At 31.1% G+C, this 72,089-nt stretch overlaps 3 protein-coding genes across 3 annotated transcripts in view; 1 reads left to right on the top strand and 2 right to left on the bottom strand.

The window, feature by feature from the left end:
* Positions 1–12,391, bottom strand: part of LOC129235149 (nucleoporin SEH1-like) — a 25,533-nt gene extending 13,142 nt beyond the window's left edge. The window contains exons 1-5 of the mRNA XM_054868839.1: positions 12,189–12,391; positions 7,603–7,653; positions 7,403–7,508; positions 4,141–4,393; positions 29–262 (exon numbers count right to left, since the gene is read on the bottom strand). Of these exons, the coding sequence (XP_054724814.1) occupies positions 29–262; positions 4,141–4,393; positions 7,403–7,508; positions 7,603–7,653; positions 12,189–12,299 (755 nt within the window). The 5' untranslated portion in view covers positions 12,300–12,391. The remainder of the gene's footprint in view (positions 1–28; positions 263–4,140; positions 4,394–7,402; positions 7,509–7,602; positions 7,654–12,188) is intronic.
* Positions 12,392–13,234: 843 nt separating this feature from the next.
* On the top strand, positions 13,235–13,844 carry LOC129235148 (NADH dehydrogenase [ubiquinone] 1 subunit C2-like). Its single transcript, XM_054868838.1, has one exon. The coding sequence runs from the start codon at positions 13,344–13,346 to the stop codon at positions 13,656–13,658; it is 315 nt and encodes a 104-aa protein (XP_054724813.1). The 5' UTR covers positions 13,235–13,343; the 3' UTR covers positions 13,659–13,844.
* Positions 13,845–23,532: 9,688 nt separating this feature from the next.
* On the bottom strand, positions 23,533–61,427 carry LOC129216320 (golgin subfamily B member 1-like). Its single transcript, XM_054850530.1, has 14 exons — positions 61,293–61,427; positions 59,102–59,353; positions 55,104–55,169; positions 52,039–52,140; positions 49,668–49,807; positions 47,816–48,088; positions 42,736–42,940; positions 41,026–41,235; positions 32,831–33,534; positions 31,693–32,162; positions 28,386–28,461; positions 25,153–25,267; positions 24,015–24,108; positions 23,533–23,875 (listed from the first exon to the last, which is right to left on the bottom strand). The coding sequence occupies exons 1-14, from the start codon at positions 61,425–61,427 to the stop codon at positions 23,790–23,792; spliced, it is 2,928 nt and encodes a 975-aa protein (XP_054706505.1). The 3' UTR covers positions 23,533–23,789.
* Positions 61,428–72,089: the final 10,662 nt, after the last annotated feature.

The raw sequence follows: 72,089 nt of genomic DNA, 5'->3' as shown, positions 1-72,089 counted from the left end.
TTACAAAGAAATGAAATTTGTCACTTACTTCGTAGGACGCAATATGAATATTTGCAAATTTTTTGTAGCAACACCAAGTAAATTATAAGACCTCCCTAAATTTGGTGCAAAAGCAATGTCATAAACTGGATCAGTGACTGGCAGAGTTTCAACTCGAGCCCATCGTCTATTGTTCTCATTATATTCACAAATCACAACTTTTCCACTTGTAGTTGCCTGAGTTGATTCATCGCTTCCAACAGCAATCATAGGTGGATTTAACCTATTTCAGTAGATATATTTTCAAAATTAAGTTCAAATAAATATAAATAATTTGTTTCTTTCCATTAGAAATTTATTAAAGATTCATTACAAAATTGCAAACAAATCATTTTACAGAAAATTTCAAAATTTTGATTTAAAGTCTTAGTTACATGTTTTACAATCCATCAGTACATTTTTATTGCACTGAATTGCTATCAAAGACATTAAGAGGTTATGTGTTATTGAATTCTTTTCAATTATTGTGCATTCCTGTCTGTTTTTTGTATGAGTACTTACGATTTTTATCATTTTAACTAAACTAAAAATGAATCTATATATTAAGTAAAAGTACATATGGTATAGCTTTTTACAAGGTAGATAAAAAATTAAAAGTCAGCTCTCCTTTGACTTCATGCATCGAGTAGTTATATGTATTTTCAGAATGACTGTCTCCGTACATTTTTTGAAAAACTAGATTTTGTCAGGATTTTAAATTTTTATACTATGCTAGCTTTAATGTTCAGCTATATTCAGTAATTCCAAGGACTTTTTCAAAAAAAAAAAAAAAAAAGAGTTTGATAGAAGCGAGAACATTTTTATAATAATAATTATTATGTAGTGTGTCAGTTGCACAACTGAATGATACACTTCAGATATTTCCAGAGACATCAACCGAGACAAAAAAATATATAAAAATACAAGTGTTTATTCTGTACTAGTTATCAAAAGTATTTTCACAAGCTTTTTGATTGGTTTCATAAGTAGAAAGAAAGTAGCATTTCCAGGAGTAGAAAACAAAACGCTCCCTTGTGGTGATCCGCAAAGAAATTTTTGGTAGCAAATTGAGAAGTGGCGACCACCAGTCTGCACCATTAGTAAAAGATAATCTTTTCCCAGGTCTGTTTTCACAATTCTCCAGGTTTCTAACAAAATCAATGATACCCTCCTATTAAAGCTCAAAACTCGCGGTCGCCAGTCGCCAAATGCGACCAATTTTCAAATTTTGCCGACCATTATTTTCACTTCAGTCGCCAATGTGGCTACCATTCGCCAATGCAACCTTCCCTGACCTATAGTTTTGATATATGACCTTTACCCAAATTCTTTTGTCCACTAAAAGCTTGTCTATCGGATATCCAGGGATGAAGGAGGGAAGGGGGGAGTATTGTCCAATTGTGGCTAATTGTGCTATGTGTTCTTGTTCTGAATAGAAAACAAAAATCGCAATCACGATGGCAAATTCGTTACAAAACTTGCTATTTCGAAAACTCGGCTTTCTTTACACGCGATCGTAAAAATAGACAAATTTCATACACCAATTTAGTAAATTACGCTTTTTTGATCTTAAATTCATTTTTCAACTTTATTTCTCCTTAACAAATGGCTATTTCTTCGTTTTGCGGTATTTTTAAACTACGCGTTTTCAAAATGGCGTCACTTTGTTATTGTTTATTTTACCAGTTAAGACGAAAATGTCCTTTCCAAAATAAAAAGAATTAATCTTGTACACTTGGTTTACATATGAATGAACAAAAATGGCGCCTTTGAGTCAAAATGCACCGAGACAAGGTAAAAACTACATATCGCTGAAAAAAAAAGCTTTTTTGCAAGATTTTTGATTTTTTGTTTTAATCATATTGTTAGTTTTTCCTTTTTTTTTCTTTTTAAAATAAAAAACATACTGGAGGAGAGGACATATCCGTTTATTTACTTTATTTCTCCTTAAAAAAGTTGTTATTTTTAAGTTTCGCGGTAAATTTTCAAAATGGCGTCCCGCGTTTTCAAAATGGCGCCACGTTGTAGATTGTCCATTTTCACCATTTAGAAGAGGAAAATGTGTGTTCCAAAATAAATAAAGAGAAGTACAATCGTAGTTATAAAACACATAAATAATAAAAAAAAATGGCATTCCTGCATCTAGAGAAGGTGGAAAGAATACGGCTGAAACCCTTTTTTTCTTCTACTGGATCTTTTATTTCACTTTTTATTTTTTTTTTTGTTTTGTTTTATATTGTTTACCTTTCTTTTATTTATTCATTTTTTGACACTCTGGCTTCGATTTTTATAAAATTCTGCATGCATTTGTAAAAACAAAAAAATATTTTTGTAGAATCGCAAATGGTTTAGGTTTTACATTCTGTTCAAGTTTTTGGTATTTTGTTGTTTTCTTTATCAAGGAACTAACTCGTGTTTTGGTTGAAAGCTGTGATGTTTCTAGAAGTTTTGAAAGCTGAAAAAAAAAAAAAAATAATAATAATAATAATCTTATTTATTTATTTTTTTATCCTGATGTGTTTCGCTTAAAGATAAATTAATGCAGATTATAGTTTGCAAAAGATGTGTTAAATAATATCTGGGCAGGGGTGCCCGTTCCCCCCAAGTTCAATTCCCCCCCCCCCTCCAAAATTTTTCCTCAACCCTCTTTTCCTTTTTATTTTTAGCTCGTTTTTATTTTATTTTATTTTATTTTTAATATTTTTTATTTACTTATTTATTTTTAATTATTATTTTATAAGAAACGTTCTTTGCTACGCCAATGACATATGCACAAATACTAAATAAATAAACGGATTAAAACAAATTAAATAATTTAAATTAAAATAAAGTTTGGCTATCATTTTTTGAGATTTGGCTACCATTTTGTGAGGATCTGGTAGCCATTGGCTACCAATTCAAAATTTGAGTTTTGAGGTATACCTCCTATCCCCCAACTTCTTTAATCAAATTAAAATTCCCTGACAATTCCAGGTTCTCCCTGACCCATAGGAACTCTGCTATAAGTGAGCTTGCAACAGTAAAATATAACTACAAGCACTTTAAATACAAAGATATGTTTGAATACCTATGCGAAAAGAAATATCTTTTAAGAAAATTGAGCCTATTGCATAGGCTGTAGCAAACTAAAAATTTACACTTGTATCTTGAATTTTTTAGAAAATCAAATGTCTGAGTAAATTTTAAAATTCTATTTTTGTAGCTTCAGATTACAATAACTTTGCAATTATAAATATAAAACAATATAAAACTCAAATTCCGAATTTGCGCTTGATTTATTTCACAAGCCTCAAGAACATGTTTTAATGAAATGAAAGAAAAGAGAGCTCAGCTGAACCACTGTGACCAGAGGTCTATTGTGCTAGCCCTAAACAGATAACATAAAACAGATCAGTAGCTGAAGCAAAATTCAGCAAACATCTAATGAGAATGTCGTGAATCTCTCAAGGTTTGAGCAAATGACATCAAAAGTGTTAAAACCAATAGGCAGAAAACACTATGCAGTACTTTTTGCAAATTAACTGAATAAAAATTAGAGTTTTTCTGTAACATGTTTAATATTCATGCTTTGAATGAAGTGATTGAGTTCAGTAAAACCCCTCCTAACAGACACTCCTCAAATGCAGACACCCCTTTTATGCAGACAATTTTTAAATCAATTCCAAGAAAAATAACATTATTAAACCACTGTCCTGGGGGCACTTTTCTATTGCGAACGAAAAAATTTGTCCTGTTAGTGTCCGCATTAGAGAGTTTTTACTGTATATAGTTTGCTAAGACAGTCCTTAAGACTTTAAAAATAATGTTATTATCTCCTTGACTTTTTGTTCCTAGAAGATTTTAATATTATAGTTTGAATTTTTGAGATTGATAATGCACATAAATACAATTCTGAACAAAGTCCTCCCCTCTTCCCCTAGTTGCATTTGCATAAAGATTTAAAATAATCGAAAATTGGTTGATGAGATGCCCAAAAGCATACATAGGTAATACCTTGAACATGACAAAATACATGCACACGTATCACAAAATGAAAGAAAAAAAACATTCAGAAAGTAATAAGAGAAATTATTAAATAACAAATTTCACTGAATAAATTTATAAGAAAATTAATTTGGTAACCTGCTTAAATTCCAAGACAAGCAACTGCTAGGGTGTTTACACGGAACTTCATGATTTAAAATCCACTGGGACAAATTCATAAAATCTGGAGCTTCATATATTCGTAACACACCATCAGCAGAACATGTTGCAAGTTGCAAACCAAGATGTTTCGGAGCAAATTTAACATCAGTAACAGGTGCTCGACTATCAACAAGGCTGATTTTTTTCACCCATTGTGATTGAGATTTTTCACCAATAGATCCTTCAGGACCTAAAAAGAAATTATTAAATTACATTTAACAAAAATGTTCTATTTCACATTAAATTTCAACAAGTAATGTGGGCATACAGACATCAATTCAGACTCTTATCTGATATTCAAAAAATAAAATAAACTAATAACCTGAAAATTGCACATTTTGAAACTTAATTACCTGAGAAGAATACTACAAGCTGGTTTTGATTTTTTTAATAAATAAAATTAAAAATAAATTGTGAATTCTGATGATATCTGCTAGCGTTTCTTTCCTCTTAACATTTTAAGTTTTTTTTTTTTTTTTTTTTTTTGGGGGGGGGGGCATTTTGAGACAAAATTTTGAATCTTTACTAAAACTATTTCCCTTCATATTGCAGTTATCTATATATATATTTAAAAAAACTCACAAAATCTAACACAGCATAATCATAAAGAAAGGCAAGATTTTGGAGAAGAATTATGATTCCCAAACACTAAGAAATACATGTCTCATCTTAACAAGACAAGCTATAAGTTTTGAAATTGAAAAATTGCTATTAAGGGAGTCGGTTTGTTTCACATATACACCAATCACATTGCTAGACGTTGGAAAAAACTTCTTCAGACACGAAAATTTTCTTTCAGACAAAAGATGCTATTCTATGAGTGAAAATATTAAAAAGTATTCAATACTCCAATTACAACTTGTAATCCGATTTCATGTAATTTTCTTGCTAGAGATTTTGAAGCATATTGGAACTTATGAAAAAGAAAAAGCTTAGGTTTTTGTCAAGTCTCAATATATTTTCTTTTTTCCTTCAGTTTTTATCATCATTTTCTTATATTTTATTTTATTTCAGCATCAAACATTTGAAAATTAACTGAAAATGTATTGTATCAATTTCTCATGGAGCTGTTTCTCTAGACAATGCTCAGTATGGTCTGTTGTGTTCTTCAAGAAAACATCATTTTCCTACTTTTTTAAATAAAAGATTTTTAGAGACAAAATTCAAAGAATCTTAAGCATTTTGTTGGAAGAGTTGAAAAATATGACAGTTATTTTTTTTCACTTTAGTGCAATTAATCTTTTTGATGATTTTCAATTTATAATTTTGAAATAAAAACTACTTTTGGAATCATATTTTGCTCACACAAATAAACTGTTGAGGGAAAAAGTTCATTTACAATGCATTTGTTTAAATATTTACAGTGTAATTTTTGTTCTTTGGAAATGTCACTAATAAGAGATATATGTAGTGCTTCCCCCAGGCTTTTTTAGCAGGGTACTCACAGCACCTTGCTCTTTTAGATGTTAACATTAGATGGGTGTTGCCCCTCATTTTTCCATTTCTCTATGTGTCCCTGCTAATTGGAAGTTTTGTCAAAACAAAATCAGAAAAACAAACTCTTTTATGTTTTTGTCACGCAAGCCTGGATTTGTAATGTAAACTACCTTGCCTTCTTATCCACAAAAATTTGATTTGAATATAAATCTAAATTTTTCTTAGCTTTAAACATGATTTTTCATTCTAAACTTCATTAAAAAGCTTTTGCTTATTTAAAAAACAATTACTACTGATAAAATACTTGGGTTTGAATGCATATACTATACAAAAAAGTTTTTAAACAATCTTTTTTTAAAGCAAAATTTTTACAATAAAGTACCCTTTTATATGGCAGTATGCTGCCTTGTTTTTGGTCTGGGGTGAATTTTGATAGTGTTACCACTATAATGTCAATGTCATAGTGGCATTGTTTATCTCTCTCTATCCTACTATTTAAACTTTCTAATCATGTTTTGCTTGTCTCTTTTAGATTTCCTTACTCTCAGGATATCAACTGAGTTATTAATAGACAGCTACAATTATAAGAGATGCATAAAAAAGAACTAGGTGCAGTTTAGAGTTAAATTATGGCATGGATAACTAAGCGGGAAGGTATTTTTGAAGTATCATCAAAAATGTCTTAGGGTTTGCTAGCTTTGACCATTGTACCTTTCAACCTAGTGCTAATTGCACCACTTTGATACTAATAACACTAATACAATTGGCTCTATATTTAACGACGCTCTATTTAAAGACTTTCTCTATTTAAAGACGGCTTTTCATGGTCCCGAATGCTCCACTGTAGTTTTAGAAGCATTCTATTTAAGGATGCATTCTACTTTAAGACGATTTTTGTGGACCCTTGAAAATTGTTCAACAGAAAGTCAATGTATTATTTAAATTCCAAAAATGGAATGATGCTGGCCAACAGGGCTAGAAAAATCTCAAAAATTGTACATGCTCTGCAGGGCATGTTTGTTTAAAAATTACATGCCCGATTAAAATTTTTACATGCCCTGTTTTTTGTACTCAACTTAAAGAAGATCACTTACTGACTTTGCCGACAATTCCTAATGAGTTTATGTTTGTCCAAATATGATTTTAGCGGTACTGCTTGAAACAAATTTTGAGAGGGTGGGATGTGGTAATTTTTTAATAAAATACGAAATAATTAAGCAATATTTCCTTAAAGAATGACATGCCCAGAGGGCAGGGCCGGATTTAAGGGAAGGGCAGGCAGGGCTACTGCCCCGGGGCCTCCACAACAAAGGGGTCCCCACAATAAAAGTTTTACAAAATATCCTAACTTTCACAGGTCAGCAAATTTTACATTTTTTCTCCCCTATAAATAATAATAATGATAATATAAAAAAATAAATAGCAGTAACTTCAGCATGTATTTACTATTAAAGTGCTGATAGAAAATATCGGATATTTACATATATATCAAAATATTCGGATATATATCAAAGTATCGGATATTTTCGAAAATATTATGATCTTTTCGAATCCTAATTAGGGGCCTCCGCTCCTTCGTTGCCCCGGGGCCTCCACACTTCCAAATCCGGCCCTGCCAGACGGGAAAGTAAGGGTAAAAGATTCATGCCCTATCAGAATTTTTACATGTCCCAGGCATGTCAGGGAAATATAATTTTTGAGCCCTGCTAGACACGTCCAACATTAGCAAAATGTTAATATGTAGTAAATATTATTTTTTTACCTAACTCTTCCCACACAGCAACAGTTCTATCAAAAGAACACGTTGCAATAACTTGTCCAAATTCTGGATGAGACCAGGTTACTTTCCATACAGATCCACTGTGAGTCTAAAAAAAAATTAAATTACAATATTTGGAACAGTGAATGAAAAAAAAAATGAAAAAATAAATTATTGTTGCATTACATATAAGTATTACTTACTTTCCATGAAGCTGTACACTTCCATTGCTTATCTTCTCCCAAGTCCCATATCTATAACAAGATTTTAAAAGTTGTTAATGAAATTCACTAATAATTTTCAGGGAAAAATAGTAATTTTTAATAATCATAATAATAGCATTAATGAGAAAATGTCATAGTGCAAAAAAAATTTTTTAATAACAAATCCAAAATATTGGATATCATGACAATTTGAAAATAAATATCGGATATGTCATTGTACCTGCAAATTCTGGTTTCATTTTTAACAATACTTATTTTTTTTTTTTTTTTAATGATGACATAATAGTATGTAAAAATTAATTTTAATCTTGAAAGCTACAATATAATGTAAGTTATTAAAACATAAATATAACTGCATTGCAAATAATTTGGGAAAAAAGATAATTTTAAACAGTTTCAATTGCAAAATAGTAGTGGAAGGGAAATGTTTAAGGAAAGGTCTAATTAAAAATTGGGAAACAGTTAAATAACATTTTTTTTGAACATAGGCAGCTTGTACAAGGGGGCAAATGTCCCTTCACTTTCAAAACTATGGGGCTTCGTCCCTCTACTGTTCTGAGCAGGGGTGGCAAATAGGGGGGTCAAGAGGGGACGCTTCCCCCCCCCCCAATTTTTTTGTGCAGAATGATAGAAGATGGGTGAATTTAATTTATGTAAGTCGGAAATCAATGTTTATTAAAAAGAAATCTCGCTGGTTCTCAGTAACTATTTGATGAAACTCGACACATTCCCAAAGTATAAAAAGTGTTTTTCGTTATTTGGATAATGACTTAGGAATTCATGAAGTATTTCCCGGCCTTTTCAAAACATAGAAAACTGGTAGAGAACCATGTTTGAATTTAACTAAAGAAGACATTTTCTCATATAGGCTAAATATTTCATACTTGTGTGCCCAGTGTAACGATGGTATGCCCAATATGAGAGGCTCGTGCAAAGTGGTGGGGCTGCATGATTTTCACAAGAAAATTCCTTGATATTTTACATTCACTTTACGCTCATTTTTTAGATGTATATTTATTTAATGAGTGTTCACCACTTTCTTCTGCTAGAAAAACGTTTCAGCTGCTCAATGCATCATATGCTTTCAAAGAAGCTTCTTAAAAATACATGTGATTATTGAATTTAAAAAAACATTTACCTAGAACTTTAAAGCAGTGATTTAACGACTGGAAGAATTATTACAAAACGATTCTTTCAATGGTGAAAAAGCTCATGCCTTTTAGCATGTTCGACTTCGTTTGAATTTTTATTCGATTTGTTTGGACTGAGGAATGTCCTTGAAAAATAAATCCGCTACCCTTAATTTTTGGACTATTTAAACCACAATTCAATCTACAACTGATCTGTGCACCATACTACTATAGTTCAATCTACAATTGAAACTGCAAATAGATTTTACATAGATGTATGTTTCAATCAAGCATGAAACTTTTCAAAAAAAAGACAAAAATCCAAATGATGATGTGAAGTTAAACATTGATTTTTTAAATTTTGTATGAAGTAATAGATTCAGTTTCGAATGAAATTAACACAAGATTTTATGATAATTATTTTTCTGTATGGTTGGCTCTATATTATCTAGATTGCATTTTTGAAACAAAAAATAAAATGTTTCATTATTAGTAAAATTTTTAGCACGAGACAAGAAAAATTACAAGCAATATACCGACAGACCGGTTATCACATCCAGCGACTGCAGTTTCGTCCCTGTTATGAACTCATCAGTCTGGAATAGTGAATAACAGAGCTGGAGGCAGATGACATCCCATTGAAGCTGAGAGCGCTCACGAGACTAGATTATTCAGTGATGAAAAATTAAGCCCCTCACAATTTTTGAAGTTGCCTGGGTGATTTTTAAGAGCAAGATATAAAAAAAGTGTTTTCATACATCACTTTGTTATCAATTATCTCAGCTAGTAGAGAAAGATTTTTTTATGTCTCAGGAGGTTAGAGAATGATTTTCGAAGCACAATGGACAAAATATTCAAACAAAGTCATATATGCTAAAGGGCATGAGCTTTTCCACCATCTTTTATATTTAGCTGTACTGGCAAAACAGCACGACACTGGGGACTGATGGATTAGTAACACGATTCCCTGCTCTTCCGAATTCCAAAAATCACGCATTAAAACTTTTCCAAAAGGTATTTAAAAACTTTAATATTGAGATGTTTTGTATAACTTATTAGAAAGTGAATCAAAATTTTAATTATTTCTAAACACTAATTTTTATTCATATTAAACCGATTTTATGACCACTTCCTGTTAGCTAAGGTGTGCTTGGTACCGTACTGTGGTAGTACATATTTAAAAAACTTGACCCCCCAAATGAAATGCTGAAATGCCACCCCTGGTTCTGAGGTATATTTACAAATACATTTTTTTCTTATTCTGCATGTTATTCTGAACATTCTAGTGAAAAAAATGTTAGTAATACAGTTGGACCCTGGTTTAAGGAACCTCTGTTTAACAAATTTTGTAATTTAGCGAATTTTCTTTTCTCCCAACTAAAATGAAGGCAAAACCCCGATTTACCTTTTTACAAACCCAGAATTAGCAAATTATTTTAACAGCCAGATTTTTTTTTTTTTTTTTAAATTTGAGTCATGAAATATTGGATTGTTATCCAAATGATTCTTTTATCATGTTCCAAGCAGAAAAAGACTTTTCTTTGAATCAGCAATTTTTGACGAGCGAGGAGGCAACCAATTAATAGCAATTCTGATGCAGAAAACGATAATGAAACTCTCATTAAAAACTTACTTTTACGAATGCTTTAGATCGGAATTCGGGAAACTGCATTTAAACATATCTCATACAGCGGGATGTAAATGACACAGTATTTTCTTCTCTCCATAAAGTTAATTGCTTGATCAGTTTTTTCATTTGAATTATTTTAAATTAATTTTTAAAAAACAGTTAGCAATGAGACATTTTCTCGCTGCTGAACATACTTTACATTCAAAGATTATTTGTTACTTATTTATATTCATTTTGCTACAAGAGTGTGTTTATGTAGTTTTTCAAGCTATAATATTATTCCTTCCTTTCTCATCGGTCATTTTCGTTTGAACTTGTAAAGTCAAAATAGATTTATCTGTCGTACAATTTGGACCCCCTTCTTTTTTTTCAATGGCACGAAGTTGAAAAGAAATATTTTTGAAAGAATGAAAGCAAAGTGCAATAAATACATTCAAAAACAAGTACTCCTGTGTAAAAATGGTATATTTTTGCCAATACAATACATTCAAATGAGTTGAAATTTTCAAAACCTCACCTTTTCAAATTCAGACTTTTCTGGCGTTTTTCACATAATTTAGCTTTATTGTACGAATTAATTGCGTTGGGCGATTCTTAATAGATTGAAGATCGCAACTGAAGGATAAAATCAGAGTGTGGAAAAAATGAGTGGGGGGAAAATACAGTAGAAAAGAAAAGGTTTCATTGTGGGGGGTTCAGTGTTGTTATGGATTTGTTTAACTTTCTTTCTTTTTATCACTTTTACTTACCATTGGTGATTCAATTTAATAGGCATAACAATATTGCAAGAAAATTCTATTGTTTTCTTATTTTTTGCCTGAGATCTCTTTTAAAAGTGAGTGATTCTTGTGGTCCCACTCTATCGGTAATCCTGTGATGCACTATGGGCATGGGAAATTGATAGGTTCTACGATGATTCATAATGAGCCAGTGATTGTAGGCACACAGGAACATCACAGCAGCAATCATCAAGATTTTTCAATTTCGATCATCAAGATTTTTCAATTTCGATGAGGCATGACACCTCAAAGTGATCAGCACTAATGAAGAGGTACAGAAGACCAGCGATGATAAAAACATGCAATGCCACAAGCCATGACTAATATTTAAGCATGCACATTTGAAGGGATTAAGAGTAAGATTATGGTTAATAAAAAAAATGAGAAAATTAAATGGAAAAGGTAAGTTTTTTGAAAAAAAAAAAAAAAGTCCACTTCTTGAGTTAAAGTGAATACGCTAAAGCTATCCGTTTCTAATATTTCAACATTTTTAAACTTTAGGATACATGTCCATTGTTTTTTATCAATTTTTTCAAATGTGTCACCAGGGCTAGATATATCTAATACTTCGGGATTACTCATATTGCTAAAATAAAATGATTATATTGCACAAAATTCGAGGAACCACAATAATTTCAACTTTCAAAATATCTCCTGAAATATACACACATTAAATAACAGAAGGGGGGCGGAATAAAAGTTCGCCTATTATCATAATTCGAATTATCATAACTTGCAACAAGTCGAATTGGCAGCAAAATTTCTCATGCCTGAAATTAGCTATCATTTTTGTTCCTCATGAACTACAATTCAGTGGAACGTTTAACATTTATATTGATGAATATTTTACATTTTAATGGTCAGTCTTGTTTTGTGGAACTTATTTGATAAGCAAAAAAAGTGTTTTGTTTTGACAAGTTAAGCGAAACCCTTTGAAATGCGTTTTGTAAATACCACCCAGTTCACTCACAATTTAAATTAGACAAAATAATCAACAGTATTTTTTGCTTTATCCTATTTTCTTACCTTTACTGTCTGATCACTAGAGCAGGTAGCAAGCCTTTTACCGTAAAAGTCATAAGCAACATCATGGATAAGGTCCTTATGATCTGCTTGTATGCTACGCGATGCAAACATTACCAAATGACAGGCAAGTGACAGTCAAAAAAAGAAATATTTAGAATCAAGAAAATTTATTTTCGTTCATTTCATAACAAAAACACCGCTGGAAACTAATTGTTGCCAGTAACATTTTAATAAGTATGCAATTGTAAACACGATTGCGCTCGACGAACCTCACCGGTCTACCGGTGAATAACCGGTATTAACGTCTGCTTTGCGTTCGACAAACCTCACCGGTCGACACCGGAATCAACAGCTTAAAATAGTAGCCGCTGCGGTAACCGGTTGATGATGGAACGCTGCGGTTAGTAACTGGTTACTCACCGGTCGACCGGTGAGTTTCGTCGAACGCAACCCTTGAGAGCTACCGGTTAACTGGTTGCTTCCGATGCCGTTTTATGAGCCTCAGCGGTTGATCTACCGGTTAACCGCAACTGTAGTTGGTTGATTGGTTGATGGAACCATGTGACATTTTTGACCAATTACATGTATTTTTCACGTGCGTGTTATTCGTCTGCGTCATGTCTGCGCAAGTAACCTATGCGTGATCAACCGAAAGCGCCGACGTCATTGCTGTCACGTGATTAACCAACCGGTCGCTACCGGTCGTGCTCGTCGAATGTAAGCTTAGAAGGGACAGTGAATTGCAAGTTTAAAAAAAATAGGGTACATACTAGCCAGAATAGACAATTGCTTCTTCTTGGATATTTAAAAACGGTATTACTTTAATTTTAGTTTACGTTCGACGAGCTCGACCGATAGCGCCAGGTTAGTAAATCACGTGACAGCTAATGATCACGTGCACCAATTAACAGCTTAAAATGGTAACCGGTGAGGTAACCGATGGATAATAGAACGCTGCGGTTTGTAACCGGTTACTTATCGGTAGACCGGGGAGGTTTGTCGAACGCAACCATAAACGCATCGTTTTTAAAGATCTTCTTCCAAGGTTATTGATGCATTAACTGTTACCTGTAACATTGAAAAAAGTAAATAAAAAAAATTCTTGCATTGTTTACTGTTAAATTTGTACAAACTTATTTTTAAGATTAATTCACAATGACTGGGCCTTATGAGAAAGACAGTATTTTGACTAAATACTTTTACCACATTGGCTTGGGCCTAATGGGTGCTGGAACTCCTGTAGTACATAATTATTATCTTCGACGACCTTACTACTCTGGAATTCACCGACATATTGTGTTGGGTATCATTGGTATTTATTGCGGCTACTATATGGACGAATTTTTCAAAAGAAAGTTTGCTGAACGTGATGCTGTCATAAAACATTACATTGAACTTCATCCTGAAGATTTTGTCGACAAGAGGAGAAAATTTAAAGAAATTTTTGATGAATGGTATCCACAACGTTAACTTGAGAAATTTCTCTCAGTTGTAGGACTAATCAATTTAATTATATATTGTTTCGAATAAGGAATTGTAGTTTTTGTTAAGAGTGTCAGAACTTATTCCATGCATATTTTTGGATTCATCACACTCTGGTTTATTATGCTTAAATAAAATTACTGTGTAATATTTAGCATAATAATGCATGCGTTTCTTCTTTTAACACTGTTTCATAAGTTAAATTTCTAAAAATAAATAAGTCCGAAATTATTTTCAAATCCAAATTTCCTAACTATGTTAATATTTTTTTTAATATAGTTATTTGACCACATATACCAAGCAGATATAGTTATATAGTAAACAAATCACTTTTCAGCAGCTATGGAAAACAATCTTTTTTCTCATTCAGCACCAATCATGATAGCTTTTGTCCTAAAAGAAGTTGATAATATGTTGCCAATTTGGTTTCCTATATAAATGTCAAGCAGATTCAAAACTGAATTCATTAGTTGCTTTGATACACCAAAAAATATTTTCTGTTTTTCAGAAATTTCTCTTTTTAGCCAACTTTCACATAAAAGGTTTTTTTAAAATGAGGACATGAAATGTAGCTTAATGCATTGAAAAAATATCGAAAAATAACTTGTGTAATAAGATAAATTTTGTGCAATTATAAATTAAAAGTATGGTTTTAAGATGGGAAGAAATGTCTCTGTCTCCCCCAATTAATTTCCCTTAATAACTTTTGAGAGAATAATCTTGAACAAACTTCTTTTGTTCGAAAATCTTGGGGAGGACAGCCTTATCTTTTATTCCAGCAAAAAATAACGCTTTGTAACAAAACTACAATCTGCTGTTTCTTGCAAAAACTTAATCATTTATAGTTCAGAGTTCAGCTGTAGTGGTGTCGGACTAATGCTACAAACGCCCCATATTATTTGTTAAATTAGTACTATAGTTTACTGTACATTCTATGCAGGAATCGTACGTTTAATGAACAAGATACAAAATATTTTGTCTTTATAGTTCCGTTCTTGTAATCATAATTTAAAGTTATTATTCAAAAAAACATAATTTTTTTAATTTTACAAGTTCAATCTAAGCAAACAAGGTTCTACTGTGCTTTCGTTTTTACCCTCAAATATTTGGGCTGAAGAATTGCATACTAATTCGAGTAGTTTTCATTACATTGTTTTAAATCTCTCTCTCTCTCTATTTTAACTGCTTCTGTGACGTCGCTGAGCGTAGAGGCAAGGGCATCACTTGTCAGTTTGGGCACCAAACCTTCCTCCTCCCACAAAACTTACACTACTCAGATTCTGAGGTGAGCAAGATTCTTAGGGTCAGGCCACTAGTTTCGAACTAGGCTAACATGGCTTTTCCCGGCCCTGGCTTCTATTTGGTACATATTTCGGCGTCCCATGTATTTTCTTCCACTAAGCTATGCTTTTCATAAAGATATTATAAGGTTGAAAAAAATCCAAATGTAAACAAGTCGGTGGCTGTCTGTCAGCTGTTCACCCTCAAAATAAGTTTAGCTTTTATTTACAAAATTAACTCTATAATTACAATCATTTTTCATTGTTTTTAGCAACAATTAAGAAGCATATTTCAAGTATTGTTTACTTTTCTCGTTTATAATCTATTTTCTTCATTAAAATTTATAATTTTGTCATGAATATGCCTAAGACACAAAAAGAGCATGGCGTGAGAGAAAACATGTGGGGGACAGTTCAGAATGTTAAAAAAAAAGAAAAAATTAAAATTTCCCTTCTATCATATATTTTTATGAGCCACATTTTTTTAGTAAGGTTTTCAACTCGTATGTATCTTTTTATGTATGTCCTCCGATCAAAGACTGAGAAAAATATTTTGTTTGAAAGAGTAAGTACGGTGTGTCCCAAAAGTAATAAGACTGATTTTTTTTACCACGAAGTTGGGAGGACTCTAAACTTTCCAGAGACACCAGGTTCTGTTGTCTAGGAGTGGTGGGAAGTCAATTTTAGTGAACCTCTGTGCAGAGCTGTCGTCATGGAGAGAACTTTGGAGCAATGCTATATGATTAAAATTTTGCATCTAACTCTAAAACACGGCAATGAAAACGTTTGATTAGTTCACTCAGGTCTTCAAAGATGATTGCTTGCCATACTAGCAGGTCAAAAAGTGGCACAAGTTGTTCAAAGACGGCCGGAAGAAAATCGCCAATGAGGCTCCTTCTGGGCAGTCATCATCATTGCGAACGGACAATAATATCCCTCATGTCAAGATTTGCTAAACAAAGACCGCCGAATGAGTGTTTGTTTGATGTCAGAACAATTACATTTGCCGAAAACAGATGTTCATCGAATTGTTACAGAAGACTTGGCCATGCATAAGATTTTCACGAAACTTGTGCCAAAAGTCTTGTCTACCTCCTTTGTTGTCAACTCCTATCTGACATGGATCGGTGTTTCAATAGTGGCACAGAACCCTAAAGCCCCGGCAGACTTCTTGCTTCCAAAGGTGAAAAGAATTGAAGTTCCCATCCTGAGGGTCTACTCCTAGTAATCCATTACGCACAATATCTGTATGTGATCATATACATAGTATGTCATAATATGAAAATTTATGAAGCTTGAGTGTATATTGAGAGTATATGGCATATATAGAGTGTAACCCTATGGGAACACCACTGTTGAAGAGGGAGCTGAAAGGAAAGCATCTGGAGACTCGAAACAACATTCAAAAGACCATGACGAGATACCTTAACAAAGCATTCCCAAAAATGAGTTTCAGAGGACCTTCTATGCATGGAAAACACATGGGCAACGGTGTATACACGCAGGAGGAGACTATCTTGAAGAGTATTAAGTTTTTATTACATGTTTGATCAATAATTTTTTTTTTTGGAAAATGTCTTATTATTTTTGGGACAAACCGGATATTTCTCGGGTGCTTTTATGGTCATCGAGGATTTGGTGATAAGATCCTGGAGGAATCAAGGAAACTCTTCATATTTTATGGGCACACTTATGGCTATTTGGGTTGTTTATTTTTAGTGACTTGTACATTTGCTTTTGAAAGCATAATTTGATAAAGTCAAATTAATGATTTCAATTTTCTTTGATCATAATTGCGCATTTGGAAAACAATTGCCTTTCTTCGGTCTTCAGAAGACTCGGAGACGCTGAGTTCTTTTCTTTCTCTATCACGCTCAGCCGTTTTCAGACTCCTGTGCTCGACACTTTCTCATTTGAGATGCATGTAAGAAAGGCCTCTTCATCATTTACCACATTTCTCTATCCTACATACTGATTTTATATTTACACCACTAAAAAGCAAAAAGTAAATTATTTTTAAACTTAAAAAAAAAACTTCAAAAAACATCCAGGAACTAAAAAGCAAAAAATATTTGTTTACACTTCATAATAATTTCCTACCCAAACCTATAAATCTGATTTTACAATTCAAGTACAAAAATCAACTTAACATCCAATTATTAAATGAATCTCAATTTTAATTATTGTACAATAAGCTATCTTAATCTTTAATCACATTTTGAATTCTGTGCTTGCTATAAACTACTACCTAATCTGACTACCCAACAAATCCTGAATTAAACACTAATTTAACAAAATATGAAATTAGTCTTTACAACCAAACCCAATGAGGTTAGGTAGTAGTATATAGGAGGCACAGACTTCAAAACATAGTTATTACATTAAATTCAGTTTTTTTTATAAGTGGGTGTTCAGTTGAGTTTTGTTCTGGAATTGAGAATAAATTTATTTATAGATTTGGGTAGGGGAAATCAAATCGTATGCAAGTGTAACTAATTAGTACTTGCTTTGTAGTTCCTGGGAGTTTTTAAAAGGCTGTATCTCTCTTTTTTTTTTTTTTTAATTAAAAAAAATATATTGTGGGTAATGCTTTATTTGAGATTCTTAATCCCGTTTATGGGATTATTATTTCAAAATGTGACAAAGAACTTGTTTAAGGGGGGGGGGGGAACATGAATAGAAGTTTTATGCTATGATTTTGTTTTTGATACATAAGTTAGACGCAGTTATAGTGGAATACTTTACCCTCTTGTATAAAGTTTGAAATGTGGCCGTGATGTGTGATCGTAAGGCTCATGCTTTCCCTATTTTTTCATACTTTTTTCCTGTGTTCCCAATGATTTTTTTTTTGTATGGCCCCTTGAAAAAAGTCCTCTATAGCAAAGACAGAATAGCAAAGGGAGGGAATAAAATAATCCCAGATAGAAATATTTTAGGAAAACTAAACTACTCTCGCAAAAAGGTTTAGTGAGTGGCATTGCTCTATCCTACAAGGTCCTTAGTCAACATTGCATAAAAGCTGCTTCATCAGGAGTGACCCAAACACAAAAACTTTCAGAAGTGCTGCCTACTTGCAGAATAAGGACAGAATAGGTGCATAGTCAAAAGGGATCAGAGAAAACAAAAGCTTTCCTCCCTCTCCCAAAATGTCTGGAGCTTTTATTCATCATTTACCTGCAATTTAAAGTAGAAAAAAATGTGCTTAATAGTCAGTACAGTCGAGTCCCGACTTACGCGAGGGATGCGTTCCAAAACCCCCCTCGCGCAATTCGAAATTTCGCGTTGTGGAACAAAATATGTTTAGAAATTTTTTATAAGCATGCCCAGTTATTTCAGACATGTGTTAACACCCCTCAAATTGTTTCAAACCATTTCGCAACTATATATTACCGTATAAAGAACTGACTTTTTACTGTATTTTAGAAAAAGAGTTACTATTTAGCATAAATTACTGTTATGATGCACAAAATCAGTAATCAATGAGAGACATGAATTAACAGTATGGCACTTACAGTAAGTATATAACTGCATTATAATAGCACTGAACAGTAGATATTGTAAACTTAATTATAATTTTTAAAATGATGAAGATGGTGGTTTATGCAGTGTGGGAACACCACTCTTCCTGACTTCTTTTAGCCACAATGAAAGAGCAGTTTCCATTTTCAAGATGTTTGTATTTTGTTCCTCAGACACTACTCCACCAGCTTCAGTATTAAAGCTAAGTTCTGAACTTTTACAGATTTCCTTTTTCTTGAATTTTAATGGAACGTATCGAAGATTCACTCATACCTAATTGTCGTGCTACCTTCGCAGCACTTCTTAATTGTTCAATCATATCGAGAATCTTGACCTTTTCTTTAGTGCTCAGAAACTTTCTCTTTTTCTTTCCACTTTCACCAACTTAAAATGAAAACGCGCATTTGGGGGAGCTATTCCATTTTATCAACGTTCATTATGTAGAATGAAGGAACACGTTAAGAAAAAAATCACGTTAAGAATCGGAGCGGTTATTTGTACAAACTAAAGCAAAGTGTTGTTTAGACTAATGCAGTGTGGGAACTTCCGCTTTCAGTGATGCTAAAAGGATGAAAGTCCATTCACAAAACCAAAATTTAGTGTCAACGAAGCCCATTCTAACACTCCGCTGCTCATTTTCAAAAAAAATCATATTGCAGGCGAGGAATTTAAGTCCGCAATAAAAAAATTCATTGCTCATGAAAAACTTGCATTATAGCCATTTCGCGTAAGTCGGATCGCGTTGTAGCGGGATCCAACTGTAGTGTATCAGGTTTCTTTTACAGGAAAACTATAATTAACTCTTATAGAAAATCTAAGAAAGAAACATGATATGCCACTAGCTTAAGCATTATCACATTTTTTATCTATTATCAAAAGTATATCTTTAATAATGGCCATTTTGAATATTGGTTGAAAAATTATGGAAAATTATTGGGATTTTTGTTGTTGAAAAGGGATCTGTATCTTTACATGAATGCTTTCCATTTGTTTCAAAACTTATTTTTTTAAAAAAATTCTAGAAGTTGGGATTCGACAATTAACAAAACCCATAACTCGAGGACAACCTTAAAAAAGTTTCACCCTCTGCTTCATTCTAAGCTTATATCTACTCTCACTCTTTTCATCACATTTCTGTGATTTATCAATTTATTTAAATAAAATAAATTTAATTTTCTTGAGTGCATGACTTACTTAAACGAATAGAGACCAAGCTGCCTATTTTATAATTAGACTTCAAGTATTCCTAAAAATAAAATTATTTTTAAGACTTGGTTTGTTTTATAATATTCTTCCTTTTTTTTCTTGAAGAGCAGTGGAACTTCAGTGATTTCCTGCATTTTTAATTATATTTCTTAATCATTAACTTATGGCCAGTATTATTAACCTGTGAGTTTAGTAAGCACTGTGTTAGAGTAAATGAATGGTTGGCTGGAACGTTGGATACGGTTTTCTTTCCAAAATTGATTTTTTAGTTTGGTTGAATAGTTAGTTTGGTTGATAAGTTAAAAAACCAATTTTGGATGAAAACTTTTATTACAATGGAAGTGACATTTTCTTGGCAGCTTTTTAAATTTAATTGTGCTCTCAGAAAAGACGCTCTCCTGTAAAATTAGTATTTTATGACATGCAAGGTTGTTCCAGCCGACGATTCAATTATAAATCATCTTGTTGACACTTGAAATCTTGAAATGAAAGAGACAAATTGAACTGCTAAATTTTATTTCAAATACTTTTATTCAATTATTTAAAAATATTGACAAAAAAATACATACTGTTCAATAAAATAGATTACTTATAAAATATTAAATTTCATGAACTAACATCATACTGGGAAAACAAAGCTAAATTTATTTATTTTTACAATTATACCAGATTTATTATTAACATGTTAGCTGCCATGTCAGTCACTGGTGACTGACACTGAACTTCCCATTCAGGCTATGTCAGTCAGTGGAGACTGACAGTATAAAATCTGATAAGGCTCAAAATTGAATTGTTTTCAAAAAAATTACCTCAGTTTAGTGTTGTATCATAACTTACTTAAATGATGCTTTTCAAGAAACCTAAACAGATTTTGTTGAATTTATTAAAACAAAATAACACTTGAACACAAATATGCCAGGTGGCAAGCCAGTTTCAGTGAAATCTTATCTCGTAGGCAAAACTATACAGACGTGGTAAGTGTTGAATTTATGTCCACGAGCATTTTGAAACAAACATTATCTTCTACTATTATAATAAATAATGGCCTACTGTATTTACATTTCCATAATGCGCTTGAATGTAATAAATGCACTCAGCAATGCTATATTATAGTATCAAAAAAAAAAAACACCAATAATGAGTGCTTGTGACCTCACTGGGTGTTTTTCATAAATGGCATGTAACAGCTAACCAGTTAATAAACATTGGATTTTATTAAAAACTTACTGCATTTAGGAAGGTTTTTAATAATGATTATTACTGTTTGTTTCAGTTAAAATTATTTATAATAGGGTTGGTTGAGGTAAGTGGGACCCCTTTTGAAAACAGTTTGTTTTTAAAACCTTATGGGACATTCTCCAGAAAGCGTAATTTTTGAATGCAAATATTTTTCAATGTCAAAACCTTATGTTTTCTTTTTTTCATTCTTTCGTGAAAGTGTTACCTACTAGAAGAGACCATAAACAATGGTCCAGTTAAGTTCGAATTATTTTACTCATAAATAAAAAAAATAATAAAATAATGTCTTGTTCGCGAAGGCAAAAAAAAAATTGTTCACCGAAATAAAAAAAAAGAAAAAAACTTTTAATGTTTAAAAATCAAGGCAAATTTAATATCAAATTAGTAAGTTTGTTAATTGTGCAAACAATGAGCTATTTTAATGATTAGTAGGAATCTAATATTAAGCTCTCTTAATTAAAGTACGGCTTAATTTTTAGTTATCCTTTTAGTTCAAATGTGAATTAAAAATAGTATTAAGTAAATTTGCAAATATACTGACAGTTTATAATTTTGGTAGAATGCCTGATATTGATGTATTTCCCCTCCATCATTTATTTTCACCTCAGAAATAATGACATTGATAAGATCTGTCGTGGAGGTGAGGAATTTTCCATTAATATAGGCCTAATTAATACATTTTTTTTTTCGTTGCTACAATCTGCACATGTTAAACATATGAAAACATGTTCACTTATTTTTTTATATTAATTTACATCCCTGAAATTCAAGATCACTGAGGGAGAGTTCACAACAACCACACTTAGTTTTTCAAACAAAATCTAGCTTCTTATTTTTCGACAAAAATCTCACAACTTCTTATGGCTAAATATTAACAAGGGGGCCCCCTTGTATCATGGAAAATAAAATGTGATGTTATTACTGCCACGTGTTAATGAGAAATGGCGGTTTTTTTTTAAGTAACGGAGGTGAGAATTTACTGTGTGACATGATAACTTATCCTACTAAAACAAATTAAAACACAACATTAAACAATTAAATATACTTAAATTAAATATACATGCCACAGAGGTGAGAATTCACATGTTGTGAACCAAACATATATTAAAATAAAAAATATCAAAAAATTGTTGGAAGGTTTAAATAGATATATTTTTGATGAAATTAAAAAGCATTGTTGAATGAATTATTCCTTAAAAGTTTTACAGTAAAAGGCATCGTGACAGAAAAGTTACACTTTTTAAAGAATGACCTTTATACAAAAGTTTTGAAAAAAAAAATAATAATTTATTGTCTTATTTTATCTTGGACATCATTAATAGAAAAAAATTCAACATTATTTTCTAAATTAATGTTCTTAAATATTCTTAACGACAGTTTTTTAAAAAATCATATGGGTGTCTTACTTACCCCATAATAAGGGGTAAGCGGGTCACCCCCTTTTATTTAAATTTAAATGAAGCATATCTAAAAAAGGGGTTAGGGGGTTTTACTTCATAAAGAATAAATTTTTAGCATGAAGTTTTTTTTTTTTTTTTTTTGTAAATGCATCCATTTATGTGATATTCACTGTCTTTTCAATCTGTATGATGAAAAATTTTAAAATATTTTTCAGATTTTTTTTTTTTTTTTTTTTTTTTTTTTTTTTTTTTTTTGACTGAGTTCTACTTATGACCTAGAAACAAAATTTCCACAAAACCCAATTTTTTCCAAAACCAGTCACTGTGATGAAATATGACATGATCATTTTTTAAAAAAGTATAAAAAGCAAATCCTTATTTCAGTTGGGGGGGGGTGACCAACTTACCCCAGTGACCTACTTTCCCCGCAACCAATTCTACAAACATGAAATTTTAATAAATAAATAAGTAAACTGCTTTTATTGATATCTATATAAAATATTTTGATTGTGAGCGAATTGCTACTATGTGTAAAACAATCTTGACAAGCTTTATTTGTTGAAAAAATAAAGTTTATAAAAAATACATTAATAAATAAAAATGATTGAATTGAAATTAATACAGTTAAGATCCGTTTAAACCAATTTTACCATATTTTTATAACCTATTTTGTTATAAATGAAATGTATTACCTAAAATTTCCTCATACAATTTTTAAAAATTACAAAAAAAATTTTAGAAAACAGACGAATTATTTGTGTTGATATTTTCCTCCATATCTTACCAAAATAATATTGGGGAAAATTCCAGATAAATTTACCTGTTAAACCTTTACCAAACCTAAAATGTTAGTATTAAGTAGTGCAAAAGCTGCTTAACAAAATATCGTACCTAAAACTCAATTGAGTTATAGATATAAAATAGTAAAAGGTCAGGCATCAAAAATGCACTATTTTGATTTGTAAAAATGACTTCTATTTAGGCAGGCATCAAGTACTCATTGTATTTTTTAATTTTTGCATCTATAATTTTTCTTTAAAGCTCATTTGAAAACATTTATAATAAATGCAAACTACTGAGTTAATATCTTAACAAATTAATTGAGCAAAATTAACACTTAAATAGTTGTTTGTTGATATGAACTACTGTTCTTACATTTAAATGCTTTAGAAACTTTTTTTTTGGGGGGGGGGGACAAAGGTCAAAAATTTAGCATTTTTGAATTTAAGACTATGATTATCATTTATTAGAACATTTAGTTTGTAATATTAAAACAGTCATCTTATAAATATGTAAATAATACTGAATAATGTTTGCTTTTAAACATAAATGAGTGTCTATAAACATTAATAAAATCTTATCTGAAGATCCATACATTCATAAGTTGATTTCATATCATTAAATCAATTATTAATAAATATTTCTTAAACAACTCGGCAACAAATTGCAATCAAATAAATAAAACAAACAAAAGGTTATAACATTTTGTGACTGCGTATTTTTTGTTGTAAAGCATTCAATCTTGTCATCCATCTGTTGTAGTCAGTTTCAGGATCAAGCTCTGTTAAAAAGAAAATTGAAATATTAAAATAAAAGCAAAATACTTTTGTGTTTAAATTTTTTTTTTTTTTAATGTATTCATGGATTATTTTTTTTAATTTATTTATTTAACTTTAATTCTATACTTCATTCAAACTTACCAAAATTCAAGAATGAACTCTGGAATGGTTTTATCTGATGGGAATTAGACAAGTGTATATTATTGAGAAATTTATCAGACTGCTTTCCTTGTTCCTAAAAATATGGTCAAAATACAATTTTAATTCTATATCGCTAAAATTGAGAATCAAGATTTATTGCACAAAAATAAAGATTATTAATGCAAGATTTTTTTTTCAATTAAATTCATTTTATTTCAATCAGGGAAATATTTTTTACAAAAATGCATTTCACAGATAAAATAAAAGAAATGACAAATAGAAGTATATTTCACCTTGTCTGTTTGAAAATCCCTGATTGAGCAGGTGGGAGTAAAGGCTATAACAGTAGCCTGACTAGCTCCTACCACTCAGAAAAGAACTTAATGTAGGGCCAGTTAATAAAATAAGTAATAACAAAAATAAATGCATAATCATATAAAGAACACATAAACACATTACAAGTAATGCAGAAAAAGTATGTCAACATTTATAACAAAATCAAGGTATACTATTACAAATATGCTACAGTAGAGTTGAGTATAAAATTGTTTTAGCCTTTTCTTAAACAAATTTCTACTATTCAGTAAGTTACCGCCCTAAGCCAGGGCTAAGGCAGAAATACGTGAAATACACCGCCAGCTCATGGTCAATGCTAATTCTATATCAGCTACCAGTTTGTTTGGCACTCTTGGCTTCCTTAAGAGGTTTTCCATCTCCAGCTCGGTCACTTTCCTATGCTGGGCTGTTGAGTGCTAATAAGCATGAAACTGCACAAATTTCTACTATTTATGGTTTTTAAACATTTGGGTAAAGGATAGTCTGTATAGAATAAAAAAGTACATTAATTTTTATTCTGGTTATGATTTATTGTAGAAGTTTTTCATTAAAAATTATTTGAAGAGTAAGTGTAAATGAATTTCATGAATAAATAATAAAATAACAGGTGAAATCCTTAATAAATTCAAAAACTTTTTGGACTACATCTGTTTAGATAATTAAAGTACTATAAAATAAACAATCTATTAAAACAAAATATACATTAAGAAAAGCTTTAATAAATTGCTTAATCATAGAGGAGGCATCATATCATTATAAGAATATGAGCTAAAATATATAAATTCAATTGCAGAGAACATACTGAGGGTAAAATTGCAAAAGATGAATTGATAAGTTTTTGCTGTTGCTTCCATGTTCTAGCTTGCTCTCTTAAAACAATGCTTCGAGCTCTAACCATTGGATCCTCCATAAAATCACTGAAAACCAATAAGTTAATTAGATTAAGAATTTTGCATGAAAAAGCAGTAAGCTAAAGAAGAAAAAAAAAGAAGAGTTTGTTTAGTAAAAAAAAGAACAATGTGATATGCATGCAACTTAATGTATCTTATTACATATTTTAACTGTTCCAAAATACATATTGCTACTATCAAGATAAATTCTATGATCACTAAAATGAACTAAAACTGAATATGAAATAAAAAGCATTATGCTGAGAAATTTTAGAAAAATGCACAGCTCCAGTGCGGTTACTAATCTTACCAGTTTTAAGTACCTTCACATAAACAAAAACCTATTCAATCTAAAATCCTCTACTCTTACATTTTAGTTAAATTAAATTTTGCTATTGTTACGTCAGGACATTAAGTATGTTGCAAATATGAAAATTAAAAAAAAAAAATAGGTTGTAACGTTCTGTAGGTATTGAAAATAATTTTGATTTCTTGCTTATATAATACATTCAATTGTAATTTTGCACATTTGCAACACAATCTCATAATTAAAATCCGAATGATCAATAAAAAAAAAGATTGAAATTTTAAGCAGTGGTGCAGCTAGGGGGGGGTGGGGGATATCCCATAGAGTCATTGGTTTTAACATAAATGCAAATTATAATACAGTTGTTTATGCATATTAAAGGGCTGTTTTGAAAAAACGCCTTTAGAAGGTGTTTTTGATCAAAAAATCCCATTCAGAAGGTATTTTTGATCAAAAAAATTTCTTCAGAAGGTATTTTCAATCAAAAAAAAAAAAAAAACCCCAGAAGGTATTTTTCATCAAAAAACTCCTCCAGAAGGTATTTCTGCCTGCGCTAGTGACTTCAAGCATGGATATTGTATACGAATTTAAATTCATTGTTGAATAATGAATTAAAGATACATGATTTAATCAACCTAGAGAAATCTCGCAAAGATTATGAAGGAATTATTTTACTTGTTTCATTCATTTTAATTTTTAATGAACACAAAATGTAACTTATCAGAGGTGTAGCATACAAATTAAGGCACTTGAATAAGACTTTGTAAAAGAGACTAACTACTATAGAAAAGTTGATCAATTCCAAATTGAGTCAGTGAAATGTCAATATATCCAAGACTTATTTGGAGACAAGTTAAAGAATGTTGAACAATATCTAAGAAAAAAAATGTAGATCCGTTTCAAAAAAAGTGCAAAATAAAACATATTGCTCAAACTGAGTTGCTAGTACGTTGCTAGAGAAATATGAATAAAATTACACCGAGAGATGGGAAAAAGCAAAAGATTTACTTCAAATATACAAAGGTTAAAATATGAGTTATGAGAATATATAGTTGACTAGAGGACCCGACAGATGTTCTTCTGCTCAAAGTTTTGTAAATTGAAAAGTTGAAAATTTTCAATGAACTATCAAGTGTTTGAACCGTTTTGTTGAAAAAAATAAGTAAAAAGAAAATGTTTTAAGCTCTGCTTGGCGTCAGAATGCCATTTATAGCAACTTGATTTGTCTAATGCCCACTGAGCAGTTATTTTATTAACTATTTTTCTCCAGTACTTGATGGCTTGTTCCTTCAGCTATATGCAAAGGATAAAAAGCGTCCTAAGATATTATGTGTAAAAAACTAACTATCTACCTAGAACAAATGGAAAATCCCACTGCAATATCCCCCATTTGAAAAAGAAAAAAACAATCGAAAGGATAACGTTTAAAAAAATGATAAAGGTAAAAACAGTTCTCTGAATAATCAAAAAAAAAAAACAAAAACTCATCACTCCCTCCCGATGTAAAACAAACACATTCTTCAACTAAAATGACTAAACACTCTTTAAAAACAAAAAACAATTCTTTGCAATTTGAAATATTTAGCCAAATAAACAAAAAATAAAATAAAGTACCTTAACAGTAGCTTTAAAATGTAAACAAATGATCACATAACTCTATTGTTTATAGCCAAAGTCGTCAAGCCACCACGTTATTGTAATCCAGTTAATCAGTGAGCGAAGCCAACTCCGACCGATTAGTGGTCCGATCTTTCGAACGAAAACTTTTTAAACTTCATATATTGCCTAATTTGTTCTTTCCACCAAAGATAAAGATCTTCCACTGCACTGATCTTTTGTGTACAGTACTATCCTGTTGTAATTTATTTGGACGAAAATAAAATTTGTTTCGTCTTTCAATTCCATAATCTTTTTCTTTAATAATGTACTGATTAGTTAGATAATCCTTAAAGTATTCTTAACATTGGTGCCGAAATTCAGATGGATTTCAGCCGAGAAAAAAATGTTGCTAGGTACGGTACTTTCTGATCATTTGGTTAGGAAAAATTAAAGCACCGATCCGGTCACTTGGTTCAACTACGACAACAGAACACACGTTTTGCGTGCACCTTCCAGTACTTTACTTAAAAATATATCATGGGACCTAAAATTGTTGCTTTCAAGAAATGAAAAAAAAAGAGGCTTCACTCTCTCGCTCTCTACATTTTACGTATTCTCAATTGACATATCACAGTAGGACATTTCATTACAAAAAGCAGAGGTGGCTTTCCTATTGTCCTTTGGCAACGGGTTAAATATTTATTTCAGTTCTCGCTCAACAATAGGTTAAAATAAATATTAATCATTTTAGAGATATAGACATCCAATGTTTAAATTCATTAATTCATTAACAAAAACTTTTCCGATTTAATCCACCTCGTTTCTATATAAACCATGCTTGCCACAACTTAATTACACACAAAAAATTCGATCAAAATCGGTCCAGTCGTTTAAACCTTATGGTGACAAGCGTCCGCACAGAAAATTTTTATATACAGTAAAACAACTTTAATGCAGACATTAACAGGACAAATTTTTTTGTCTGCAATAGAGAGGTGTCCACAAGACAAGAGTTAATAATTATTTGCCTTGGAATCTGGGAATTAAAAATTGTCAGCATTTGAGCGGTGTCCATTAGGAGAGGTTTTACTGTATTAAGATTACAGATATATATTAAATACATAGTTAATTTAAAAGATGGAAATGCTAGCAATTTCAATAGATTTGATACTGAAAAGAATAAGTAAATAATCATTTTTCAGAAATGACTGTTACTCATTACAAAAGAAGATTAATTACTGTGATAAATGTGGCTGTGGAGACTGATATGGTGAACTAAATTCTTTCCCAGCTAAATCTGCTAGTTGTTGACTTCCTACAAAATGAATTAAAACAGTTAGAAACTAAATTTTCAAAAATAGTGTAAATATTTTTAAAATAGGCATTTCTTCACTTAACAAAGCATCAATGCTTATTTTGGATTTAAAGTATAAATAAAATAGCAATAAATGGAAAAACTGTAACTGATTCACAATTTAGTTACAGTGAGCTGACAAAAATTCAAATTTGTTTGTATTAAGACATTATTTGTATTAATTGTAAATAAGTAGATTGAAAAAACTGAAGAAATACATACAGTGAAGCACCGTTTATAGTTTTCTCTTTTATATGTTTTTATCAATCATACATTTTTTTAATTGGTCCCTGCAGAGTCTAATGCACATTAATCTATGTACCTATTATACATTTTTCATTTGTATGCTTTTTTCATACAGTCCCTTCAAAAACGTAAAAACGGTGATTCACTGTATCAATATTTTAAAAAGTTTTTCTACTATTTTATTATAGCTAAAACACACCTTAAATGAAAATGATCAAATTATTTTTTTGATACACTATGACTAAACTGAAAAACCCCAATGCAAATAAAGCACAAATTCTAAAGAAAATACATTTCCAGAAAATACAACATTTTCTGGAGAATTTTGCTTTATTTAAGTTCATTTTTCAATTTAATCATCATACACACCTTGTAAAATTTAGGGATGTGCCGGTTCATTGGCAGAAATCCGTAATCGGCCATATTTTGCGGATTATTCTGAGGGGAAAATATTTTTCAAATACTTTTCATTATTTTTTAAATCTTTAAGTATTCTTTGAACAGAAAACAAGGTGAATAAATTTATTCACAATAAGTGAATTTAATTTTTTGCAACATAAATATAACACGTAGCATAAACATGTACTGCCTAAAGTAAAGACAAACAATACAAAACTTGTGTAAAACAGAAAAACATTGAAATTAATCTTCACAGTTGGTGTTCATGTAACACTTTTATGAAAAATTAATTCCCAGGACAAATTAAAGGACTCGGATCAAGAATGTTATATGCAGCATGATGTGAAATTTTCAGTAGGCCAATTTCCAACTCTTATAAAAAATATTTGTACAATATTTCAAAGTTATACATTCTATATTCTGCAATACTAAAACCGGACATGTTTTTCTCCAAATAACATAATCCATTGGGATGTTTATATCAATTTTAGTTATGAGAAACAAAAATTTTGATCAAAAAGTCGCTCCTTGTGGCTTGTCACATATCTGCCCCCGAGTCCTTCAATTGTAATGCAAAAACATGAGTATTTCAGGATCGTCGGAACATTGGTTCATAAATACAGTTGGCTTTCTGTTTAACGACTTCCAGGGGACCACAAAAAATTGTCCTTAAGTAGAAATCATCCTTAAATAGAATGCTTTTAAAACTAAAGTGGACCATCTGAGGCCGTGAAAAGCCGTCGTTAAATAGAGAAAGTCGTTAAACAGAGCGTTGTTAAACAGAGAGCCAACTGTAGTTCCTCTTACAATAAATAATCCTTCACTTTATTTCAGTATTTAACTTATCATTTGATTTTCAAAAAGTTTATGTACATTCTTTAAGGTTTTTTTTTTTTGAACAAAAAGTGATGGTTGAAGTAACGTTAATTTTGTTTGTTAATTTTTTCTATTTTGAATAAATATGCGTATTTCCAGTGTTGCAACATGCATATGTCAATACATTTCTCTAAGCCCTACCTTTAGCTTGATGCTTTAAGATTACCTTATAATTTTTATAAAAATTAAAAGTCTTGGATTAAGTGGTTACTGAAAACAAAAAAAAACGTAACAACTAAGTTAAAAGCATCTGTTGAATACAGGTAACTAACTAAATATTTGAATTTTCATGTCTAGTTAACAAAATGTAACTTTATTAACAATAATATGAAAATTTGCTCACAGAAACTGAATGAAATTCTGAAATATTATTTAGGAAAAAAAGCTATGCATAAATTGTAGTATTGAAAATTATTAAGATCATTAATCAGCCGATTAATCGGTAATCAGTATTTGGCCAGTTTGCTAATTGGTGCATCCCTATTACATTGAGAAAAATTTAACTTCTTGAAATTTAAAACTTTTGGAAAAAATCCTTTATATTTATCTGTTTTCAGGCCTATTAAATGTCACCATTTACATGTCTCCGCATAAAATATGTAGTGAAATTTGTACATCGACATTTTCTGGTTGCATTTCAAAAATTATACTGAAGTGGTATTCCAATCCATACTGAAATATATAGTTTTATCTCTAGACAAATTGAAATGCCTACAGATAAACAGGTGTATTGGGCTTTATTTTCTGTACAAAAAAATAAATACACCTTTCAATATCTATTGGTCTTGCGACAACCACATCAAATGCTGAATAATTTACAAACAATAAGTTTTGCTATTCAATCATGAAAATTTTTAGTGACTATCTCAGAAATTATATTTGTCTTAACTTAAGCTTGCATTATGCGTCAAACTTTTAACGCAATTAAATAGCAAACCAAATTTTACTGAAAAAATGTTTAATCAAGATTTTATATTAGTTGTGGTTGTTTTTAAAGAATTTTAACTGTGTTTCTTCAATAATATATTGGCAACTAAAGCAAACTTTTTATTTCTCAACAAAAAAACTAAAATATATTTAGAATCCGCAATTTTCTCGATTTTTAGTACGAAAACATCATTAAATAGTGTTAAATGTTTTTTTTTTCTAGTTGAAAAGATTGTTTGGTGAATTCAGCAACTTACCAAAAAAAGTGCATAATAATTTTCATTGATTTTTATCAAGCGCCCTTGCAAAATATTTTTCATGTGTTTACACAGAGAAATAAAAAATGGTTGAGTACCCTATCGTGTAAAATATGTTGACCCAATCTATGTTCAGAACAAATTTTTACGTATGTCACGAGATTCAGTTTTACTGTTTTTGACGATTTCTCATTTCATAACAAGGGAAAGGAACTGGCAGCAATTTAGTTATAAAGTTGTTTTTGATACATTGCTCTTCATAAAGTTTTCAGTGCATAGAATAATACATTTTTGAAAATCTTATCAGGCAACAGCTTATATTTAATGAATTAAATATTTAAATTATTTATTTAAATACAAATAGAGTTTTTACTTGAAATAATATATTCATTTATAAAGAGGAAAAAAAGGTCTTATCCTTTAAAAAGGTGGTGGTGGGGAGGAGGGGAGAGGGGGAGCAAGGGATTAATAGGAAATTAAACATTACCTGCAATATTTTGTGAAGAATGTTTGACCAGCTTAGCAGCTTCATTTTCACACCTGTGTTTAAGCTCAGTAATTCGATTCTTTTCTTGGAGTTGTCTAAATTGAATGTAAAAGTTTTCAAATGGACTAGAATGACTGGAAATAGGACGGTCAACACCATACATCATTTGATTTGAGGTGATTGAAGGTACAAAACTTTGATTTAAAATATCACTCAAATGATAAAATGACTTCTTAACATCTTGAAATACATCACAAGATGAAAAATTACCAGTTTCACATTTGCACTTAATATGACTAGAAAATGAAGTGTTTTGATTGGTGGCATTAAAGTGAGCAGCATTTGTTGGCAGATTTGCATCATGTGTAATGGAAAATGCTTTCACTTCTGTAGGCGATGAGTCTGCTTGAGTAACATAATTTGCATCTGAAGGCTTGATTCTAGCAGAAACAAAATTTTCTTGTAGATTTCTACAGAAAACAAGAAATAAATAGATAAAAATATCTATTACAAATAAAAACTTTACTAAGTAATTAAAGTATTTTATTAACCAACAAAGGGAGAAAATATCTAAATCTTAAAACGTACAGCACAGTTTTCAAATAAGTTCCATTTTTTATAAACCTTCATCAAATTTATCAAAAGAAAAAAAGCTTTATAAATTAGTTATACATAATCATAAGTTTTTAGATGCATATAAGCTATTATATTTAGATTGGCAATACATGTTAAAACTAAGGCTATAGGGGGGTTGACCCAAAAACCCTCCTTGCTGCACCCTTGGACCTAATAGTTTCAATCCTATCTTAACCTCTGGGTTCCTAATAATCCATAAGGGGTTTTCTGCTTGGTCTGTTTAAACAAAAATATAAGTACACAAGTAGTCAGTCATTTAGATAGCAAAAAAGGACCACATTTCCAAAATGCAAGAAGTGAGAGATTCACATTCAAAGAAATTTACTTTTACAATAATATTGTTGTGTAGTTGTAGTGAAAAAAAAAATAAAACCTTTGCAATAATCAGAAACAGTAAATTTATGAGAAAAATGCAACTAAAAGTTTATTTAAAAAGAAAAAGAATCAAATATGGAACAGTTTGTCTATTGATACAAGATATTGATATAAAAATATAACTTACTTGATCTGTTCTTCAATAGTTTTCATCCTTGTATCCATCCTAGCTCCAAAATCATTTAATATGTTTTCAAACCCTTTATTGACAAAAGTGTCAGAATAACTTAAATTAACAGCACCTAAAGCATTTTCTTGTGGATTTATAGATTTGGAAGGCACTAGTTCTACTTGACAAGTTTTGTTGAGCATAGTTTGCATTAATTCTATCGTCTGACATGCCACATCATCAGCTGCCTTTTGAACTTGACAAGAAGAATCCCTTACATCCACAAATGTTTGACTAGATAATGTATTAAAACTGACTGAAATGGTATTTGTTCCTTTATCACAGTGATCAATACTAGCCTCTTCACCTTTCTCTGACATTTCTGCATTCTTTAGATCTAATAACTTATTTTTCTCATTATTAATATTATCTTTTAGTACACTTAGTTCTGATATCAAAGCAGATTTTTCTGTTCTCAAAAGATCTAAATCCGTTTCTGTTTTATCAATGTCATCTTGAATTTCACTGTAGCTGTTTTGGGCATTGGCAATCTGATCCTGAACATTCTTCAAACTATCTTTTTCACTACTTATATTATTTCGCACACTCTCCAACTCTTTGAGCAATGCCTGATGCTCATTCTCTTTATCTTTAATAAGGTCTTTCAATCTATCCAACTCGGCTTGTGCATCAACATTTTCAGCAGCATCCATGATCTCCACCTATAGTGTAAATGTTTTAGAAGTTATTCACCTTTAGGATTGAAGACTGAAAGTATTTGTTCATAAATTTTGTTTGAATGATTTAGATGTTATAAATGGATGGTCTTATGCCCGAGTGAACCATCATCAATAATGTTTATTTTTCAATGAGAAGATTCAAAGTTAGATTAATGTAGCAAAATATGCATAAAACATATTTGTATTTTATAAACTAGGAAAGCAGTACTACCAAGTAATACTTCACATGTTTATATTCAACTAGCAAGCATACCTAGCATTTCCTGGGTCAGTAATAATATTAAGAAACAATTTATATCTTCCTTTATTTATTTTTAGTTGTGCTCCACTGTTTTACCCACGTTAATAAGACAACAATGTACTAAAAAACTATTTTAAGTACATCATAAGCATGATAAAGATGATATATATATATATATATATATATATATATATATATATATATATATATATATATATATATATATATATATATATATATATATTAAAAAATTAGACATCCTTATCACATTGATGTTTTCCATTAAATATGAAAATTTTTAAAAAAAATCAATGAAAAATAATTGAAAACCCTTGATTTATAAATTAATTTTTAAATGAGTCGGGTAATAAATGCTGAAAATCTTCCTGTCCACAGCCAGGTTTGAACCCGAGACCCTAAGGTTGCTGATCGAGCGCTTTGCCAACAGAGCCATTTGGGCAACAAACGTTTGAGCTATTGATGCAACAAAAAATGCATCATGATTATTATTGATTTAATTTCAATTTATTGCAGATCCACTTCTATTAGTCATAGCGTGATGTTATATAGCTTATAGCCTCCCTCAATAAATGGACTCTTCAACACAAAAAGAATTTTTGAATTCGAACCAGTAGTTCCTTAGGTAAGCACATTCAAACAAAAAAACTCTTCAGCTTTATATTGTTAGTATAGATTAATTTTAAGACAGAAAGCAACATTTGCAGTATATTCACATGTTAAAGTCAGAACTTAAAAAAATCACAAAGTTCACTCTGGCATAAGGTCATTCAAATATTGAAACATGGTCACATACTGAATAATCAAGTATGTAATTATTTATTGATATATTACACACATGTAATGAGACAAACACATTTTAACAAAAAAGAAAGCATACAGGAAGAATAACTGATTACAAATGAAAAGTTTTCTAAAGTTAGTTAAAGATGAAAAGTTTTGATTTTCAATATTTGATGCTAAAATGTGCACTTAAACAGGGTTAATTGTTTTACTTTTAATTTTATACAAAAAAAGAAAGTGGGAGTTAGCTTTTGTTTATGATCAAACTTCTTTTCATTTTCCTTATCTTGACTTTTCCTTCCTTTAGTATATTGTACAAATCATCTTATTCATCTACGATTATACACTCATTAATGTTAATACTGGGAAAATTTGAATTTATCTGCATATTTAAATAAAATAAAAAAATAAATAAATAAAATAAAATAAATAAATAAAAATAAAAAAAGTCTATTTCGGTGAATATAATGTCAGAGCATTACTGCATCATTAAATTTTATAATACATAGATGTTTTTTAGCCTACTTTCCCAGTAAAAGTCAGAAAAAGAAGAAAAAAGCATGAAAGAAGGCTAATGCATCTTAAAAATATCGCGAAAAACAAAAAAAAGTCAAAAATAAATAAAATAATTAAATAACGAAAAATTATAAATTGGAAAGTAGGGTATTGAGATGGGGAAAAATGTCTGTTGGTCTGTCTGTCGGTCTGTCCCCCCCCCCTAATAACTTTTGAATGAATAGTCCAATTCGAAAAAACTTTTTTTTGTTCCAAAGATCTCGGCGAGGACACCTCATTCCTATATTTCACTTTTTGATTTGAACTATTTTTTGTTCAATTTTGAACAGTTCAAAAAAACTTAACATTAGTGCCTATGGGGAAATTCAAGGCAATTCCGAACTGTGAGGCGAATTTGCTTCAAACAAACTTTGTAGGAAAAAGCTTTTGATGAAAAACTTGTATATAAAATATCTTTTTGATTTGAACAATTTTCCGTTCAATTTTGAACAGTTCAAATCCCTTAACAATAGCGCCTACGGGGAAACTGAAAGTTAATGTAGATTCCGTACTTGGAGGTGGATTTATTTCAAACAAATTTTGTGGGAAATAACTCTTGACCCCAAACTTCAGACTTTGACTCCGAGAATTTAGGGGCACTTGACTCCGACTCCTGTACCCGACAATTAATCGGACTCCGACTTCACGACTTCGACTCCGACTTCGTAGTTTTGGCAAAAATTTATACATGGAAGACAAGTGACTGACTCTGATTCTTAAATATTCGACTCCGACTCTTTTATCTCAAAATGAGATTGACTCCGACTCTGCAGCTATGGTTTTAACTGTGAAATAATTATTGTTGATATGACTTGTTTTTATTTTTATGCTAAAGTTTCAATTTAGGTACTCAGTTTTTGGCGAATAAACTCGAAGTCATTTATGTTTCTACATAAAGATATACAAATACAAATGTGACGAACAGCAACAGGCTCTGGGCCCAGCTAGGCTGGTCCTAGTCAATTAATTAGACCCCAATGAAGATCAATGGCCCTCTTAAAGCTATCCACCCCCTTGCTCATTACCGTCTCTTCCGGTAAGCTATTCCAAGTGCCCACGACCCTGCTAAAGTAGTAGTTTTTCCTGATTTCCAAGTTAGCCTGAGATTTAAATAGCTTAAAACAATGACCCCTTGTCCTGCTTTCCCCACAAAAATTTAATCCATTTACATCTTTCATTTTGATAAATTTAAATAACTGAATCATGTCCCCTCTGACTCTCCTTTGCTCCAGGCTATACATGTTAAGCCTATTAAGTCTGGTATCATAATCTAAATCTGAGAGTCCCCTTACTAATTTAGTTACCCTTCTTTGAACCCTTTCCAATACAAAAAATATCTTTCTTCAGATAAGGCAACCAAAACTGAACAGCATACTCCAAATGAGGTCATACTAAACTCCTATATAAAGGCAGAAGAACCTTCTTAGATTTGTTTGAAATAGATCTATTGATAAACCCAAGCATTCTGTTGGCTTTGTTACTAGCAATACTGCACTGTTGACTAAACTTGAAGTCCTGATTTATTAAGATACCCAGATCCATAACATTTTCTGCCTGATTTATGACTGAACCCTGTAAATGATATCTCATACGCTTATTTCCATGACCTAAGTGTAGCATTTGACATTTCCCTACATTAACTGCCATACCCCATTTATCTGCCCACTTCGTAATATGATTTACTTGTTCTTCATTTTCGACAATCCCCATAACTTTTACATCATCAGCAAAACAATTCATGCTTCCAGAAATATTTTCATTGATGTCATTCATAAATATAATAAACAAAAGAGGCCCTAAAACTGATCCCTGAGGAACCCCACTTAAAACATCACTCCAATTAGAATGATTTCCTCTCACAACTACTCTTTGCTTCCTACCAGTGAGCCAATTTCTAACCCAAAGTAAAGTTTTTCCTCCTATTCCTATGTCAGCTAACTTGCTGAGAAGAGCAACATGCGGTACCTTGTCAAAAGCTTTTTGAAAATCAATATAAACAACATCCACACATTTTTTGTTATCTAAAGCTGAGGTAACCTTGTCGTAGAAATGCAATAAATTAGTAGTACAGGATTTACCTTTCCTGAAACCATACTGCAAACTAGTCAACAGACTATTAGTCTCTAAGAACTTCATGATCTTAATTTTGATCAAAGTTTCGAAAATCTTACAAATCACCGAAGTCAAACTTACAGGTCTATAATTCCCAGCAATACCTTTAAACCCCTTCTTGAAGAGTGGCGTTATGTTAGCCAGCTTCCAGTCCTCTGGCACCGTCCCCGAGTTATAAGAAGCATTGAAAATAATCAAAATAACATCCACTAATTCATCTGCACATTCAACTAAAATTTTTGGATAAATATTATCTGGTCCCGGAGCTTTAGTTGCTTTAATCTTTTTCAAATGAAATAAGACCTCCTCCCTGGAAAATACAAAATCCTCAAGCTGTATAATAGCTTGTGTCTTGTTAGTGTCAACTGTTGAGATACAGTTATCGTTAAACACACTGGAAAAAAAGTTATTTAGAACATTTGCAATATCCCTATCGTTTTGGATTAAATTTCCATACTCATCAACCAAAGGCCCAATTTGACTGTTTCGAGTTTTCCCAGAATTAGCGTAAGCAAAAAACCTCTTAGGGTTCCCATCAATGTCATCTGCCAGCCTTTGCTCCAATTCCCTTTTCTGAATCCGTACCAAATACTTAAAATTTCGCCTTGCCTTACCATACTGGAGCCTCTCCGCACTCTGACCAGTTTCTTTAAACTTACAAAAAGTGGCTTGCTTATAATTAAGAGCTTCTTTAGTCTCCCTGGAGAACCACATGGGCCAAATTTTGGTACTAACACCTTTTCTCCTAAATGGAACATAGTCCCCAACAGTTTTAGCAAGTTTATCCTTAAATTCCGTCCACTGCTGATCTACGTCGTTATTTTCCAACCCTGACGAAAAAACCTCTTTCAAGCTCTGCCTAAGTGCAACAAAATCGGTGTTTCTGAAATTGGGCACAAACCTAAAATTATCATCTTTGCACACTTCAAATTTAACCCGGAACCTAATGCTGTTATGATCACTATCTCCAATATGCTCCCCTACACTCAACCCTTGAACAAAACTACCTATGTCACAAAAAACTAGGTCCAAAATGGCCTCCTCTCGAGTTCCCTGAGTTACAACTTGATCTAAGAAACAGTCACCAATTACTTTTAAAAATTCCTCTTCTTTGCCATTACCAGGATAAAAATTATTCCAATCAATACCCGGAAAATTGAAATCCCCCATTATGATAACGGATCCTTTACTGGACATGTCACTTATAATACGGTACATCTGTTCATCTTGTCCCTGGTTTGAATTAGGTGGCCTATAAATGTTTCCAAAGCGTAGCTTTTTGCCCTTACTGCTCATCAACTCCAGCCAAACCATATCAATATCAGTAGGCTTATCATTTATGACCAATTCATTGCAGATAAAATTGTCTCTAACATAAAATAAAACCCCACCACATCTTTTACCTACTCTATCCTGTCTGAACAAATTATACCCAGCAATATGTAATAACTCTGCGTCAGATTCGGTAGCCCATGTCTCTGTAATTCCAATAACATCCAACTTCTCATCCATAACTATGCTTTTCAATTCATCCATCTTGTTCCTAATACTGCGAGCATTGGTATAGAAAACTTTAAACATGCCTAAGTTGCTTTTATTTAACACCCTGAAATTTCCTAAATTACAATTGTTAACATTACTACTCTTGTTCGTCACTTTATTTCCATTCCTAGCAATTCCTAAAAAAATTTCATTCTCTCGATACCTGATGCTTGAACCATGCCCCCATTCCAACTTAGTTTTTTGACTCCGAAGCCCTTAAAATTAATCCACTAACCATTTTGACCCCTGTAGAGCTCAGATGCAGGCCATCCCTAGCAATCCAATCACGTTTACAATGACTCCATACATCAATGAACCTGATACTGCGCTTTTCGCAAATTGACTTCAGTAGCAAGTTCATACACCTCGCACGTTGATTTAGCCAGCTCCTATGCACTCCATACCTGGGAAGCAAACCAACCACTTGGACATTCGTCGAAAAGCTGGTTGCTTTATCCAACAGGGATTCCCATTCCCTAGAAAACTCCTCATTTTTACTGTGGCCTACATCATTTGTTCCCACCCACAAAGTAACCATATCCTCCTTATTCAATACTCCCTTCTTTTCAGCAACCATATTAATGTCTTTTACCCGAGCCCCTGGTAAACAACACCTAGCCACCTTACGCTTTACCCTCCCAACTGTGTTACCCACCTCCCTTACCATAGAGTCCCCCAAAATTACACCCTTAGTTTCCCAATCTAACTCCTCATTTGAAACTTCCCCCTGAATCTCTGGAACATTTATACCCTCTACAACTGGCTTACACCCTAATGCTAACTGGGCTTCCAAAACTAGCATCTTAAGTCTTAAGTCTGAGAGTTCAGCACATTTAGTGCAAATATAATCCTCCTCAAAAACAGACTCATTTTCCCCCTTATACAGGCAGAACATATGACATAAATCACAAGAGATCCACCTGTCCCCCTTCCCACTCTTTACCTCTTTCATAATGCATATAACACCCATTTCTACTCAGTGAATATGTTCCAAAAGGCAAAACAGAAAGATAAAAATGCAAAAAAACACAGAATAAATACTAAAAACAGCAGTAAATAAAGAGTTGCTACACCCAATAAAGCACACAAGATCAAAAACCAAGAGATCACCACATGTTAGGCTTAGCTCCAAAAAATGCAAAAACACTTCAAGAATACAATAACAGCAAAAATGAGCCGCCAAAACACAATAAAACTAAATTACATGATAAAGTGAAGTAAAAAAACCTAAAACTAGACAGTAATAATGAAAAATTATAGTAAAAAAACACTTATCAAATTAGTAGCAATAACACTCCCTGCATCACAGGCGCCCTCTAGTGGCCAAAAAAAGCGACTATTACAATGTCGCGACTATTACAATGAACTGTTTTCAAACACTGGTTGCAAGCAGAGGTGCTTGAGCCTCGGCGATTTATTATGCGCAGACGATTTTTTTTTTTTTTTGACAAAGAAAATTACTTTTTTAAGTTGACATTTTATTGCTTTTTTTTCTTTATTTTTTTTGTTTTGGTAAGTGCATTAATTCATTTTAAAAAATGTTTTTGGCAACAGGGGAAAAAGAAACAATTTTTTTTTTTTGATATGATATATTTATTTTAATGAGCTTATTAATTTTAATTATTATTTTTTCGTTTTGAAAGCTGTTAAAGATTTTTTTAACGGAAAAAAGTGTATTAGCTGCTTTGTTTAAAAGTTGCTGCCATTTTTTTTTTTTTTACCCATCTAATTTTTTTTAGATGAGTGAGGAATATTTTATTCCAAGAAATCAGCTTAAAGTATTTTAAAAATATGTTTGAAAAAATTTGCGATTTTAGCTATTTTTGAGAATATTGATCAGGTACTAGAAAGTAGTGTGGGTATACGGGAAAGTAGGCTCGTCTAGTTCTAGATAGAACTTCTTGTTATAGAGGTTTTAATACTGGAAAAGACAGTACAGTTGATTTATTTCTGATCTTGTTTCAAAGAAATCTGAGCAGAAATGCAATTTTGTGGGGGTACTTTTTAGAAATAACACTTAATAAAACATCATTTGTGCTAAAGAACATCATTTAACAAAAACGTCACTGTCTTTCCTTAAACTGATGGATATATTTACTTAATCCAGCTTGACGATTAGTCATTAAAGTATTTCATTAAAAGAGTAATAAAATATTAGCTCAATACTACAAGGCTATTATTGAACCAGAAATATTAAAATACACAGCATTGCAATTCATTACTTTTTTCCTTGCTTCATTTTCTTTATTTGCATAAGTCTCTCTAATTTGATCCATGTGTTCTTTATGTGTTTTCTCTATAGAAGAAAGTTCAGCGTCTTGAGTTTCCTTAACATATTTGATCTTAGCACAATGATCTTTCTCCAAATCTTCAATTTCCTTATGCATCCCTTCCTCCAGTTGTTTCTTTGTCGCTTCTTTTGTCTTAATATTCTGTAAGGAGGAGTCAAGTGAATACATTATTGCTAATAAACATATTTTTGTACAGATAGGTAGAATAAAAAGAATTTCACCTACTACAGTAAACTCCCAATTATCCCTGGAGTAGCCTGGCAGGGTAACTGCAGATGAGAAAATTTTGAGAATACACCCCAAAAAGAGGTAAAAAAGGATACTAGTGCATACAAATAGCCAAAAAAATCGATAGCACACAAACACTTAAACTGAAATAGAAGCAATAACAGAGTATGTAAAAAATATATGTACAAGCCAAAAAGGAGAACTGCTCATTACTGCAAATCAGTTAAATGCAAAAGGCAGCAAATCGTGTAAACAGATCAAATTAGGCAGAGTCAAAAAACGTGTACAGGGGGAGAGGAATTTTTTTTAGAACACAAAAGGTGAAGTCACTGGAAGCATAAGGAATGGGCTGGACCCATAAGGAATGTAGATATAAAAATAATGTTTTCAACTAGTCAGCTTTTGGTGACCTTAGAAGGTATATTGGAATAGAGAGGTAAGAAAGAAATTGAAAAGTCTAAAAGTAGATCTCATACTTGATGAGTTAAAAAAAGCATTTTTCTGCTCTCAGTAAATTATTGCCAGAAAAAAAAATTTGAAAATAGGAAAGACCATGGATAATACATCCTTGGATAATCAGGAATTTACTGTATTACTATTTATTCTTCAGTATAAAATTGCAAAAAAGATGAAACACATTGTCACAAGAATTTTATACTATATGGTAAAAGTGAGGGAAGTATTTTAGAAACTCTGCTGTAGGGACTTAATTCCTAAAAATCCCTACAAGATGTAGTTTTAGGATCTAGGGATAGTTGTCCTTATTTATGCATTAAATTGTGAAGAAATGTTGTAACTGAAAGAGTTAATTACACATAATAGTATGAAGGTTCTTATGTACATTAAAATTTACACTATATACCGAAAAGGATGAGACTCCAACAAACTCCTTAGATCTACTTATTAAATGCTATATATATATATATATATATATATATATATATATATATATATATATCTATATACATATGTTTCATTGTCAAGCTGATTTTTTGAAAACAACTTACCAGATTACAGTTAATTTATACCGATTTATTAGAATTTAAACTGTTTGCCTTATTCCTACAATCCTAAACACCTGTAAAAATACACATTTGGGCTGCAAAAATAAACACATATCTTACTTTACAGACATGCTAAGTATATCCTCAACGTAACAAGGGAATACAGACCAAGGACCCCAGAAAAGTGTTTTGGGTTACACAATGCATACCTTTAAGTCAAAGAGTTTAAGAGAACTTTTTAAAAATTAAAAAATAAAATTTAAAAAAAAACATTTTCCAAAACTCAAATATTTAACTGATAATCTTTTTAACTGTTATGGGTCCTTTAGGATTGAAAAATTTTTACGATAAGAAAACAATGGTTATTAAATTTAAGGATAAAAGGCTAAATAAAATAAGACAAAATTACTGCTTCATTTAACGCATCCAGTTCAAGCTTTAAAGATTTTGATAAATTTTCTAATTCCGCCTTGATTTTTTTTTCCTCTTCAGCTTTTTCTCCTTGATATTTTATTTTGATAGCTTCCAGTTCTTTTTCACCACTACACTGTTCTTCTTCAATCCTCTTTCTTAGTTCACTTTTTAGACTTTCTAAAGCAGCATCATTTTCTTTTCTATAAAACAGAATCATAGTCAAAATATGTCTTAAGAAACAAAATGTTTGAGTAAGCAAGCTAATAGAACTGAAGTATCTATTAAACAATATTTTCAAATAAATTAATTTTAGAGCTTCCAACTGTCAAATAGCTATATTTTTCTTTTTCTTTTTTTTTTTTTTTTTTAATATAAATCTGTTTGATCTGTTTCTTTCAAAGAAGAAATACCCATTTGTGTTCAGTCATGACCTGTCAGGAAAATGAATATAAAGATTTTCAAATTGGAAATTTCTTGAACAACACCAGCGAACTTGAATGCCCTAATCAAAAAAGCTGTTTTATTGATGAAAATATGAAAGACTTTAATAAAAGCTATGATATTTTGAGCCAGGAATAACCTACTCCTCAAAGGCTAGCCAGTGCACTTGGTGAAATGAAAGACAATCTGAAGAATGTTATCTGGTAAAAAAATAGGAATTTTATATGGACTTTAATTTTGTATGGATGCCAATGGTGAAATCAAAAGTGAAATATTTGTGGCTGAAAAAGCACTTTTTTTGGGCAAACTACTCAAAATTAAGCCATAGAATATCTTACCAATAAGTTTAGTGCAATGTTGTGTGATGAAACACTAGTAGCAATGGTCAAATACTTTTGGAAAGATAAAATATTCTTCTTCAATAAAAACTTTTCTGTTTCCCAAAACTAGTCAATAATAAATAGGGGAAAAATTATATGAGAACCCACCTTGACGTTCCTCAACATTGTTAACTGATGCAATAAAAAAGTAAAGAAAACATTTAATTGAGACTTAGGGTTGAGGAAGCATTTATATTTTGGACCATGAGTCTATCTCAAGCGTCTAACAAAATGATAAAAGCATCGGTATTTTAGATTTTTCTTCTAAATTAATGTTGCTGTTTTATTCTGTAACAATAAAATGATACTAATATCAGTAACTTGTTTCAATCATCCTGCAACTTAAAATACATTCCAAATTGTTAAATAGAAAACCTTCCAAATTCTAGGTTTGTAAAGATTCAATTTGTAGCTAACAGAGGAAAGTTTATAAGGTCAGTTGGGGTAAGTGCGGTCTTGGGGCAAGTGCGGCTTAGGTTAATAATCAGACACCGGGAATATCAGCAAGGCTGCTGCCATCTGGGTAGCTTGGTAAACGTTATTACTTTGCACTGCGTGTGTTAGATCGCGCTACTTGAATGGTAACTCGATTCCCTCCCTCATTTCCTAACTTTTCTCATTCCCATTACAGTGATATGTTGTTATAGTTCGAGAAATCATCGTTTCTTCTGTTGTTGTTTTCACTTTTTCGTGCTTCCAAAACTTAAGTACAACTATTTCATGTCTACTTTTCATATTTTTAAAACTGAGATTCATTATTTTTTACTTTAAAATCGATCAATTTTAGGGCTGCACTTGCCCCAGAAAATTATACGACTGGGAAAGAGCGGCCCGGAAAAAGGGGCAAGTGCAGCCTCGCATGTTTTGGGGCTGCACTTTCCCATTAATCTGGAAATGTTCTTTCATGACAGATATAATTTGCTTGCAACGATTTAATGAAGCAATGTAATTAATTTTTAAACCCTGCATCATTGTCTAACTAACAATAAGTGTCACTAGTCTATATTGCTCCAATTTTTTTTTATATTTTTGGTAAAAATAGTGCAAAATTACAAAAGAATAACGTCAAAAGCTGGCTCCTGCCCCTCGGGAAGAACTTTCTGCTGCTTTAGAAGCGATACGTTCAGGTACCCTAACCTGTAAAGGTGCGAGCCGGCGTTTCAAAATATTGCAGGCAACATTACAGGATCATCTGAAAGGTCGGCGTGGACTGAAGTCCAAAACGATGGGCCGGCCATCTGCAATATCTGTTGCAATAGAACACATTATTGCTGACAATCTGAGGCACTGACGTTAGCGAGATCCAAGACGACGACATTGTATCAATCCTTCCAAATCCATCTTTAGATCGTAGAGGAAATTTGATATTCCAAGAAACGTTTTCAGAATATAATATAAATTAAATTGTTAATTGGTATACTAAGTGTACTTATACAAAAAAATGTGTTCAAGTTCGCCAAAGACATGTTACCGTTTGTCAGTTGTATAGTTACCTTATGTATTATTAAGTTAATATTTTATAAGTTCGTTGATATTCAAGTTTTAAAGATTATTCCTTGATATGCAAGTTTTGTTTTTATTTTTTAAGCTTATTAGCATAATAAAAGTTATCTTTCATGTTCCTTATTTAATTTAAAATAAAAACTTCATAATTTTGTTTAATAATCCATTGTTCCTTGAATGTTCTTCATTTTACATTGACAGGTTTCATTAGGAAAAATGTAATTACTTCCCAATGAATAGGTGAAAATAAAAATAAAAAAATCGTTTTTAATTAGGAAAAAATACTCTATTGATTGCACTTGCCCCTTATTTTCTCAAACCGTTTTTAAAAAAAATTCAGATAGGTGATGCTCTTGCCCCACTTTTATTGAGAAAGTGGGGCCCTAGAGCACAATGGTTTTAAAAAAAAAAATTTCATTTTTTTACCTGCAATGATTTTAACAGGCTCATGTCTTGAAAACACACTAAAACAGGTAACATACGAAATAAAAATTAAAAAATTTGTATCAAGTCTTGTAATGTCTAGGCCTTAATAAAGTCAAACTGTACAATTTAAGGGCTGCACTTCCCCCAACTCACCTTAACTGTGAAATGACATTTGCATTAGTAGGTCTAACTTTCAGTAAAAGTAATTTCAGAACATTCATGACTGCATAGCAAATTTCATAACACTCATAACTACTTTTCTAATAATGAAACCTTCTGAACATGTATGACTACAGTAGACCCTTGTTTCACACGGGGGTTATGTTCCAGGGAAATGCCGCATAAATCGAGACCTAATAGTAGAGTTAAAATAGGGGTTTGGTTCCGTAGATAACAAAATATTTCAAATCTAGTAATGACTAATTGTATACAGGCCCGGCTTTAGGAGTAGGCGACCTAGGCGGTCACCTAGTGTGGCAGATTTTAGGGGTGGCAAATTTCGAAATTGAAATGGTTTTAAGAGAATGAATATCTGTTTTAGCCCTATAATATTCACTGCTTCAAATTTCAATTCTAAAAAAAATATATTAATAACAATAATTTAGAGTGTGTACCAGTGCTTGGATATGTAAAGCATAGTTCGGAATTGAACTAGAAATTCAATTTTCTTTTAGAGGCGGCAAATTGCGCGATTTAAAAATAGTTTGAAAATAATAATATCTGTTTCAGCACCATAAGATGCACTACTTTAATATTAATAAAAATATAATTTAAAGTGTGTACCAGTGCTTGGATATGTAAAACCCAGTTTGGAATTTAACTAGACACTCCCTAATTGTGAACACTTAACTATTATTTTTATTTTATTAAAATATCATTATTTTTTTTTATTAATATTATTCAATCTGGTGGGTGGGTGGGGGGTTGGCACTTGTCAATATCGCCTAGAGTGGCAGAACTGATAAAGCCAGCCCTGATTGTATGAGTTTAATATGTACTTATATCGACTTTTATGTACAACATGCATAAAGAAAACATAAATTAGTTTCGTGTCCTGTTGATAAAGAGGAGCTGGCTATGATACTCTTTTGTCAAGCATTAAGAACTTTTCTCTGTAATTCTTTGCAGAGCATTAATGCATCCATGATCACTTGTGTCACATTTCCATGATAGAATCTTCCTTCACTAACAAATCAAAAAGATCATTTCTATTGTCTAGGAATGGCTCAAAATTTTCAATGTGAAGGTTTTTGGTTGTGCGTCACCGACGTTGGTATCCTCGTTGGTTTAGGCCTCTTTTGTCACTTCTAAAAGCTCTTCTTCCAGTGAGTTCTGAACTGTGTGAGTTTAACCACTTTACTTCTGGAAAGAGCTCTGGAACCAATCGCATAAAGTGTCTCCAGTGGCCCAGGCTCGATTATTAGCATGTCATAATGTAATTGATTACTGGTAATCTGCAATCTTACGGAGTTTGGATTTTGAAAGAGGGGAAAATTTTATCTGTTTGCATTGCCGCATTTGCGTAAAACCAAAATTCATCCGCGTAAAATAAAATAAAAGTGTCAAATCTTAAATCGTGTATAATCGAAACCGCGTAAAATAAACCTGCATAAAACGAGGGTCTACTGTAGTACGAAACATAATTACTATTCAAATAGTAATGAAATGCGAATAAATTACTGACACCGAATTGAGGGAAGAGCAAGCTAGGGCCCTTGAGTCAAGTGGCAACTTCTGGAGGAGGCAAATTCAACCTATTGCAGTGGGTTTTTTTTTTTTTTTTTTGAAAACAAAAACTTGAAGGATGATGTGTAAGGGGGGCAGCATCAAGGTTTGCCCCTTCTCAAGAAAATTGAAGATCCTGCACTGAAAATTGCAGTTTAATGATGCAGTCTGTGGCACAAAAGCTTTTAGGGGAGTTTGAAGGTGTCAATGTCTTTTTTTTTTTTGGGAGGGGGGTATCATTCTTGGTTGAGATCTGTAGCTAGTGAAGGGGTATGCTATCACTCTTAAAAGAAGGATGAGTGCCTGTGCATGCAGTTAACTAACTAATAGTTGATATTCACATAAATCTACAACTACAAAAAAAAAATCTGTATATTTTTCATGCATCATGTTAAAGTAAAATAGAAAGTTTAAGCTATGAACTCACAATACGTTAACAACAATAAAATTTATAAAAGTAGCTGAAAGGAAATTATAAAATGACCTAAATAACTGATACCAAGTGATTTATAATGAAATGATACATGAATAAAAACATGATTCAGTTAAAATGGCACCTAAATAAAAAGATTAAGAGTCATACAATTGTGTCATTAATACCTTAGACGAAGTTCCTCCTCTTCTAATTTTTTTGAACTTGCTTCAATTAATTTTTGATATTTTTCTTGTTCTGCTTTTTCTAATTCATCCTGCATAGATTTCCACTCTTTATGGTTCATACCTGAAGCCTTTTTCTGCTCTTCATTCGAAGTCGCCATTTTACTTTCTGTGTACCTCTCATTTTGATTAAAATTATCAGAAGTCTTTCCAAGTACATTCCTTACCATTCCTTTGGAAGTTTTAGGTTTCTTCTTAACTTGCAATAAAGGTTTTCTACACATAAAAACAAAATGAAAGTATCATTTATTAACAAATGATAAATTGCTAACATACTAGCAAATATCCATACACTTCTGCAGATGTTTATAGTAATTATGGCCAATAATATTACTGTAACGAAACCTTAAATTCCTCTTGATATTTTGTACAAAGCTAACCGTGAATGCATTTGTATGTGACAACGTTAAGACAGAAATTATATAGAGAATATTATGATGATTACAAATATTTCGGCAGACTGTATTTTTAAATTAACTCAGAGGTAAATTGATTAACATACAATTAATAATTCAATTAAGGTATTTAATTATTCCTTACAAATAAATTTTTAAATAACCAAGCTTAAAGAAGGAAACTTTTTTCCCTTTGTTTAAAATAGTTTGAAGTTTTGACATAAGTGATAAATAAGTTAGACAACTGTTCATTTTCAGGCAAAACTTAGCATTAAATTTCTTCAGACCTTGTAGCAGGCACTTTGTCACAAATGAAATTACATGTGCTGGCACCAATAGGTATTGAATACAGAAAAATATAAATACAGCAGAACATTTTTTCCCCCTGCAAAAAGAGAAAAAGAGAGAAAAAAAAGTTTCATTTCTCTCAACTGTAAAGCATAATTTTAAGACTTATTTTGTCGGAAGTCTTTTTACTGTCATGCAAAATCTATTATTCTTATTTTATAAATTAGTATTATATAAGTGGGGGGGGGGGGAATTATGTGGAAGTTAACCCTACATAATAAAAAGTTATTTTTAGTGCACACTATAACACTTATAGAATGCCTAAATTTTTGTGTTAATTTGCTTATATGGTTAATGGCCTAGCCCCTATTTGCTTCTCTTGCACCCTCAATTTTTTCTTTTGTAACATGGAGCCTTTGCAAACCGGTGTGGACCCTTGGGGGTCCATGTGGATCATTTTGGGAATCACTGGTGTAGATAGACAATAATATGTAAACAATGGTGCAATCAAAAGAATTTGTTTTTCAACCACTCTTGAGTCGCCTAAATTATCAACAAAGCAGCCAGCACACTGTATGAGCCGTTTATATTCATACTGTCGGGATTTTCCATACTTCTGCTGCATTTTGTTATTTTTTCTTTTCGCCTTTGGTACCAATACATGCAAAGAGTGCACATTTCAATTAAATAAGGGAGATTTTGTTTAAAGTAGCACACAACATATGAAACATTTTTTTGGAAATGCTTCTGGAAGGTTTAATAAATTTATAACAAAGATGATCAATAATGCAAAAATCTATATTTAGACTTCCTTTTTTTTCTTTTACTTTGGAAAATCTCATTGACACAAAAATACATTCTTTAAATCAAATATGAAAAGCAAAAGAAGACTTTTCATCTGTGTTAATGAAACAAAACTAGAATAAATAAATCAACCCATTACTAACAGCTAGATTTTTTTGAGTTTCTTGAATTCCCTTAAATTTTGAAATAATGTATTATGTGTCTATTAATAACGATAATTTTGTATTCATTACCATTTTATTATTAAAATTATAGATGATTATTTCAAACAACACTTATCTGAAAATTTTTTATAAAATAACCCTCACAGTGCAGCTGGTTGGACCACTTTTCTTAAACTTAAAGATGGAGAGTTGTTAGAAGTTTGCTGCGGCAGAAACGTTTTAGGAACATCAAGATTAGGAGAAAGTTTAGCATTCATCTGAATAAGAGAATTAATTTCCAAAGCCTAAAATTAAAAGAAGTATTAGCAAGGAAACAAAATGGATTGTGAAGATAATAAGGGAAAGGTAGACACTGCATAAATATGAAGGAATATTAGAAGTAAACAAGGATGCATATTTAACAATTAAATCTGTACTATTCATTACCTTGACCCCTACCAGCCAATTATTTCAGATTGTTAGACATTTTTAATAAATGGAACTTGAATAAACTAGTAAACTTAAAACATTTTAGTTTATTTTGAAAGTATAAATGTTAATGTAGAAACATTAGCATAAAAATGGCAGAAAATCTATATAGCAATAAAAAATATAGCAATAAAATAAACTTACACTGAAAAACTAGATTCTTTCATCGCTCAAATGGAACACTTTTCAGACCAACAAGCAACAATGCCTTCAAATTTTCCCGGCACAGGGTTGCAAAATCAACAGATTAATAGAATTTTCTCGATTTGGTGGTTTGCTTGTAAAAATTCCCATTTAGTGCAAGAAAGCAAAGAATTTCCATTTGATGTGAAATATGCAATAAGCATATTTCTAATTAGCACTAATTTCTAAGATGTAATGCACCATAAAATAAAATTTTAAATATCCCAATCAAACAAGTTAAATAACATTACAAAATAAAAACCTTCTTATTTACACTGTATTGTTTCTATTAAAAGCAGTTTAATTTTAAAACACAATTTAAAGAACATAATAAAATGATCACTAGTTAACGCTCTTTCAGATGACCTCCCTTGATGAGAGGCAGGGTTTCACTTACAGTCGCATTAATCGCAAAAATACTATCTAAAATATGAAAATGAAAAAAGTCATTTTCACTTTTTTGCTAAAGTAGAAAACTAAATAAATAGACAATACACGATCCCAGACATGAAACTAGCATGGCGATATTCAACTTATTCTTATTAGAAATCTTAGCTAATTATTATTAAGTTCAACAAAGTTATTGAAGTTAGTCTTAATGAGCTTTATATCCCGTCAGTACTGCATGTATTGGGGGGAGTGGACTAGTTCACTTTTAAAATTAAAACTTGAGTTTTCTCAATAGTAAGTACAATTGCATTTTTTTTTTCAATTAAAAATAGCTATTGCATATTTATTTCTTTAAAGATATCATGGCTGAACTTTTGGTTTTTGAATGTAGCTGAAACATATTTTGAGACATTTAGATTGATATGTGAACATGAACCTTCGACATTTTAGCATTTTGCTAAAGTTTTTATTTTCTATTTTAGCTCTTTCGCTAAAAATATTTTGAACTCAGCTGAAACCCTGATGACAGGGTTAAAGAATTGAAGAAAACTGTACACAAATGATTGCAGAGCCGGATTTAGGGGAGGGCAGGCGGGGCTACTGCCCCAGGGCCTCCACAAGAAAGGGGCCCCCACAATAAAATTTTTACAAAATATCCAAACTTTCATGGGTTGAAAATATCGGATATATACATATATATCAAAATTTTCGGATATCTATCAAGGTATCGGATATTTTCGAAAATATGATGATCTTTTCGAACCCTGATTAGGGGCCTCCACTCCTTCGTTGCCCCGGGGTCTCCACACTTCAAAATCTGGCCCTGAATGATTGATATCATGAAATATTTTTAGAAAATTTGAAAAAGAGGAAAGCTTATACAATATCTAAATCAGAAGACAAACTAATATTTTGAAAAAAATCTCAGACAAAGAAAAGGCAAATCATAATTTATGTCGGTTATTTTCAGTGAATTTTGTCGTTAAATGTATTTTTTTATTGTCGTTAAATGTATTTTTTTAAACTATGTACGTTATTTAGCGTATGAAAATAATGCATATTTGTAATTTTATTACTTTCTTGATTCTTTTGTTTTAAGCATAGTTATGGCAATATTTTAAAATATGACTAAAACCATGTACAGTAAAACCTGTAAAGTTGACCACCCTTGTAAGTTGATCACCTGTCTAAGTTGACCGCTATTTTCAGGCACAGAATTAGATCTTGTTATATAATTCAACCTCTATAAGTTGACCACGAAAGTAGTGCACCGCAAGTGGTCAACTTACACAGGTTTCATATATATACATATATATACAAATATATATTTTTTTTTTTTTTTTTGAATTTGTAAAAATAAATTTTAAGAAATAATTCAAATCATATAAAATCTTTGACTTGAAACATCTTTTTCAAAATTTATAAGAACTAAGCTATTAAAACTATAAATAACAATTACGCATAAATACATTACATCAGGTGATTCATCAGCAGAGTGCATAGGAGACAAGGGGGAAGCATTCATGTAATCATAGTGATCCAATTTATGAGAGTCTTTTTCCTCATCATCTGTCTCCTTTAAAATAAAAGAAGGTGTTTTGTAGAATATCAATAAATTATCAGTTTAATTTAGCCATAATATTTATTTAAATGACAAATAAACAACTTAAACAAACCACTATGCATCAGGACTAATAATAAAAATTAATAATTTAATAATAATAATGGTCCATGCTAGCATAAAGTAAATTTTTCAAGTCAAGATTGATTCATTGACAGATAGCCTCGATTAAGATTTTAAAGTACTAAAAGTACAGAATTGTGGAAACAAGTGAACAGTGTGAAAAACTAATTGGCGTTAGCACCCACATTTAGTTGTTGTGAGTATATATTAAGTAACCATATTTAATGAAGAGCAAGAACAAGATAAATTTTTAAAAAATCACTGTTTAAAATGTTTAACATCAGCTAGAATGCAGAAGACCAAAACTGAAAAAAAAACGAAGGTTGAACTTAAATTCACTGTTTCTGAATCAATTATGTAAATAACTGGATACTAAAAGCGAATTGATAAGAAGTTGGACTTGATACAAAATACAAATAAAGTGCACTTTCAGAACAAATTCAAAATACAGCAGGGTAGCCAACAATTTGAGGAGCATCTGTGGTAATTTTGAAAAGCATTTCAAATTTATGAAAAATAGAGTGTTGTTTTGTATAAAAATAATTTTAAGAAACGAAAAACACTTAACTAAGTTTGTTTTTGCCTTTAGTTAATCATTTTAAACACTGGCATAATAATGAATGTTTTAAAATTTTAATAAAAAAATTTTTAAAACTATGTCATACTTTGAGTATAAACATCTTCAATTTCCCACATTTACATGTATCATAATAAAATAAAAAAGTATAATTAAAATAAATTTTATTTTATGAATATCATCAAGGAAGCCCAGTGGCTCAGTAGTAGTGCTTCACACTTCCACACCACAGACCCAGGTTCAATTCCAAAATTGGGCATGGTCTGCTCAATCGTTCATCCCTTCAGTGTGTAGATAAAATAAGTACCAAGCATGATTGGGAACTAAACCTTGGAAGTTCTGCGTTCAACTGACCACCTAACTGAACATCTGCCTTACACCCCAGAACCCTCAGTCAGGAAAACTGAAGATGGGAACAACAGGCTTTGGCCCCATGTTGCACCACTGAGTATGGTTTTTGGTTTTAAAATCTTTATGATCTACACATCATTGGTAAGCATAAAGATTAAATTTAGCGAATGTTATTGTCTTAAATTAGCAGGGATGGAATTAGGATAGGAATTTTTGAATGGGTAAACAAGTCTTCAGCAAAAAATTGAAATATAGGAGAAGGCACTAGAGCGGTCAGAAATACCTTCTGGTGCAGTTTTTCGATCAAAAATACCATCTGGTCTACCTACTTTCTTGATCAAAACTGTCCCTTCATATGTATAAACTACTGAATTAGAATTCGCATTCATGTTAAAACTAATGCCTCTGGGGGGTGTTTTTACCTCCAAAACTTCCCCTTCACTGCACCACTGAGAGGAAGTGGAAGAAGGTTAGTCTATACAAAATTATTAACATCTAAGCGGTAGAATGGCATAGTTGATAAAAATCAGCAAGTGTTTCAAAAGCAGATGCACTTGTATTTTGAAATTTGTAAAAGTTCATCACACAATGAGCTACATCTAATACTTTCACCGCCACACTCAAGCCTTTTCCCTTCACTCCTCTTTTCTCCTCCCCATCCACAGAAAAATGTTCCTTTCATCTTTCTACCCAAGAAAGAACACAATAGTCAGCAAAAAGTCTAAGGGGAAGAAAGGGGTAGAAAGGAAATGAGGGAGTATTTCCATGATTGCTTGAAAACGCTCGGTCAAGAAATGCCGAGCAAAATAACTTCTTTGCGGAGTTTCCCTATTTTCGCAAAACAACTTCACAAGACGTGGAGCAGTTGGGGAACCTGTTACAATCAAAACCGAGAGGAGTACAACTATACACTATGAAAGTCTAAAATACAAAACTTCAACTTTCTACAACTATCCTTTTTTAAGTTGGACAAAATAAATAAACAAATACATAAGTGTGTACAGACGTCTGAATGATTGTTGGATTGTCACCAAAGTGGAAGCTGTACAACTAGAAGTTTCACCAGTCTTACATACAAAATTTCAATTTTCTACAATTTATCGGTTTTGAGTTATGCGAGAGAGATATTCCATTGCATACATATCAAGAAAGATCACGAAAATATTTGGCGGAATTGATGCAAGGATGGTCAATTTGGTTGCCGTATATGTACATACATAAAAACAAAATTAACAAAACAATCAATACTGATTCAGGGTAATGGTAGTTTAAACTGAAATTTGAGTGATTTTTTTTTTATTACTGTGAACTACAATAATTTGTTTAGTATGTATACAGGATTCAAAAATTAACAAAAAATGCATCTGAACTGTGTTTAAATTTTTAATCTAAAGTAAAAAATATTAAATGTTTGCACTTTATTTTTAAATACGCTAAGAATAATACAAAAAAACTCTTTAAAAAGCATATGAGAGTTAAGGTTGAAGTATTTTATGCTCGTATTTACAGACTGTCCTGAATCTCAACTCAGGCTCGATTTCAAACATTTTTCACAAGACAAATTGAAAAAAAAAACTCATCCCCATATGTACAAACTAAAAGAATTCATTGAATAACTGCAATTATATTAAATAAAACTGAAAAGGGCAACCATATGGGGGGGGGGCAAGCCCTCCCCCTGCTTAGAATTTAGAACTTTCTTGCTTTTAATACCTTTTCTTTGCAAAAATGTAAAAACATTTCTTCTTCAGTAAAGTTATCCTTCATAAGTTATTAAAAATGTCAAATTTTAATAACTCTAATCTGCACTGAAATCAGTTTGCATGGAGAAGATATCCTGCTAAACCATTGAGAAAATATCTGAGCCCCTCCCCCCTTACAATTTTGCATATGGGCGCCCTTGTTTGAAATTAAGTAATATAAGTACCTCATATGAATATTTTGAGCCATCTTCAGAATTTAAACTTTCATTTAAGTCATCATATGATGAAACCTGCACAAATATAAATGGAAGAAATATGTTATAAATTATATCACTAACTTTCCATATTTTACAAAACATACAATCATGACAATTATTTCAAAAAGAAAGCTTGCAAAACTTATGACAAAACAAGCTTCCCCTCCCCCCCTCAGTTCTTTTTTTTTTTTTTTTGCAACTGACAAAATGAAAGTAAGTTCAACTCAGCTTTTTCATATCATATGAATCATGCCCACAAAAGAAAAAGTATATAAATAACAGTAAACCCTCATTAATCCAAAATCTATTAAACCAACCTTGGCTCAATCTGAAGTGCCCTTTAGATATACATCATCTTTACTAATAATAAAGCTGAAAGTCTCTCTGTCCAGATCTCTGTGACGCGCATAGCGCCTAGACCGTTCGGTCGATTTTCATGAAATTTGGCACAAAGCTAATTTGTAGCATGGGGGTGTGCACCTCAAAGCGATTTTTCAAAAATTCGATGTGATTCTTTTTCTATTCTAATTTTAAGAACAAAATTATCATAAGATGGACGAGTAAATTACGAAATTATCATAACGTGGAACCGTAACATTGGCACAAGCCAATTGGTGAGATACGAAATTAACATAACATGGAACCATAAATAGGTACAAGCCAATCGGCAAGAAAATTCACCACACATTATTTGTAAATAAACAGGCGAACCAAAAGACCTTTTAATTTTTGTATTACGGGCAAAGCCATGCGGGTACCACTAGTGTATAAATAAAAGGCGAGTTACATCATTTATGTATTTTTATATTCCATATTTTAGATTTTTGAAATTTTCTCTTATGCAGCTTTACATTTCATTCTCTTGAATTCAAAATAAAATTTTTACTGTGTACAGTAGTTTGTTTATGTACCTTGGTTCAACTTATTGGTTATTTTTCTCAATCCGTACTTTCATTAATTCAGACAACCTGGATCCCTATTCGTCCGGATTAATGAGGTTCTACTATAGTGTTAATACTACAGTTACCTGATGCAACTATCAAGCAAAAAAATCAATTCTACTTTTCGATCACTAAGGTAACATACACAGGGTTGTCCTATTTTGTCCACCCCGGAAAAAAACGGCGAAAAAAACATTTTGTACACTTTAGTGGTGAACTAAACGTTTTGAGCTAAAAATTTGAAGTTTGAAAATAACAAATATAATTATGTAGATTTTTTTCCTATTCAAGTAATATTTTAATATAAAAATAACAAACATAAATATGTATATAAACAAAGGATTGTCAAGTATTTTAAAGTGAAAATAAAAAAAGTAAGTCAATTGAAGTTTATGCAAGTGTGTTAATAAATCAAATGAGTGTTAAAATAAATTATAATGCATGTAATGGCATTTATAAAATAAGCACATCAGCTGTAAATTTTAGGATGTTCAAGTTTCAAAACGTTAAAAATCATATTTTAAAAAAAAACTATATGGTATTAAAAATAAATGCTTGGCATGAAGTGAAATCTGTTCTTGCAATACAAATACAAATGTGGTGATCAGCAACAGGCTCTGACTAGGCTGTTCCTAGTCAATTTATTAGTCCTCAATGAAGATTAATGGCCCTTTTAAATCTATCTACCCTCTTGCCTATTATAGCCTCTTCCGGTACACTGTTCTGAGAACCCACAACCCCACTAAAGTAGTAATTTTTCTTAATTTGTATGACATTAACATATTCATAAAATAAGCTGAGTACATAGATATATTACTATGGGGTGACATCAATAAAAACTCGAAAAATATAACAGTTATAAAATATTTTTAGACTATAAATCTTTGTTTTGCATGTATGTCTCCAAGCATTTCATTTGACTTTCCCATTGAGTTTATTTTCTACAACTGTATATAATAGTCTAAGCATGCCCAATAGCTTTTTCATTGTTAAATTTTATTACTTTTAAATAAATTATGATCTAAAATTAGATGCACCAAGGTGTAATTTAATTTTTTTTTAGATTTATAAAATTATAAAGCTAGTGATTCTATTTTAATTAAATGATTAATTCATAATAGAAAATGTATTAGAATAATGTACTAATATTATTACACCATAACAATAAATTTATGTATGTATAATCAGTTTATTTTTCATTTCGCGCATTTTGTCCAGTTTCTTCCGGCATCCCGGACTTTTTGCAAAAAAGTGGACAAAATAGCAACCCTGAACATATGCAGTGAAAACTTCCTTCATAAATAAAAATAGCACTATTTTCTGTGGAAAAAAAATTTATTTATCTTCCCCTTAGATGGTGAGCTATAATTTGAAACTCATTTGAAGTTAAGAGAAATATATAGTGTCGGCAAAAAAAAATAACATTTACAAACAAATAACAATACAAAAATTAATAAAAGGAAATTGAAAATGCTGAAAAAAAAAATTTAGAAATGTTTTTGTGTTACAAGGAACCAATTTTAGAATGTAAAAAACTAAGCTTATGGATGAAAAGGCATCAAACAAAAGCTTTTCATCTGTAATGTGCACTTGTAATAATAATTGCTAATTATGAAATTTTAACATTAGTATTTGTTTGTAATTCATCACATGAATGTAAACATTTATAACGATGTACATTTTATAGTGCACATTTTTCCATCATTCCCCAGGGATTGGCGGCAATAGAGGGCTTGAAGCAGCCCCCAACAGGTGGCTGAAATTCAAGGACTACTTTTTGAAGTGGAGATCTCAAACATTCTGTGGTTTTGGTTCAAGGGCGGATCCAGAAAATGTTCAAGGAGGGGGCGATTGTTTTTTACTGTTCACACTTTGGAACTTTAATCTCTTAAAACTTTCGAAGGAGTGTACTGAACCCCATCGCTTACCCTTATGTAAACAAAGGCGTCCTATAGTGGTGTTTTTTTCAAAACATATCCAGGGTGAGCGTTTGAACCTATCCCTAATTATCATCTAAGATCGTCTAAAATTGCGATTTTAGAACTTCAATTAAAAAAAATCCTATTGAAAGTTCTAGTCCCTATCCCCAGAGTAACAAGAGATGGGCTACGATTGCGTTTTCAAAACTTCAAATCCGGAATAGCTCCCTTTCTTCTAAGACCATCGAAAATTACGTAAAATTACGTTTTTGGAACTTTAATATCGAAAATATACTTGAAGAAAGTACTATAGTTCCTCGGCTCAAGGAGGGGGCGATCGCCCCCATCGCCCCTCCCTTGTATCCGCCCTTGTTTTGGTTCCAAGTCTTAGTACTGCATAGAAACCTACTATTGAATATATTGAATTAAAGATTTACCAATGGTCAAAATTAGGTCTGTGTGAAAATGAATCAAGTACTTAAGTTTTTAACTTTCAAAATAACTTTATCAAAGTAAAATTGATATATATATTATTCTTACATGTTTTAATATTTTAAAGTGACAAGTCACATAAAAAGCTAAGGGGGAAAAACTATCGATATACGTTTTACCAATTATAATTAATAGAAAATATTTAGTTGCTTTGGGTATCATTTAACCAATATCATTTATTATTTAACTAATCATTAACTAATTTATCATCTAATTAATGCATAAAAAACACCTTTACTTGAAAATTATTAGTACTTGCTATTACTATAAGAACCAACCTCTAAAACTTCATTCTCAAAAAAAAAACAAGATAATATTTTTTAAACAAATGCCTTTATAGCATGGACAATAATTATTTTATTTAAATGCAACACAAATGTCTCAAATTATTAAATATTTTTAATAAATAATAAATAAAATATGTAATAAAACAGATAACTAAACATAATTTTTGAGCACCTTTAAGAAAAATGATATGAAGAATTTTCAATTAAATCATTTGACGACATAAACTCTAAGCAACTATGATGTGTAATGCAAAGATTAACTATATAAATTGAAAACACACAAAAGATATTTCTAAAAGGAACATATATTTTTAGCACATTCTTACACTTCTCTTTCTTTCATCACTGAAATTTCCTTCTTCATATTCTGGTTCTTCTTTTACACGGCGAATGTTTTTGTAGATTGAAGTACCTTTGGGCATAAAAGACGTCCCAGAGCCAGTTTTCTGAGGTGCAGGCGTCTTTAGGTTACTCAACCGCACTGGTGCTAACTGAGTACCTCTTCTATTTTCAAACCGCCCAGCATCGAAAGTTTTGCCTGCAACAGATTTATCCACTTTCCCATACCTTAAAGCAGGCTAAAAAGGCAAAAAATACATTAAAGAAATCAGGATATAAATAAGGTGACATTGTAGTCAATTGAAGGACTTTGTAGATGAAAACAAAAAACAATATCTCAAAACTGAGATTATTGCACACACGACAGTACTAACTCATTCAGGAAGACTTTTTTTTTTCCTCAATAAACTGCATGAAGTAGGCAGAAAAGCAAACAAACAAAAAAAAGTTAAAATACAATTTTTATCAGATTTACTTATTTGCCATGTAACATCTTCTTCCTAGTAAACCATCAAGTTATAAACATCATGAAAGATTTAAAGACTACATGCACAGCAAACTAAAGACTGGAAAAAAATTTAAGTTTTTCATTTACACTGGTTTCATTGCTTTCTTACTGTGATTTCAGAGAGAAAAAAAAATTATGTTTTCAAAGCATAAACTTTTTAAGTACAGTAGAACTCCATTATACTGCAAGGATAGGGGGAATATATTTTGAACCAGCATTATTACATAACCGTGGTATATAAGGTGAAACAACGTTTATATGTTCCTTTTTTATATCTCTTTATTATTTATATGTTTTTTAAAATTGGTCACTGTGAAGTCCAATACAAATTAACATATACCTATTGCACGTTTTTTCATTTATATGCTTTATTCTTGCAGTCCCTTCAAAAATGTATAAACAGTGCTTCACTGTATAATGAAAGCTAATTTCTACCAAATACAAAAAAACAACAGAAATACTAATAGGCCTTGTAGGTCTAAATTGAATATTCAGTCAAACAAGTCACGCATTATTGCAAGTAGAATATTTTAATAAACTACCTTTTAATAAAATTGTACAGATACAAAATAAGTTATTGTAGCCTAAATATGATTGAAACTCATACTGGAGGATAACTAGTGTATTTTCATAGAATATAAAGAACTTGAAATGGAGGGCAAAAGTAGGTATCGTACATTAAAAAGTTGAAAGTGCAGTACTTAAGCGTTAAAAATTTGTGAAACTAAAAGTACTGCCTCATTTGTATTGAAAAATAATATAGTCAGATGCTCGTCAAAGATCCATTCTACAAATGTTCTCTCAAGTAGATATCTGTACTCCAAATTGCTATTTAACAAACTGATATAATTTTAGTTTCGGAAAATTTAGAAAAGCAGTACCATAAAACAAACTTACTGTATTTTTACCACTTGATAATGTTGGAGCATCAGCGAGAGAAGATAGCTATAAAAATTTATTACAATAAATTGTCTTGCTTATGAAATTATAATACAACTTAAAAAACTAAAATCTTAAAACATACATTTTAAAGAACAATTTTAAACACTAAGATTCTAATGCTGTCTCTTATTGAATGAGGTCTCAAAACTCAAAACATTAGTATTAGGAAGACATTTGAAAATGAAACCATTGCTTAAAGTTATATAAAACAATTAAGATATGATACATTTAATTTGTTATTTTAAATTCCCAATTTCTTTATTCAGTTTTCTTTCTTTTATCTATGTATTTATTTTTATTTATATTATTATTTCTTTTGTAACCACAAATAAGACATTAACACACACTGTTATATAAATTTTAAATACAGAAAAATCTTGCTTTGGGACCAATTTATTCCGAAGTCCAACTCATAATATGAAACACTCATTTAGCGAAATAATCTTTTCATTACCTCCATATAAAACAGGTTGGGTTCCTCTAAGAAAAGAAGTAAAACTAAAGTGTAATAATATGATTGAGCATTTATCATGTTCCCCTTTTAATAAGATAGCTGGAGATGTTTGTTTTTCTTCATAGCAATTAAAGATTGAGAAAAAGGAAACAAAATATTATCTTCAAACATAGTTTGTAGCCCACATTGCTACAATCTTATTTAGGATGATATTTCTTTATGTAACAGTTCTTATGCAAGTTTTTTCGAGTTTCCAACATCTTCCTTAATTCACTGGACAGTTGCTCCACTGAGGCAGTCTCTTCTTACTTTCTGGATGAAATCCAGGGCTATGGAGTCGGAGTTGTACCAATTTTGGGGTAAAGGAGTTGGAAGTCTCAATTTCTGTCCAAGTGAGCAGCTCTGCCATAGTTGCAGAGTTGGATTGATTTAGTGGTGAAGGAGCTGGAATAGGCGTAGGGACTCAGGGTCAGCCATTTTTCCTCCAACTCCAAAGATCTGATGAAATTTCATCCAGAGCTTCTAGCTATGGCACAAAATCTAGCTCTGTTAATTCTTCCATACTGAGTTTCTGACTATGCTTTAATATCATGAGTTTGAGTGATGTTTTCAGAAGCAACAGTATTTGATGTTTATTCAATAAACAGAAACACAGATTGGTGGACAAAATGCAGGCAGACTGACTTTCTGTTCATGTCGCCACAATACAAATGTTGTATTTTGCACGTTACTCATAATGCAAAAAAGTGCTCACCATAAATAAAAAGTCATTTTTTTATCTTTTCTTTCACTCATTATGCAAGGAGCTTGTTAAATAAGGTTCCACTTTACACAATTTAATTGCATTGATATAGGTGAAAAATAATTAGTTTCAAACTCTTAACAAAACAGTTTAAAACAATTTTTCAATGCTTGAAAATCAGAGACTGCGTCAGCTTGTAAGCGCAAATTTCCATGTAGTTAGAATGATTTTATGTAAGGATTTGTTGCCAAAGAGCATGTCTTTTAGTACTCAAACACATATGTAATAAGACAAACTATTTCGTTCTCTAGAATCAGCTGAAAATCAGAAAACGCATTGCAGTTTTTTAACTATGGTACAGCTTATTAATAGCAGAAAAATTTAATTCAAAAAGCACTTGTGGCAAGTTAAAACTTTTGGAATAAAAAGCAGGCTCTCGGGATCAACAGCATAATAATTTTAAATGCATGTTTTATTTTTCAAGATGCATACCACAGGCAGATGACATAATGTCTTCTTGAATTGAATCAACTTAGGTTGTATCTGAATCTAAGCCACAGCAACATCAAGAGCAGGCTTTTTTATTATAATAGCTTTATAAACTTTTACAAATACAATGTTTGAGAATTTATTTTGGCACGGGTTGCCGTCAATCAAATTATATGAAACTTTTTTCACCTTTCTTTTTTTTTTGGGGGGGGGGACACCCTAATGGGCGCCCATATGGAGGGGGAGAAGTGGGGGCTCAAGCCACCCCCTTAGAAATTAGAACTCTCTTGCTTTCAGGACTTTTTCTTTGCAAAAATGTTAAAACATTTCTTTTCCACCCGTTGATGAATGTTATTAAAAATGTCAAATTTTCAAAGACTCTAATCAGTACTGAAATCGGTTTCCATGAAGAAAATATCTGAGCCCCGCTCCCCTTAAAATTTTCCCTATGGTGAATTATACCCTAAAGCTATTTTCTAATGATGAGGCTGTTATACATTCTTGTCATTTGACAGCATAACAAATATAGTTGACCTCATTAATAAATTAAACTTTAGATAACACACTCAACTATTCCTTGAATTTTCATTAAGTATTTATTTTTATCAGAGACCGACAAAATTTGTAAAATCTTAGGAGTCTGGGCAAGAGTTTGGGTGCCAGACAAATTAGTTATAAGAAAAATTCAGTGTAACATGACGTCTGAATGATTTTTAGTCTTAAATAACTAGTCATAACGCTACTTTTTTAGATGCCAAGGATTTGTTGTTATTATATAGCTAACAGTAAAACATATGTAAGCAAATCAATTTAATGGGAGACAAAAATCAAATCCACATACCTGAGGAAGAGGGGCTTTTGAAAATCTTGCAGAAGATTGTGACCCATCATGAATTGGATCCAAAGGCTGCTTTTAATGGTTGGATGAAGGTACAATTTTTAAATCTTTAATTACTTAAAAAATAAACTGTTAATTTATTGATTCACTATAAATTACGGCCTTAATATATGTTTCAAATCTACAGTATAAAGATTGAAATCATTAATTTTCAAACCCTTTGCATTTAAATTTTGTAATAGTAAAATTTATATGAATAAATAATGTTTATACAAAGAAAGGGAAGGCTTTATGACAGTTTTTCTAATGAAAAACAGGTTGCAATATGTAAGACAAAAAAGAAAATTGTATAAAAAAGCATTTATCCATGAAAAAATATGAGCAATATTTTATGCATGTGAAAAGTATCATAACAATAGATTTCATTGAAAGAAAATCATGATTAAATATTAATTTATTAATTTCAATTTTTTACTTTAACCCTTATGCAAGGGAGATAAATGTCTAAAATGTTATCACAATATTATGTCTTTTCAAATTCTAAAGAAAAACGAGTTCCATAATTATTAACAAACTTTAATATTACTTCAACGGAATACTTAATGAAACATTCATGGGAAGTAGATCATGCAAAAATGAAAATACATCAAACACTGAAAATTATAAATTTTGCAAAAGACATGCATGTTTTATCAGCTAAAGAAGTAGAAAAGCAGAAACATTGAGTGCAAATAAGCTGCCCAGTGCACCACCAGTGCAAAAAAAAAAAAACTTTTTATATTACCGACCTTTAACTCTGATACTTCTCCCTGATTTTTTTTGTAGCGAGCATACATCTTCAACACTACAAAATATTTATGAGATTTATCAGATCTTAAAATTTTACTTCAAAATTAAAGCTTAACGCAATTCATTATAGTTCTGAAATCCTATATTGGTCGCAAATGAAATCAAATTTTATTTAATATAATATATAAAAACTTGACTACATTTGAAGCATAATAAAATTATTGGTGAAATTATATGGCTTATACTACAACATTAATATGCAATAGAAATTCTTATTAAGCCTCATTTTTGGATAATTTTATGAAAACCAATATTTAATTCAATAGCTTATTCCTATTTATTTGTACTTACAGAATGCCCAGCTAAAAGTAATTAGAAAATTTCTTGTAATTCTATCAAAATTCAATGTCTGTAGCAAAATTTTTCATATTTTAAACTATTTTAATTCTTTCTTAAAATGGCAATGGCATTTAAAGCATTGAAAACAAAACATTCTTTATTAAGATATCATCTGTATCATAAAGAAATTCCATTTTATACCTTAATTTTATTTTTATAATTTATTCCAAAGAATAAAAATTAATTTTCTGAACTAATTTTGTCAATATTTTTTCCACAAATGAATAAACCTCACTGAATGAACCTTCTAGCTAATAGTTCAAATATTCTGAACAATATAAAAACTATATATCAAGAGATTACAATGAATAAGCATGCACATATATTGTCATGATTTTTAACTGCTAGTTATGTTTTCTTAACTGGTTTTGTGAGTTAGTATAATAATTTGGAAAAGCAATGAAAAAAAAAAGAGTTATCAAAATCTTTACAATTTCAAATTTCATTTGTCAATAAATGTACTTGTGATAAATTGTATTAATACATAATCAAACATATCAAATAATTAATAATTTTAGGGGTCTATTTTGAAATGTATTTTTAATGGTTGCGATCAATAAATGTTTGGAATTGGCTCATTGACATTACTTTCCAGACAGATCGAGACCATTTATAATGTCAATGAAGTTAAAATATTTGGTATCATAACACTAAATAATTCAAAAAAAAAAAAATGGAATGATAGTTGATTGCCGATACATTTGTGATATCAAAAAAATTTGATGTATCACAGCTGTTAATATCATACCTATTAAACATTCCAATAATACAATAAAACTGCTCTTCCCTGTCCTCTAGTGGTGTAGCCCAAGAGGGTCTCCGAGGGGTGGATTTGTCACCTTTTTTAACTCAACTGCAGTAAAATCTCATCATAGCAAATAACAATACAATGAAATACATTCAATGAAATAAATGTTTAGTCCTGTTTAAATGTCATTGCATTGCTTCAATTCCATTACAACCAAATTCCTGTTAAAACCAACAAAAGTTACAGTTCTTTGAAGTTTGTTGTAACAGAATTTGACAGTACATGCTTAAGCACTTGTGTTGTTTTCATTCAATTTAGGATGCACTATAGTTTGTTTTTTTCCAAAATACTGTTGAACTTAACTCATTTTTTACCAATAAGTTACATTTCCTGCAGTCAACTTTTTTTCAGTGACCAGAAACTGAACTATTCAGGAGTAAACTTTTAGTGAGGAAGGAAAATTTACAGGTGAAAATTTGACTTACTACTTAAAAATATTATATTTTATATAACTCAAAAATCCCACTCACCCAGAGCCACTAAATGTGTATTTAAAAAGTACTAGAATTCAGGTTCTCTGCTGACCTTTTTTTTTTTTTTTTTCTTTTCTTACTCGCTGCCAAAAGAGGCAGTATACCTTTCCACATAAATGGTTTCCAGCACATCTTTTTCCATTTATGAAAAATAAAAAACTTTTTTTCCAGCTTCTTATAACACTTTTTTAAAACTCTAAAAACAAGTAAAAAACTCAGTAAGCCCTTATTAGCCATTTTTATGTATAAGGGCTTAGGGGCCATCAATTAATCACGTGAGGCTCGAAAGAGAGGGAGGGTTCCAGAAAAAATCAAGAAACATCACGTAGGTGGAGGGAGGGTTGTAGTAATATATCATGTGTATTTATTGTTTCGAGAACCGCGAGAGATTCTGTGCATAGTGCGTGAAATTGGCGACGCCAAGTGGTTTGATGAAACCAATATGGATCTCGAAGAATTAAGTACTGTGCCTACAACTACAACTGAAGATGCTTATCCAGTTGTTGGCATGGAAGAAAGTCTTGGTAATCTGTGGCCCAAGGATACTCTACTTTAATATTTTTTCGCATACCTTTCATTATTATAGTTTTTGTTGTTATTATTTTAGTCTTTCATTATTAGATGATACTTATACTTGCAATTTATAAATATTTAAAAAGAAAAATAAGATTTTTCGTAGGTACTAAAAATACACATGATATAGTAGGGGGTAGTCTTCAACCTCCCCATGTAACACCAAGGGGGAGGGGGATTTAAAAATGCCAAAAAACATCACATGATTACTGGACGGCCCCTTCCGGGGGGGGTACTTACACCCGAAAAAAGCAAAAATGTCTATATATGTATTTGCATATAATTCAGACCCTAGGCAAAGTAAAACTCATAATGGTTGCAAATCTATTATCAGTTAAATGTATTTTAAAAAAGCACAAAAAATGTCAACTTCAGTTCCATTTCTTTGGTGGCACCTGAAGATTTGAACTTTTTCATTGTACAAAAATCACAATTGCACAATGTTAAACTATGAATTTCAAAAATAATAAGAAATATTTACATCATTTTATAATGACATTTTAAACAATTGAATGACAGAAAAAACTACTTCACAATACATTATAACCCGTCACAATGATGCAACATAAAAGCAGCTTTAAAATGGTAAGAAATACTGAATGTAAAAATGTAAATTTGTGAAAAAGTAGGGCATTACCTTCATCCAACCATAAAAGGACAAGCATAAATAGTTGAAATATATGAAAATTATCATACCTTAGATTCAAAGCCACAGTCTGTTGAAACCTGATTTCTGCTTTTGGTTCGTTCCTCAAGAACCAAGGAACAAATATCTTTATCACAGGGATGATACCACGATTTTTCTTGAGTTTTAGGATTAAAGTAATAAATATTATTTTTTTCATCAACGCTAAAAAGAAAATAATGCATAATTAACAACAGCATCTGGTTTATAAATGCTCACAAAATCACTTAGCACAACTTAATCAATGTTAATTTCTTTTAGAGCTTTATATTTTAATTTAAATATCATGAATTCTACAGAACTATAAATCAGTTAAATAAAAAGATACGTTACGATTAGAACAAAACAAAAATGTGTCCTCCATTGAAAAAAAGAATTTAATAAAAAATATGCATTGCAACTAGAGTAAAATGAACTATGCTTTTTCGTTACAAAACTTTTCATGTCGGAAAAGATAGTTTCTACATACAAAGTCTGCTCTTGATAGTAATATAGCCTTTCAGTATAGCAAAAGGGCCTTAAATTCAGTCAAAAGTAGTTTTCAAATTTGTTCTCTCCAAACATGGACAAAAAACATTATGGTCAGAAGCTTGTGTTATTAAATTGAGGGACCTAGCATGATTTAATTTAGTACATAATTTCAAGACTGTAGTTGGCATACATAGAATAAGGAAGTGGTTTCCTTACTCTAGAGTGCTATATTATCTCCTGACATCACTTTCAAACAAACAGAAATCATGTCTATTATTAATGTCTATTATTAAGAAATCATGTCCATTATTAATTTATGAAAGAAAGTGCCGAATTTCTTATTAAGAAATATAATTAGAAATTCATTTCATATTCATATTCATTTCAATTCTCGCTTAACAACAGGTTAAACCGAATATAAGTCACCTGTTAGACGTAATTGTTTTTAATTAATGCTCAAGAAACGCTCAAAATTTTAGGACTAACGCACATAGGCGGATTTAGGCCGAAATATTTGGGGGTGCAACAATAACAGGGATCTGGGGAGGGGGGGTATTCCCGAAATAACAAAGCAGTGGCGAAGTCAGAAAATAATTTTAGGGCAGGACACACGTTTAAGTCTAAATTATTAACCATTGTTGTTTCAAAATAGAAGAATTGGTATTGATATACGAGTACCCAATTACAGAACATGCAATTATTCTATACAATAACACAGCACTGAACAATAAATTGTTTGAGAAGTTTCTTTATTTGCATGAAATTATTAGGTTTTTTTTCCCAAATGGATAAAATTACTTTAATTCTTAATATGAGCAGAGTTATGTTTTTCTTGCACTAGCGACATGTGGTGATACATTGGATTCAAGTAAATTTACTAGTATAGCAACCTATGAACATTTTTCCCCCAACTGCATTTCTGAGTGAAATGTACTAAACTAATTTTTTTCAAAACCCAACCGATGGGCTTAGTATTTATTTCAGTTCTCACTTAACAATAAGCTAAAATGAATAATTTCATCTGTCAAACATAATCGTTTTCATTTAAAGTCCCTACAAAATCAAAACTAAAGCAGCATTTTTAGATAACAGATGAGTGAAAAGCCTGAATTCCTTATTGTCTTTTGGCAACAGGTTAAATATTTACTTCTGCTCTTGCTTAATAATAGGCAAAAAATATACATAAATCATTTGTTGGACTTACTTAAATGTTTTTGATTAATCCTTGAAAAATGTTAAGAATTTTGGGGATAAAAAGTTTTTCTGGACACTCTTCTACACAAAAGAAACATTATATAAAAAGTTCAATCAAATCTATCGACTACTTCTTGAGTTTTGTGGTAGCAAACATATGGACACTACACTTTTATTTATAAGATATGGTATAATAATTTAAAGCACCTAGAGAGCATTATTTAATGTTAAATCAATTAATGATTAAAGTGACAATATTAATAGTGATATCAGTAACTATCATAAATATTTTATTATATCACAGGATGTTTCATGTTGAATAGGACAAAAAGAATGGCGTGAAGAACAAATTATGCAGTTAATTTATTTTATAGAATCAAAATCATTTCTGAACAATAGTGTTAGAAATAAGCAGTCATATGGTGTATTTTGTGAACAACATTTTTATTTTTAAACCATATTTCCTATCATAGGTGACGAATTTTACATCAAGAAATTTTAATTGAATAGAACTGTTTTTTCTCCCAATTCATTACAATTACAGCTCACAATTGAGATGAAAGAAAAAAACAAAATATTTCATCAATTGACATATGTTTAAATCACGGTTCATTGATTTAAATCACAATTAAAATCATCATTTAAATCCAGTGATTTTAAAAAAAATCATTGATTTAAATCAATTTATTTTAATCAATTTTAACAAAATCTTTGATTAAAACCAGCTAATTTTATTTTTAGGAATTAATTTTGCATTTTTAGAATGCGTTGAGCTAGATTTAACTATACTGCCTTATAAATCTTAACCTTAACTGACAAAACTACATACATGCCTGTTCCTGTGTGTGTAACAGGTTTTCAGAATCTTGCAATATTGCTTTTGCTCCAAAATTAGTTCAGAACAAAATAAAAATTTGTAGTTATCATGACTAATATAGTTAAGAGGAGTAATTGTTCAACATATTATTTTACACTAAAAATGATAATGGTGATGGAAACTTTATTTTTTAGCAAAACATGAAACAAAATCATGTCTTACCTAAAAATAACATATTTATAAACCTTAAAACTTATTGAATATACATACATAGAGAACTTGTCCTAATTTTAAGCTGAACTGAATGGATTCATTAGTTTATTGCTTTATTATTAAGTTTTTTTTTGTCTTCTTCACTCCAATTGAACAATTGAATCCATTTCTTAACGTTTTTTGACCTTAAGCTGAAAAACATAGAAAACTGCCTAATTTTAGTTCTAAAACATACAAGAGTTATAATTCTAGGAAATGGTGGTACCACTGTTTCCTAAAATTATATTTGAAGGATTGTGGTTGTAACTGGGAAGGGGGGGGGGGTAAATGTCTAATTTGAATCATGCATTTGTATATTAAAACTGGTCTACTTATACCTAGTATTAGAAAACAGCTACTGCCATGAAATGAAAAGAGCTAACCATTGCATTTTTATCCATTATATGAAATATGTTATGTTAATAAATGTAAAGTAATTAATATCTACAAATTTTTGAAGATTTCAAAAAAATCTGATTTAAATTTAAAAAATCCGACTTTTTTTATTTATATATATATATATATTTTTTTTTTTATAAAAAAAATCACGAACCCTGGTTTAAATGCATAATTGCACATTTCTATTCAATACTTTACTTTTAGTAACTGCACATGTTTATTTTTTTTTTTTTTAAATGTCATCTATAATTTTCATTTTAATACCTGTAGAACTTAATTCAGGTGTAACCCTAATGCTTAAATTTAAAGTCTTAGTTCTACAATAATAAAGTTAAATCAGACAATAGCAAAAAATTATCCGTTTATAAAATCGCCACTACAGTTTAAGTTTTAATGTCTGCAACTGAGAGGTGTAAGGTTCAAATTGTAGACGTGCCCATAGTTGTTTTTAATGCAACAGTCATAAACGTGACCATATCAAAGCGCCTCATTCCATGAGGCACGCTAAGTTCAGAACTTACTGAAGGTGGTTTTCGGAACTTCATAGTGATTTATAAACTTATTCAACTTTGTTTTTTTCTGCTTTTTGTTGTGGGCTTTTTTTTACACAAGAAGCCCCTGTTTTGAAACTGCCATCATTCAACGTTGTGACAATCTGGTGGCAGTACTGTCGAGAGCCAAAGCAGGTCCCTTGCTAGCTGGTCGCCCCTCCCCCTGTAAAACTTATAAAATTCATTTTATACTGCTGAGGCCCCTAGCTTCCAACCAGGTTGACATGGCCTCTCGTCGGCAATGTCTGGCGGTTCTCTTCTGAATTTTATGCGAAAATGTCTTTGAATGATGATAAACACTGGTACTTTAGCGTATCACAAAAAAAAAAGTATGCTTTTCTCCTGCATAGATAGCATCATTTTGATTTACAGCAGATTTAATGTTGGTTTTAAATCCAGAAAATGTTCCAAACAACAGTTTTACAGCTAAATAGATTAATTTAAAAATTTATACTACGTAACTTTGGCCAATTCAATATGAAACACCTTGTAGTATGGAAAATAAAAATTTACATACTAAACAATCCATGGCTCAGGAACTTTTTCAGAAAGACCTTTCTCTGCAATCCACAATAAATGTCTTTCGGTATTGACATCAATCCCTATCATCTGAGCATATTCCAGTATGTCTGAAAATATAACATGCAAAAGATAACAATCAAACAATGAACTAAATCTAACAATTAGCACAACATTACACTATACTAGGGTAGACCGACCAGTGAATGAACAGTTAAGCACAATTTCATTTTTTAAAATCCTAGTAATTTTAAATTCTATACTATACAGATCGTGATAGCTAAAACATTTTAATTGATCTATGTAACTATCTCTAAAAAACCGCAGGAACTTAAATGGTACCGCTTCCCACCTTTTTTAGGTGTTTAAAGAAAAAGTGGCTCAACGACCCATTGAATGAACACCACGAACCAGTAAATGAACACAAATTGGTCCAGTGATTGAACATGATAAATTTTGATTCAAAAATACAAATACAAATACAAATGTGACGACCAGCAACAGGCTCTGGGCCCAGCTAGGCTGGTCCTAGTCAATTAATTAGTCCCCAATGAAGATCAATGGCCCTCTTAAAGCTATCCACTCCCTTGCTCATTACCGCCTCTTCCGGTAAGCTATTCCAAGTGCCCACGACCCTGCTAAAGTAGTAGTTTTTCCTGATTTCCAAGTTAGCCTGAGATTTAAATAGCTTAAAACAATGACCCCTTGTCCTGCTTTCCCCGCAAAAATTTAATCCATTTACATCTTTCATTTTGATAAATTTAAATAACTGAATCATGTCCCCTCTGACTCTCCTTTGCTCTAGGCTATACATGTTAAGCCTATTAAGTCTGGTATCATAATCTAAATCTGAGAAAATCTGAGAATCTGAAATTCATAAATATCGACAATCCCCATAACTTTTACATCGTCAGCAAAACAATTCATGCTTCCAGAAATATTTTCATTGATGTCATTCATAAATATAATAAACAAAAGAGGCCCTACTAATTTAGTTACCCTTCTTTGAACCCTTTCCAATACAAAAATATCTTTCTTCAGATAAGGCGACCAGAACTGCACAGCATACTCC

The sequence above is a fragment of the Uloborus diversus genome, chromosome 2, assembly GCF_026930045.1.
Source record: "Uloborus diversus isolate 005 chromosome 2, Udiv.v.3.1, whole genome shotgun sequence".
NCBI lineage: Eukaryota > Metazoa > Arthropoda > Arachnida > Araneae > Uloboridae > Uloborus > Uloborus diversus.
Note: the sequence above shows the minus strand (reverse complement) of the source record. Positions and strands in the feature narration are given on the sequence as shown.

Excerpts from the sequence above, each read along its gene's own strand:
- LOC129235148 (XM_054868838.1), top strand. The coding sequence starts at position 13,344 with ATGACTGGGCCTTATGAGAAAGACAGTATTTTGACTAAATACTTTTAC.
- LOC129216320 (XM_054850530.1), bottom strand. The coding sequence starts at position 61,427 with ATGGCAGAGCTGCTCACTTGGACAGAAATTGAGACTTCCAACTCCTTT. Across the intron at positions 28,462-31,692 it reads TTCTTCACAAAATATTGCAG|GAAGTCAACAACTAGCAGAT; the intron begins GTAATGTTTAAT and ends TTCATTTTGTAG. Across the intron at positions 25,268-28,385 it reads CCACAGCCACATTTATCACA|TGATTTTATGGAGGATCCAA; the intron begins GTAATTAATCTT and ends ATTGGTTTTCAG.